The sequence below is a fragment of the Mustela nigripes genome, chromosome 18 (assembly GCF_022355385.1).
Source record: "Mustela nigripes isolate SB6536 chromosome 18, MUSNIG.SB6536, whole genome shotgun sequence".
NCBI lineage: Eukaryota > Metazoa > Chordata > Mammalia > Carnivora > Mustelidae > Mustela > Mustela nigripes.
The window spans coordinates 33,610,261-33,680,406 of record NC_081574.1 but is presented as its reverse complement, the minus strand read 5'-3'; the positions used below and the strand labels follow the sequence as shown (position 1 = coordinate 33,680,406).

The 70,146-nt window shown below is 46.7% G+C and overlaps 3 protein-coding genes and 1 long non-coding RNA gene across 6 annotated transcripts in view; 2 read left to right on the top strand and 2 right to left on the bottom strand.

Moving 5' to 3' along the window:
- Positions 1–12,625, bottom strand: part of EIF4EBP1 (eukaryotic translation initiation factor 4E binding protein 1) — a 19,717-nt gene extending 7,092 nt beyond the window's left edge. The window contains exon 1 of the mRNA XM_059384507.1: positions 12,397–12,625. Within this exon, the coding sequence (XP_059240490.1) occupies positions 12,397–12,541 (145 nt within the window). The 5' untranslated portion in view covers positions 12,542–12,625. The remainder of the gene's footprint in view (positions 1–12,396) is intronic.
- Positions 12,626–25,950: 13,325 nt separating this feature from the next.
- On the bottom strand, positions 25,951–44,768 carry LOC132006461 (uncharacterized). The gene is made up of 3 exons (XR_009401101.1): positions 44,677–44,768; positions 43,528–43,733; positions 25,951–26,539 (listed from the first exon to the last, which is right to left on the bottom strand). It is a non-coding gene; the product is annotated as an uncharacterized LOC132006461 (long non-coding RNA).
- ADRB3 (adrenoceptor beta 3) lies at positions 43,912–61,613 on the top strand. Of its 3 annotated transcripts, XR_009401100.1 has the most exons (4): positions 43,912–45,269; positions 52,240–53,017; positions 55,807–55,974; positions 61,035–61,613. XR_009401100.1 is itself a non-coding variant. In XM_059384230.1 (2 exons), the coding sequence occupies exons 1-2, from the start codon at positions 44,070–44,072 to the stop codon at positions 46,022–46,024; spliced, it is 1,230 nt and encodes a 409-aa protein (XP_059240213.1). In that variant the 5' UTR covers positions 43,912–44,069; the 3' UTR covers positions 46,025–46,140. The 3 variants fall into 3 exon arrangements, 1 of the variants encoding a protein (XP_059240213.1); XR_009401099.1 differs by lacking the exon at positions 55,807–55,974; XM_059384230.1 differs by lacking the exons at positions 52,240–53,017; positions 55,807–55,974; positions 61,035–61,613 and adding an exon at positions 45,995–46,140.
- Positions 61,614–61,759: 146 nt separating this feature from the next.
- GOT1L1 (glutamic-oxaloacetic transaminase 1 like 1) lies at positions 61,760–67,452 on the top strand. Its single transcript, XM_059384212.1, has 9 exons — positions 61,760–63,176; positions 64,110–64,291; positions 64,599–64,710; positions 64,957–65,066; positions 65,286–65,378; positions 65,472–65,622; positions 66,294–66,459; positions 66,933–67,075; positions 67,304–67,452. The coding sequence occupies exons 1-9, from the start codon at positions 63,062–63,064 to the stop codon at positions 67,450–67,452; spliced, it is 1,221 nt and encodes a 406-aa protein (XP_059240195.1). The 5' UTR covers positions 61,760–63,061.
- Positions 67,453–70,146: the final 2,694 nt, after the last annotated feature.

Sequence of the window (70,146 nt, the reverse complement as noted above, 5' to 3'; positions counted from 1 at the left end):
ACTTTCTCTTTCTATATTAGGGAAAATGACCCAACTCCGTTAGGCTTCTACAAACAAGAGCATGAAGAGCTTCGGGGCTCTAGGAGGCTTCAAGATGGCAAAGCCAAGACATTTTTCCCCCCTGCTGCTTGTCTCAAAAATAATGCAAACACCAAGAAATAAAACAAGAAACACAAGCACATACTCAAGTTGGAAGCAAGGGGGGCTCAAAATGGGACTCCAAATCACAATCTGTGAATACAGAAAGCGAATGGAGGAACAGTTCTAACAGAGAGGATGGGGGGGCATCTAAATGTGGGGACGTGGGGGTGGATGTTGCAATAGGAAGTGGGGTTCTGCAGAACCCCAGGAAGGTTCAGGAATTAGAGGCATCATGGAAAATGGGAAGGGGGCTAACAACAGGCAGAGATCTCCTATGCCCCTCACTCCAGGAGGGAGGGAAGACAGGGCAGTTAAGTTCAAGTTGACTTCCTGAATGGTGAGCCTCAAACGCCCAGCCCTGCCCCGCTTCAGAATACAGATCAAAGATAAAGACTGACTGATGTTGATTTTGGGAAGGGGGTTCTGGATGAAAAACAGCAGCTAGCCCCCAGATTGAGTGCACCCACCTGCCTCCACACCTTGCAAAGGGCCTCCAGTCAGCTCTGCAGTGCTCACTCTTAAATATAACCAGCCAGATGCCTCCACGCATTTCTGAGAAAAGCTTACATCAATGGAGAGACCCAAACAAACCAAGAGGGAAACAGCAAAGAGACTTCACTGTTTTTTAAACTTTTTGAAGACTTTAAAGAACAGAAGGGGCAAAAAAGGTAACAGACAAAAAAAGAACAAATTAGAAATCTAGTATCAGATAACAGTGAAAAAAGAGAGAAGAGAGAAACTGCTAGAAGGAATTTACTAAAAAAGTAAAAAAAAAAAAAGAAAGAAAGAAAAATTTCCTGAATTGTAAGAGATCAGTCTTTGAAAAATGCCCTTTCAGTATCTCGTGTAATGAATTAAAAGTACCAACTTAAAATTCATTGGGAAATTTCTCAATTGTTTGAGTAAAAAGATCCTAAAATCTTCCAGAAAGGGAAAAATACAACAGGTGCTCACAAGGATTGGGAATAAGAATGGCACAGACAGGGCACCTGGGTGGCTCAGTGGGTTAAGCCGCTGCCTTCGGCTCGGATCATGATCTCAGGGTCCTGGGATCGAGTCCCGCATGGGGCTCTCTGCTCAGCAGGGAGCCTGTTTCCTCCTCTCTCTCTCTCTGCCTGCCTCTCCAACTACTTGTGATTTCTCTCTGTCAAATAAATAAATAAAATAAGAAAAAAAAAAAAAAAAAAGAATGGCACAGACATTTTCAATGGCAATGCTGGATGCCTGAAGACGGTGGGCCAATGCTTTCACAGTCCTGAGAGGGAATCCATTTCGGCCTGGCTTGATGCCCAGCCAAACACCAATCAAGTAAAAGTAGAACAGAGACGTCTTCAGAACACGACAGGAGGAATATTCTACCAAAATCAAACCAAGAGTAAGAACTTTAGAGGATCTCATATCAGTGGTTACATAGCAGGTCCAGAGCAGCCAAACCCTGTCAGTTCCCAACAGAGGGAAAAGAACGGACTGATAAATCCAGAATTCGGATTTTGTGTGTAAGACTGTATTTTGTTGAGTATTTTAGAGGTGCTGGAGGGTGTGGAAGACTTACTTGAATGAAAACTAAGCACATTTTTAAAAGTAATCTCTATACCCAATGTGGGGCTCAAACTCACAACCGAGATCAAGAGTTGCATGGTCTATGGACTGAGTCAGTCAGGCACCCTCAAACTAACTACATTTGAAAGATTTCCTTATTTTAAAGAGAAGGGAAGAGGGAGAGAGGGAGGATGTGTGTGTGTGCGTGTGCGCGCACACACACACACATTCACGAAAGTGGGGGGGCAGGGGCAGAGGGAGGGAATCTTTAAGCAGATTCCCTGCTGAGTGCAGAGCCTGAGGTTGGCTCAGTCTCAGGACCCATGAGATCATGACCTGAGCCGAAACCAAGAGCGGACACCCAAAACTAACCATATTTTACAATGAAGCAATAATTAACTATATATTTTTTTAAAGTTGTACAATGGGGTGCCTGGGTGGCTCAGTCAGTTAAGCATCCAACTCTTAGTTTTGGGTCAGGTCATGATTTCAGCTCAAGGTCCTGGGATTGAGCCCCTGGTCAGGCTCCCTGCTTAGTGGGGAACCTGCTTCTCCCTCTCCCTCTGCCCCTCTCCCCAGCTTGTGTGTGCTCTCTCTCAAATAAATAAAATCTTTTTTAAAAAAGCTGTACAATAATTAACTACCTGGCTTGTCAAGGGTCATGGTAATAAAAATAAGGCATATTTTTTTAAAAATCATGGTATAATTCTATTGGGGAATGAAAGAGGAGGGTGTTTAAGTGATAAGTTCCCCTCTATCAATAGGTAAATCCAGAAAAAGTTAGAAATATGGGGGTAAATCCCCAGAGAAAGAGCTGGAAAACACTGGTTGCTTCTAAAGAGTGAGGGGAGGTTGAGAGGCAAGAAGTTACTGCTTTCTTAGGAGCCTTTTAGCAAACTTGAGATTTAAGTATTTATGTATATAAACAACTTACGTCTAACTTGAACAGACTTTATGGAAAAAAATCAGGCTCATACAAAAGAGAATAATATATTTATACAAACACATATATGTATGGAAAACTTTGATTTTTTTTTATATTAAATGACAGGTTAAATTATGGATCAGACCTACAATTCAGTGCTGTACGGTTACTATTTGGAAAACGCATACATTGTCCATGACATATTGTGTGAAACAGTCACAGGACTGTACATATTTTGTGTCTGGTGACCTCTGGGGGAGTAAGATAATCCAGGCAAAGTGAACCTCTTTTACACTGAGCAGATTTTGTTTTTTAATACAAAACTCTAATACACAGGGCATTAAGCAAACAAATAAATATGGAGATAGGGTAAGAATCTCCTTTTCCAGTAAGTCAAGTTAAAATGGCCCTGGCTGGAGCTAGGTAGACTCTCCCTGCTCTCCTTAGAAAGCCTCAGGGCTCCCTGCTGGACTGGGTAAGTGGAGCACAGAGCTTTCCCTCTAGCACCTCTCAGGGCTGCTGTGTGCTAGACTTTAACTCCCAACTTCATAGGGTTATGGCGTGGATTAGAACAGCGGCTGACACAAGATAAGACCGTTACGAACAAAGCCTAGCTTTTACGACTAGCATGCCTTCAGGTGACAGATTTTTAGGGACCAATTATATGGTTAGAGCTAGGACAAATCAGATGGGAGGTAAGCAACCTTGAAAAGAAACTAGGGGTGGAGGAGGGTGGGTAAGGACAGCCTCTATCCCTTTTTCAGTCCACAGAAACATGCTTCAAGAATCAACATGAGCTTTGGCATGTTTGGGAAACCAGTGTCATTTAGGACTTTAAAAATTTCAGATGTGCACCAAATACAAGAATGGTATTTTTTCTCGAGGCATGCTTGTGGTGACGACAGTTTGCTTGAATGTACAAAGAATGCAGACGTTCTGGGGCGCCTGGGTGGCTCACTTGGTTAAGTGTCTGCATTCAGCTCTCGTCATGATTCTGGGGTCCTGGGATTGAGCCCTGAGTCAGGCTCCCTGCTCGTCCCTCTTCCTCTGGCCCTCCACGCTTGTGCTCTCTCTCTCTCTCTGTTCTCAAATAAATAAAATCTTAAAAAAAAAAAAAAAAAAGAATGCAGACATCCTCTTGGGTCTGTTTTCCTTACCTGTAAATAAGGGCAGTGTACCAGGCTCATTCAAACGATTTTTAAAGCCCCAACCATGTGCCAGGCCTTATAGGTAATCTTTAGGGTCTGTTCCAGCTCTGACACACTACCGTCTATTTTGGGGATCTTCTTGTTGGCAGGTGGCCAATGGGGTGGTGCAAACAGCCACAGTGCTGGGAGGCTCAAGTTCTGGGCTCAAACCTGGGTGTGTAGTACCAGCCCCTCAACCCTGAAGGGCAGTTGAATTCCTCAGCTCTAAGAGGAGGGTACTAACTCACCTCCCAGGAGTACTGTGAAGATGCAATCACTGTGGGCCAGACGCTGTGCTCAGAGCCTGTTATGCCAGATCTCAGTGCTCCCATTCCCCCACTCCCCACACGGGAGATACAGTATCCTCAACTCACAGACAGGAAACTGAGGCTCAGAAAGTCTGTCCCCAGGAGCAGACCTAGCCTGTCCTGCCTCCAATCCAACCTCTGTTTAAAACTAGCCAAGCAGACCCAGGCTGCCAGGCCTCGGGGATCTTCTGACTTTTACCTATTCTTCTCAGGATCTGGCCAGAACAGGATGTTCCCTGAGAGAGGCCTGCCCTGATCTCTTCTCCACCTTCCCACAGTACCCACACTGGGTTCAAAAGGGGGCTGGCCACCACTTCTGTAAATTGAACCCAGCCTGTCCCTTGCTTTCCCCCTGTGCCTCCCCTGGTGGAAACATTCTTCCCCTGAGCGGGTGACGTGAGGCCTAGCAAGAGTACAAGCACAGAATTCCTAGAACTGCTGTTCCCATTCCAGGGAAAGGGAGAGTGTTTCAAACATGCTCGGGGGAGGCTCAGATGCCTATGCTCAGATGCCAGCAGCCCGTGAACTAAATACTCCAGATCCTTCTACACTCAGCTCTCGCCAGCAGCTCTGTGTCATCGTGGAGGCAAACTCACAGGGTCTACTAGGGGTCTCCCTCCTCGCCCACCACACACCAGGCAGTCTGTTTAGCAAGCTGAGCCACCTTGTCAGGGAGAAAATCTTGGGTAGAGAATCAGAGCTTGCTTGGTCCGAGATTTTTCTTCACTTCTGGCCCTATTAGCTCTGCAAAGGCAACCAAGATCTGGATGTTTCTCGGGGGCCAAAAATGTTACAAAGCTCCTTAAATACCAAATGAGGGCAATCGGTGAGTGACAAAGGGCCCTCTTGCCTTTGACGCCCTGATGTGTGAGGGAATAGTCCACTTTATTTGAAAATAAAGCAGCAGGGACGGAGCTTTTGCAGAAACCTGCAGAACAAAACAGCCGGAGTAATTATTCTAAGGGCTGGCCAAGCTCCTTCCCCTTCCCTCACCTGCCCCCAAACGCTTCAAAATGCACCAGTGCAGAACAGGGAAAGCTACCCCTGGAATTCATTACCAAAAGGGAGTGCCCATCTAAAATGCCTCCCGTTCCACAGCAACAAAAGCTGTGGCTGGAAAAGGGAGGGGCCGTTTGCTGTGTGAACTGCCTCCACACCACATCCAAATTCGTTGGCTTCAGTCCCAACCTCCAGGACCTCCATCAAACTGTCTTTGGAGATAAGGTCTTTAAAGAGGTCATTAAGTTCAAACAAGGCTGTTAGGGTGGGGCCCTGATCCAATACACAGATGCCCTAAGTGTGTGGAGGGGGTGGCTAGGTGGCTGGGTTAGGCGCCCAACTCTTAGTGTCAGCTCAGGTCATGATCTCAAGACTGTGTGATTGAGCTTCCCCGCTCCCCTGCCCCGGTTCTGTGCTCAGTGGGGAGTCTACACATATATGCTCCCTCTCTCTCTCTCCCAAATAAATAAATACATCAAATCTTTAAAAAAAAAGGGGGGGGGGAGATACCGCAGATACCAGTAAAGAGGCAGCAGGAGGGGCACCTGGGTGGCTCAGCTGGTTAAGCCACCGCCTTTGGCTCAGGTCATGATCCCCGAGTCCCAGGATAGAGTCCCGCATCGGGCTCCCAGCTCTGTGGGGAGTCTGCTTCTTCCTCTGACCTTCTCCCCTTTCATGCTCTCTCTCACTCTCTCTCTAATAAATAAATAAAATCTTTTTTTTTTTTTTTAAATGAGGCAGCAGGAGGACAGCCATCTGCAAGCCAATGGGAAGGGCCTCAAGAGAAACCAGCCTGGATAGTACTTTGATCTTGGACTTCCAGCCTCCAGAACTGTGAGAAAATACATTTCTGTTGTTTAAGTCACCCCGTCTGTGGTATCTTGTTATGGTAGCCCTAGCAAATTAATATAGGCCTGCTTTCCCCCTTGTATTCCAAAGGGCAGAAGATAAATCAATGTACACACGCACTTTCTTTAAGGCAGATCTGGTGTCACCAGGAAACCAAAGGAAGTTCTGGGCCAACCTGCCCCTGCTGGCATTCTCACTCCTACACATTTTCAGCTCCGAACCTGACTCCATCCTCCTGCCAGCACTCCAGGAAATCAAGGAAGTTCAAATGGGGGTGCTGGGCAGGAGCAGCTGGGCAGGGCAAGCGTGGGCTCCCCTGAAGGATGTTCCAAAAGTCTGGCTGCTTGAGGAGGAAAGTAGAGGCGGGCTAGGAAGCAGGTAGCAGGGGGAGCATGGCATAAATGGCAGGTATTTCCCAGGGACTTGGCATCATGGCCACCTGTATCGTTTGCTTTGTGGAGCTGAACGTTGGGCCTTGAAAACAGGTACAGCATTTTCAGGAAGGTGTCCTCAGTTCTTAACCCAACAGTCAATTCAGAGGCTTGTGATTCTGGTCTGTTTCTATACCTGGACTTGGGTCTGCTTGGCCACACAGCAGGATGGCCAGGTAAGTTTCCTCAAAGGACCACACTTTGAGGCTTGGCCTTTGTGGAAGACTGCCTGAACATGTGGCCCCTGAACTCTTCCCATCCCTGCCCTACAGGAGACTTTCTCATTCCAAGGCAATCATCTCCCCCTTCTTGGAATCAGCACTAGCTCTGTGGCTTGCTTTGACAGATAGAATACTGCATATGTGGGCCAAGGTCTCAAGGGGCCTTGAAAACTTATATAAATAAGCTCAGGTTAGACTCTTGAATGCATGGGCCCAAGAAAACAGAGAACTCCCAGCCTTCCAGGTGTCCCTAGCAATGCCCCAGACACGTGGGTAAGGCCATCTTGGACCTTCAAGCCCAGGACAATCTAGTTGCCAACTCTATGTCACCAGATGAGTGACCTCAGGAAGCTTCTTAAGAATGCCCAACCAGCCCAAAGAATGGAGAGAAATAACAAATCATTGTTGCTGAAGTTAAACTACGTTTTTTGACACTCCAGGCCTAGTATCTGAGCTCTCAGTAGAATTTCAGGGACACGGACACTGGATTACAAGATACTTGTGCCGCCCATGTCCCTGATCATCCAAATGTCATGGGCAGGTGTGACTTACTCCTTGCCTAATCAGTGATGCTGGGTGCAAACATAAACAAGGAGCCTCTGTCCCGGTGTCTGAAGCCTTGGCCCCACTAGTGACATGTTCTGTATAAGGGCCACTTCTTTCTGCTCAATAACTGAAACAGTAGTATTAGTAATACTGTTCTCTATAATACCAGGGTAAGTGAGGAAGTTCAGGGAAAGTAGTTTTGTCCCTGGGACATTCCAAGGTAAACAAGTGTATGTACCCTGCAGCTGTATGGGCAGAAAAGAAAAATTTGAATGTTACCATTAAGTCAGCTCAGACTCAGGCCTGATGGCAAAGGAGACAGGTTACCCTGAGAATACTGTCATTCTGGATTGGGAGGGAGACAAACCATAAGTGACTCTTAATCTCACAAAACAAACTGAGGGTTGCTGGGGGGAGGGGGGTTGGGAGAAGGGGGTGGGATTATGGACATTGGGGAGGGTATGTGCTTTGGTGGGTGCTGTGAAGTGTGTAAACCTGGCGATTCACATACCTGTACCCCTGGGGATAAAAATACATTATATGTTTATAAAAAACTAAAAATTAAAAAAAGAATACTGTCATTCTAGGAGTCTTTTCAACTCTTTGTTTTGTTTTTTCAGATTTTATTTATTTGACACAGAGAGAGAGAGAACACACGAGCAGGTGGAGTGGCAGGCAGAAGGAGGGAGAAGCAGACACCCCTGCTGAGCAGGGAGTCCAATGCGGGGCTTGATCCCAGGACCCTGGGATACTGACCTGAGCTGAAGGCAGACGCTTAACAACTGAGCCACCCAGACGCCCCAACCCTTCACTTTCTAAACACCTGACTCAGCACTCAAAAGCCACAATAGGAAGAAGAGTAACACTGCTGGGAAAGAACTTCCCTTCTACTCCAGGGAACAAACATGTAAACAAACACACGTGATTAATTTGTCATGAATCATAATGGAAGAAGAGCATGGGCGTGGCTGAGACCTGAAAGTGACAGGTTTTCTGTTTGTTTGTCTGAACATGTAAAATCTAGGTGTACAAATGAACATTCTTTGCTAAAAACCTTCCCTCTGGGAAGGAATCCTCTTTTCCATACTGCTGTCCCATGTTCCTTTCCTCCTCTGCAAGGATATCAAATAAAGACCCAGAGGAGAAAATGCCTCCCTGCTTTACACCAGCAGACGAACATAGTGCCACCCTGCCTGTCCTTCATTTGGTAATGAAGGACTTTTTTGCTCTTTCAGAAAAACACACATAAGTTAAAAATCAAACTCCTCTTTTATTTATTTTTTTATTTATTATTATTTTTTTAAATTTATTTGACAGACAAAGATCACAAGTAGGCAGAGAGGCAGGCAGAGAGAGAGGAAGGAAAGCAGGCTCCTCTGTGGAGCAGGGAGCCCGATGCGGGGCTCGATCCCAGGACCCTGGGATCATGACCTGAGCCGAAAGCAGAGGCTTTAACCCACTGAGCCACCCAGGCGCCCCCAAACTCCTCTTTTAAATCAGGCCCTGCCATCCTCTGAGGATACTGGAAGACAACAACAACAAAATGTAAGCCTCAGAAAGCAATGAGATCTCACAGCTATTTGTGCATTATTAGCATGTAAGGCCTAGCAGGCTGAAGACGTGGAAGAGGCAATTCTCACGTGAGAATCATACAAGTTCTACTGGTTATGGAGGGTGCGGGGTGTCTGCCTAATTACCTCATTCTATGCTACAACTTTGATGCTTCCAATTCTGTTTCAGGTGTGTTTCCATCTTCCTAAGTAGCAAGCCAAGCCCTTGAGGTCAGACTGTCTTCCGGTTTTGGATGTGGTGAATGCCTTACAACCCGGGAGGCTGGTGGGCATGAGGGAGAGTTTGGGGTGCTCTACGCCCGGGCCCCCGATCAAAGCCTTTAATGAGGGACAATGTGGAATGCTCTAAATGCTTTAAAAGGAAGCTCAGAACAGGGTGAGAAGAGAACCCATTACATTTCCCTCACTGTCTTAATGTCCAGGTTCTTTTAACTTGTCCTTAATGATGAGACCCTGGACAATGAGGAGACACAATCTTCCCCTGTGTGACTGAGGCCTCGGGACACTGGCTGTGCCCTAGCGTCAGTGCCGAGGCCTCCTCCTCCTCTTCCCAGCACTGGCTGTCCCATAGCCAAAGACTTGGAAGCTGCTCCAGGGTAAGCTTCCTGGGCACAGACTTTGTTTATCTAAACCAAGGGTGCCATTAACACCTGTAGCCTTACCTGCCTTCTTCTGATTAACCTTATCCAGGTATGGGGTTTGGGTATGATTACCAGCCAAGCAATCCTGGAGGTTTGGGGGTCAAGAATCCAACACGGAATGGGGAACATGGAGGTTAATGGGAGAGGGGTGGAAGGTTTCTGACCCATTCAAAGATTCTGCTAGTCTGTGGTGTCACTGGTCATTTTTAAGACTCCATTGGCTCAAATACTCATACATAACACTCCTTCTAACATATTTCTCTAAAGTTCTCCAGACTTCTAACCAGATTAGTGATTTAGCTTGTGAAAGGTTAATGACCATGGAAAGTAAACTGGCGTCTTAGGAATGCAGATGGTTCAAATCAGCTACTGTTCCTGTTCCCCTGGGGACAAACACTGCAGTGCCATTCCCAGGAAGAGTGACCTGTGGACACTGCGAGAGCTCCTGACACCTGCAAATAAGCTAGTGTGGGCGCCTGCACAGACTCTCTCTAGATCCTTGTTTGAAGGCTGATGCCAAACTCAACCTCAAGAGGAGGTTACTTGGTGAGAAGCATCACTTTTTGCCAGACCCCAGGGATGTCAAAAGATGAGAGAAGTCACATTCCACTAATTTTTGAGTACTCAGCATGGTACTGAGATCAATCACTAGGAGCTGGTTAGAAATGTGGAATCTCAGGCCCAAATCCAGAAGCTATAGAATCAGAATCTGTGGAGTGCCTGGGTGGCTCAGTGGGTTAAGCCTCTGCCTTCAGCTCAGGTCATGATCCCAGAGACCCCGCATCGGGCTCTCTGGTCAGCAGGGAGCCTGCTTCCCTCTCTCTCTCTCTCTGCCTGCTCTGCCTACTTGTGATCTCTCTCTGTCAAATTAATAAGGAAAATGTTAAAAAAAAAAAAAAGATTCAGAGTCTGCATTTAAGTGAGGCCCCCAGGTAATTTATACATATATTGAGGAATGAGAAGCAGCACTCTAGACTGGAGCAAAAGGGTGCTAGAAATGACCTTTTGTTAGGTTAAGCTTCTTTGCCTTGGCAAAGACATAGGGTGAAGTTGGGCTTTGGAGGAAGACTCTAAGCCTTGGCTAACTGAGGCAGACCAGACTCGCTCACATTAGCAGAAGCAAGGTGTGGTTTTCAGGTTATGGACTGTGAGCTGTGCCTGTCCTGCTGAACACTCCAAACAAGAAATCTGGCTTTAGGCTCCTGGCACAGCTAGCTTTCTCCCAGTTGGTCTCAGACACAAAGTTACACTCTGGTCCAGGTGCCCCTGTCCCTCTCTCCCAACTAAAAACTTTCAAAGGCAGGGAGATTTGTTCTGGTTTATAAAAAAACAAACAAAAAAAACCCCCTAAAAACAAACAAACAACACCCCTCCCCCCAAAACCCATTTCCCAGTCCATGGTCAGAAATGGATCAGAGTTCCCTATAAACAGTAACCCTGGCCATGGATTCCAATCTGACCTGCCCCCGTCCAGCAACAAAGGGTGCAAGAAAGAGCACTTGAGCCTTCAGACCTGCCTCATTGCCCACCCTAAAAAGATCAAGTAGAGATTCACAGCCTCACTTGAAGGAACCCCAAAACTGTCAGGAAAAATCCTGGTAGACCCAGCATGACACAGAGAAGGCCCACCAAATGGACTACATAAAAGACCTATATCGCAAGGAAAGAGAATTTAAGTCAAGGGTGGAGAAAGAACGCTCGCTGAGAAATTTTCCTTAATCATTTTTAATAGAGGAGAGAGCATTTTCCCCCTCTATGCTTGGACACGGTTTCTTGTTCAATCTGAGAAAGCCATGCGACCCTGGATAAGGAACATGTGTTTCCAAGTTTGGGGCCCGGATCAAACAAGTACATCTATGATCCTTAACAATTCTAACGTTGTATGTTTTGGATCAAAGGGTTCAAGACCTCGGATCTGGCAGTGCTTGCCGGTGGTGGGACCATTGCCTGAGAAAATAAGCATGTGGCCCCTGAGGCTGCCAAGGGACCAGGCTGCCGCTCTCTGCCTGCGTCCTACGGCACCCCTGCCTCAAAACGTAGCGCCACTATCTGCGGTGTTTTCGAGTAATTGGCCTATGGGTCGGAGCGGTGGAGGAGGGTGGAAGGGAGGGGAGAAGGGCAAAGCGGGGTGAGGGCAGAGCGGGGTGAGGGCAAAGCGGGGTGAGAGCTGCGCGAGCATGGTAGGGAAGTGTGAGCCACGGGGATTTCATCATGCAAACGGGCAGGCGGGTTTCATCAGCGCCTGTGCGCTGGGGCTCCCGGGCTGGGAGGGAATGCCCGGCTCCAGAAGGCAGCCCAAGTCTGGCCCCCACCCGTGCCAGCTCAGCTTCCTCTTCCTCATGCACTTTCAGGGAGGTCACACGGTTCCCCCGCCCCCCACCCCCGACAGAAGAACGTGTTTTTCTGCACAGTCCTGCCCGAGGCCCCACGTCCCTCTGCAGAGATCCCACATGCGCATATGGGCAAGCTGCCACAGGTGCAGGTGAGGCGCGGCCGGGGCAGGCGAGCGCCCTCAGCCCAAATCCTCCGTCAGAGGGTGCTGGCCCACTGCAAAACTGGGGGTGCCTCAGGAAAGAAAAAGGATTCTGCAAGAGTCGTTTATCCCAACAGAGAACGCCCATCCCCATCCCCTAAAAACCCCAGGCCAGGCCTCTCCATACTCCCAGGCCACACTGACCCCACGCTGTGCTGCCTCAGAACGCCCCCACACCCACAAGGGGCAGCACACCCCAGCATGTGGTCGGTCTGGAAGCGTGCTGCCGGTCTGGGCAGGGGGACTCGGCTGTCTCTCCCGGGAGGAAACGAACCGAGCAGTTTGCAGCCCGGGCTAGGAAGCACGCATCCAAGGGGGCAGGCAGTGGGGAAGCGGCCATCTGCTGACTCCCGGTGGCCCCCTCCGTGACCGTCGCTGCCCCCCTGATGCCTTTATTCCAGCCACCGCGCCCTTCAGTCCGCTCGCCCCGTCTGACTGACGGCTCCCGAACCCTCTCGCACTGCCCAGTCAGTCCGCGCCGCCCGCACCGGGAGCCCGCGCCTACCTCCCGGGGTGGTGCTGAAGAGCGTGCCGCCGGGGGTGGTGCTGTAGTCCCCGGGCGGCAGCTGCACGCCGTCGCCGAGGATCACCCGGCGGGTGGCCGGGATGGCCCGACTTGGGGTCTGGCTGCAGCCGCTGCCCCCAGACATGGTCTCTCTCGCGCTGCGCCCGCAGCCGGAGCGTGGCCCTTCGGCCGCCCCGGCCCCTCCCGCTTCGCCTTGTCCCGCCCCCCGCTCGCCCCTTCCGCCTCTGAGCCTCGGCGCCCCCTGGGATTTGTAGTTGCCGCGGCGCCGCGGCCGCACCAGCCTCCGCGCGGCAGCCGGTACGTGCGTTCCTCGGCAGCTCAGGTCCGAGGCTCCCGTTCGATCGCTCCCGCGCGCGGGTGCGGGCGCCGCCTCGCTTCGGCCCGCCCCTTTCGCTCGCGGGTGCCTCCAGCCACGCTGGCGGCGACTGGCTGCGGGCGGGGGCCGGGGGTTTGTGGAGGTCAACGCCTCGCGGGGCGGGGGCGGTGTTCAGGGCTGTGCGGTGATCCCGGCAGCCCCGGCTCTGGGGAAGGCCTAGATTCTACAGGAGGACTTGGGGCGGGATGGGCCCCTCAACCCTTCTTATTCCGTGCTTTAGTTCCTCCGATGAGAAAGTGCGGTGTAATTGGTCATTCACTCCCTCATCGGCTTTTTGAGGCTTCGCGGTGTAAAGAAATAACCAAGAATGGGCGTTTGGTGGTTTGGGGGACGGGGTGGGAGGACGCGTGAACAAGCCGCCCAGCTGGGTCAGGAGGACTAACGCTAGAGCCGAGGTGGAGCTGACAGGGTCTGGACGTCCGTGGTGGCACGGGTGTGGGCGGGGGGCGGGGGCTAAGAGTTGGCCAGCGAGGTTCCCTGTGGCCCTTTGAGTTGGGGTACAGGGGTCCACGCGCAGCCTGACAGTAGGGCCTCCTTGAACCAACGATGACTGAGTCTTCAAGGAGCTCTGCAAGTGGGGATGGAAAATGCCAGGAGGGCGGAAAAGCCCATCATCGGGTGAGAAAACAGTTTCTGTCATGACGGTGACATCATGCAAGGGGAGAGGAGACGGGAGAACAGTTTAAAAGAAAAATGGGGTGGGGGGGCACCTGCGTGGCTCAGTGGGTTAAAGCCTCTGCCTTCGGCTCAGGTCATGATCCCCCGCACTAGGTTCTCTGCTGCTTCCCGATGGTGAAGGGTCTTTTAAAGCATGCAAAGGTGTTCAAACTTTGTCCTAGGGAAGGAGGAGATATCAGAGATCTCTTAAGCTGGGAAGTGACACGATTAGGGTGGCTTTTTCAGAAAGATAGCTGGAGGCTGTAGAGTTTGAGAGTGGATCCCCGGAGGTATCAGGCCCCAGATAGGAAGATTGGCTGGTCGCTAGGCCTCCACTTCCTACTATTAAGGCTGGTCTCCCGTGCCTATGCAGCAATTGGAATATGGCTGGTTCATATTTACAAGTGTAAAATACATAGATTTCAAAGACTTGGCATAAAAAAAATGGAAAATATCTCAATTTATGTTGATGACATGTTGAGATAATATTTTTAATATATTGGATTAAATAAAATATTAAAATTAATGATACCTGTTTCTTTTTACTTTAGATGGAATTATAAGAAATTATATGTATATAATATATATGTATATAGCTCGTAATATATTTCTGTTGGGCAGTGCTCCTCTAGAATGAGGCAGTAATGAAAGCAATTCTAAAGTTCTCAGAAACTTCCTCTTGGAAAACCATACAATCATCAAATTTTAGCTTTGGCCAGGTACACAGTAGGTCGTCCAGGACAATATTCATCACCATCTTATTCATTCATTTGTTCATTCATTCGTTCGTTCATTCATTCATTCATTCATATTTATGAGGTAAAAGCTAATAATTAAGGAAAGAAAACTTTTCATTGGCACTAAGGTAAAAAAGAAATTCCAAAATAATTCTTATAATTTAAATTCAGTTTTATTAAAAGTCTGTCCTGGCCAAAGATTAAAAACTAAAATGATCTGAAAGAGTAAGTGGAATATGTCTTTCAAATGATCCTATGTACATATTTTCTTCAGTTAAGGTTTTTACAAATTGAGCTAAGATAAACTAACATTCTATGTCATAATCCCATGGTTCTACTGTGCAGAACTCACCACATCTTTTTTTTTTTTTTTCTTTTTTTTAATTCACCACTGTCTTGTTTAAAAAACAAAAACCAGAGTCTTGGAGATGCAGAGGTTTGCCCAAGACCACACAGCTATGAAAGACCTGAGGCAAAGCTGGAAGACCCAGGCTCCCCTCTCTGCCAGGCCTGCCCTTTTGTCAACACACTGGAAAACAAAGTGGCCCATCCTCCTGCCTTAGGAGGAACTGGTTTGAAAGGGGGGTTGTTCAGATGCCTTATTGGATGTGCATTTTTAGTTAGAGCTGAGCTTCCAGGGAAGGCACCCACTTAGCTCAACTCTCACAATGATCTCCACACACAGGTTGGAGAAGTTTCCATCCCATCTTGCTCTACTTGACCTGTACGTAGGGAGGGACAACCAACCAAATTTATCATTTTAAGTAAGTGGAATTTCTCTGGGTAGCAAACCAGGCACACAGGTCTAGTCTTTAAGCAGCCCTGACTTCTCCGGTATTTGTCTCAATACATCTCTGCTGAACTGGACCAGTGCAGGGAAAGAGTGCCAACAGAGGGTCTCCAGGAGTGGCTGCTTGAGGAAGTGGCAGGCACCACAAGATTGAGACACGCGTTCAGAGTCTTAAACCACACTACAATACAGGCTGTTTTAGAATGCCCCTCAGGTTAGGGAGGAGTTTGGGGGCCTAGGCAGTGGGAGAAAAGTGATCCACGTGTGAAAAAAAGAAGTGACCCATGTGTTAGTTTTAATCCATTTCTAACATTATTTGATGCTGAAAACGTTCCCCCTTCACCACTGGGAGTCCTTCACTTCAGCTAGTGCATCCTGTCGCCATGGCCCCAGTGGCCTCTGGAGGCTACTGCGTTTGCTCGTACAATAAGGGCTTCCTATGCTTCTTGCCCCAGATCAAGATTCAACTATTTGAAAAAGACATGTTCAAAAGAAAAGAAAAAAAAAAGCTCATAGATACAGAGAACAGACTAGTGGTTGCAGAGACAGAGCGAGGGGTGGGGGGTGGGAAGGAATGGGTGAAGGGGGTCAAAAGTTACAAAAAAAAAAAAACACATTAAAGAAAAGAGGCAGAGTCTTCACTGACTAGAGGATAAACAGACTATCATTGAAAAGAAACATATCTTACTGCGAGAAATATCTTTGCTGTTTGTTATTGGAGGCAAAGCAGAAGTGAGAGTCATGGCGTCACAGCCCATGAGCACGAAGGGGCTGAATGCTGTGGAGCCCAAAGACACAGCATGCAGGTCACATGAGCTAACATGAAGCAGCCTGTTAAAAAACAGAATTTCACTGAGTGAATCTGAAGATCTAATTGGCTTTGTGAGGTGATTTCCGAACTGGGCAGGACCTAGCAAGTAGAGGGATGCCCCTAGGAGTTGTGCAAAATGGAGGATTTTTATAGGAAGGAGGATAGGGCAAGGGTATTATTAGCAAAAGAAAGGATGGTTACATTTTTTTTTTTGAGGGGGAAGAGGATAACAGAGTTCTTATCATGGGGATTATCTTACCAGAGCTGATGAGGAAATTTCAGATCCACTGTTAAAAGGTCACATTCCTGGGAGAGGTTCAAACTGCAGTGAGGTTTTGGTTTGCTGTGGTTGGGGACAAATGAGTCCATTTGAGGCTTCTCGTTCCTCTTTTAACAATTCCCAAGGGTGAATTTAACATTTTAATATGGTTTCTGGGCTGGAGAGATTACAAAAATTCTAATGGCTCAGAGCAGGGTCTGCGGTCTTTCAATGGACCTCAAGAGTAGGTTCTCAGGCTTAAAATCATCTTCTTCCTGTGTGGGAACCACACCCTGGTGCTGGTGAGTGCCAGGAGTGGCCATCTGGGACTGGCTTGCAGTTGCATCATCCCCGCCCCCCAACCCCATGAGTGACTCTGGGTGTGTGTCCACCTGAGAAGGTTTTGTGTGCTGCTCAGGCGAGCGACACAGCAGAGAGCCTCTGGTGGCAGCTGAAGAGCAGATCAGTGGGAGACCAGCGCCTTGGACCTAACCAGCCCTCGGAGATACATTTAGGGTCACTCAGACTGGGTCATTTGAAGAGAATTACCCAATTCTCTTCAAGGGGTGGTTTACTAAGGTGTGGGCTGGAAATAGGGAAATCATAAGGTCAACTGCAGTATCTGGGACTGAAATTGGGCCTGAAGGAGCATGGGGAAGGTGTGGGTATTGAAATCCAGAGAGAAAGAGAGTCCTCGAGAGTGTGCACTTGCCAGCACAAGCCCAGGCTCACTATGTGGAGTGGCTACACCAGGGCTGTCACCTTCAGTCCTGCCCAGGCACAGTGAGGGGCCTAGGGAACAGAAACTCAGATTTCTCCAACCTCCAGCCCTCCACTGTCCTGTCTGACTCCCCACTGGGCTTATCCAGCTGGAAGACAAAGGACAAGGGATAGCCCAACCTCCTGGGGCATAGAGCAGGACAGAAGAGTGGAGATTCAATCTACAGCACAGTGGAGTAGAGAACACAGCAGGAGGGGAGTGCTGTGTGGAGCCATCCAGGGCAAATCCTAGTCTGGCAAATGCATGTGCACGTGCTGGAAGCGTGCCGAGCCTCACAACGCACTCTTGTTTTGGGGTGATGGCAATGACCCGTACCCACCATCCCCTTGTGTATAAGGTGAGACGTCAAGGTCCTAAGTCCCCAAATGTTCCTCTAAACCCCCAAGCGTCTTCTCCACTCACAGACTGGTGTTTGAACTTCTTCCATTTTAGCTTTTATCTTTGAGCTGAAGGTTCTGCTAAATGTAAACTGTCCTTGACATTCATGACTCCACAAGTAAGGAAAAAAGGAAGTGAACATTTCCTGAGTTTCTACTCTGTGCCTACACCCAATGCAAGAGGTTTGACATTGACAAAATCAATAAATCACGCAACAACCTCAGAAGGCAAGTATTATCCACATGGCAGGCACAAGAGCAGGGGGGGAGGGGCAGACGGAGAGGGAGCAGGGAGCCTGACTTGGGCCCCTGACCCTGGGATCAGGGCCTGACCAGGAGGTAGCCCCTTAACCAACTGAGCCATGCAGGTGCCCCTCTCCCCTCTTACAAGGGCACCAATCTCACCAAGGGAGCCCACCTCATGACCTCATCTAAACCTGATTACCTCCCCAAAGGCCCCACCTCCAAATACCATCCCACTGGGGCTTGCCATCACTTGTGGATTTGGAGGCTGACACAAACATTCAACCCTTAAACAGATAGAAATCTTTTTTTTTTTTTTAAGATTTTATTTATTTATTTGACAGAGATCACAGGAAGGCAGAGAGGCAGGCAGAAAGAGAGGAGGGAAGCAGCCTCCCTGCTGAGCAGAGAGCCCGATGTGGGGCTCGATTCCAGGACCCTGAGATCATGACCTGAGCTGAAGGCAGAGGCTTTAACCCAATGAGCCACCCAGGTGCCCCAAACAGAAATCTTGAGGACTCTTGCCTAGAGTAGGTCCACCCTGGTCTTCTGGGTGGTGACAGTGCCCTGGCCCAGCCTGTCCAGGAAGGGCTCCAATATAACTATCTTTTCTTTCCTTTCCCTGACTCTAGTTGAAGGCCCAATTTCAGTCTTCTAACCTCACTGGATCTCACAGAAAGCAATGCTCGCGGTAGTACCGTGTTTGAACTCAAAACCGACACTATGGTGTTTATTCCATGGGTTTGTAGACAAATCATCCTGGGTTCAAAACCCACTTGTAATCCTGTGACCTTTTCCAACCACTCCGAAATTCAGTTTTCTCATCTGCAAAATGGAGGTAACACCACCTGTCACGCAAAGCTTACAGCACAATGTTTGGGACCATTTTGAACTTCTAGTGAATAGAGTTGTCTGGAAACCTGCCTCCTGATATCCAGGTCTGAGCTTCTGCCTCTGACTCTCCATTTCCCTTCTTTGAAGCATGAACTGTGACATTTATTAAGTGTTCTAGCATGCTGGGGGTGCCTCGCACTGCTCATAGATAGCCTGTGATCCTAACATCTGCGCCAGAGGGCTTGTCTGGTACACATGAGAAAACGTACAGAAAAATAAAAAAGAAAAAAAGAACTGGGAGTATGATGGGAAGGGGATGGTGGTGGCTTGGATTTACTCTTTTATGGCCACCATAGGGCGTGGGAAGTGCTAGGGAAACCCAAGAATTCTCTCAAGGAGAATAATTAAGCCTGCGTCAAGTCACGCAGTCTGAGAGCTAGCTGCTGGGCTGGAGCGCCCTCCGGTGGCCATTCCGCTGAGCCTAGAGGTTCGGGTTTGTAAATTTTTCTTCTTTTTCTTAAGTCCAGTTTCTTGGACAGTCGGCCCCTCCTTTCACTCACTCAACAAATTTTTACTGAGTATGTTCCTTGCCAGTGGATAGTCTAGGCATTGGGAATATAGTGGTGAACAAAACAACCAAATCTTAGCAGTGTTATTTCTCTAAACTAACTCGATACAGGGTTAGTAACTTCCATTTAGATCCCTGAAGCCTATTTTTTAAACATTTTGTTTATTTATTTGAGAGAGAGAGAGCGCGCACAAGGGGTTGGGGCAGGAAGGGGCAAAGAGAGGGAGAAGGAGACACCCCGCAGAGCAGAGACACCCCCCCACCACCACCACCACCAATGCAGGACTTGATTCCAGGACCCTGGGATCGTGATCTAAGCCAAAGGCAGGCACTTAACTGACTGGTGCCCCGGCGCCCCTGGATCCCTGAAGCCTATTATTCACTCCTTTTATATTGCCAAAAGTGATTTTGTAAAAACCTGGCACACATACAGCTTAAATAAAGGGAAACCAGAGAATCATGTAATATTGGTGTAAATTTGAGGAGTGAGGTTTTTGGCTCAATTTTAAGTGACTTGGCAGTGTATCTTAGTGCTTCCTTCCTTTATTACAGATTATGCTTCTGACTTTCAAGTGCTTTTCAGGTTTGTTCTTGAGAGCATTTACAGGGGTTTTTCTAGGTCTGTGCTGCCCAGTACAGTCGCTGCTAGCCACACATAACAAAGATTAAATTAATTAAGATTAAAAGTTTCATTTTTTTTAGTTGCACTAGTCACATTTCCAGGGCTTAATACCCACATATGACTAGTGGCCATCTTACTGGACAGGGCAGATATAGAATATTTTAACTCATTTTATGAGGTCAGACAAAAACAATACCGAAAAATAAAAACTATAAGCCAATATCTGTATAGTACTGGAATTCCTAGCCACTGTAATAAGGAAGAAGAAGAATAAAAGGCATACAGAGTGGAAAGGAAGAAATAAAACTGTCCTTATTTGTAAATGATATGATTGTCCTTAAAGAAAGTCCCCAAATAATCTACCAAAAAAAAAAAAAATTCCTTTAATTGCTGTATGAGTTCTGCAAAGATGCAGGATAAAAGATCAACACAAAAAATCAACCACAGTTCTGTATACTAAAAACAATCATTTAGAAACTGTAATTTAACATAATTTACCATTGGGGTGCCTGGTCGGCTGAGTGGGTTAAGCCTCTGCCTTTGGCTCAGGTGATGATCTCAGGGTCCTGGGATTGAGCCTCGAATTTGGGCTCTCTGCTCAGCAGGGAGTCTGCTTCCTCCTCTCTTTGCCTGCCTCTCTGCCTGCTTGTGATCTCTGTCTGTCAAATAAATAAATAAAATCTTAAAATAATTTACAATTTATAATTGTTCCAAGGAAAATGAAATATTTAGGTATAAACTTAACAAAACATGCATAGGATCTATACGCTGAAAACTATAAAATGGTAATGAAATAATCAAAGAAGACCTAAATAAATGGATATACCATGGTCATAGATTGAAAGACTCAACATAGTAGAGATGTCAATTCTCCCCAAGTTCGTCTATAGGTTTAAATGTGGTTCCTTCAAAATCCTAGCAAGGAAGCGAAATAAGTCAGTCAGGAAAAGACAAATACCATTTGATTTCACTCGTACGTGGAATAAGAAACAAAACAGTTAAAGAAAAAGAGACCAAAAAACCCCAACCCAGACTCTTTTTTTTTTTTTTAAAGATTTTATTTATTTATCTGACAGAGAGATCGAGAGAGCACTAGCGAGGGGATAATGGGGAGAGAGAGGGAGAGGCAGACTCCCTGCCCGGGCAGGGAGCCAGATGCGGGGCTTGATCCCAGGACCATGGGATCATGACCTGAGCCGTAGGCAGATGCCTAACCATCTGAGCCACCCAGGTGCCCCCCAACCCAGACTCTTAACTACAGAGAACACACTGCTGGTTACCAGAGGGGGGTGTGTGTGTGAAATGGGTGAAAGGGATCAAGAACACACTTATCCTGATGAGCACAGAGTAATGTATAGAGTTGAATCACTGTATTATACATCTGAAACTAATAATAATATCATATGTTAATTACACTGGAATTTAAATTTTTTAAAAGGACTTTATTTATTAGAAAGAGATCACGAGCAGTGGGGAGGGGCAGAGGGACAAGGAGAAGCAGTCCCCATGCAGGGCTCCATCCCAGGACCCTGGGTCATTTCCTGAGCCCAAGGCAGACGATTAACAATGGAATGACCCAGGTGCCCCTCCCCCATCCCAACTAGGATCTAAAAAAAAAAAAAATCCTAGCAAGACATTTTGAATACATAGATAAAGTTATTCTAAAATTTAGATATAAAGCATGGGCCCTAGAATAACTAAAACAATCTCAGGGGAGGAAAAAGGAATAAACTAAGAGGAATTTCTCTACCCCATGTAAGACAAAACATACTGGGAAGCTCAGAATGAAAGGGAAGGAGGACTAAAGCCTGGCCAGCCCTTCCCCTAAAGAGCCAGTCTGGCGGCTGAGGCATCAATGATCACAGGGGCCCTGGAAGGTCGCAGGGGACACAGGAAGTCCTATTTCCCAGAGAAAATTCCCCATCCTCTTTGAACTCCTTCATGAAGGGCATGGACTTACTCCATGATGCTTGGGAGGGAGAATCCGAAATGCTGCTATTTCTTGAGTGTGTCTCATGGGGAGTCATATGTTCTCCTTTCCTCAACTGCACCCATAATTTGTTCATTTTATTTTTTAAAAAGATTTTCTTTATTTATTTGAGAGCAAGAGAGAGTGAGAGAGAATGAGAGAGCACAAGCAGGGTGAGCGGCAGGCAGAGGGAGAAGCAGCAGTAAACTCCCTGCTGAGCAGGAAGCCCAATGCGGCTTGGATCCCAGGACCCGAAGAAGATGCTTAACCGACTGAGCCATCCAGGGGCCCCGCACCCATAATTTGAAGGTAAACTGGTATCTTCTCGTTCCTAGTTAACAGTTGTGTGCTACACATGATTCTGAATATATCATTTGCTCTTTGCCTTCTGTGAACTCTCATTTTGAAAGGAGAAGAGAGTGGTGCAGGGTCTGCTTCAAATTTAGGTTAAGAGGCAGGATTGAAATTGGGGCTCCTTAGAACAAGTCACACACACAGGTGAAATCAGGAATCTCAGTGATTATTTTTTTCTAGTTTTCTATTTGATTCTTTTCCAAATCTGTTAGTCCTTTTCTAAAAAAATGTCCTGTTTTCTTCATTACAGTCTGTATTCTGTTATCTCTTTGATAACTTTAATCTCTCTTGTTGTATAGTGTTTTTCAGATTATTCTATTATTTCTAATTCTTGGGATGCTAATTCTCCTATTACCTGTGTCTACTGAATAATCTTCAGGTGGTTCACTTCTTGTTGTTTCTAAGTTGTTACTATGTATTTATCTTCTGCCAGGACTGTTTTACTTCCAGTGAGAATGTTCTAGAAGTAGAGCTGTTTTGCATCCCCTTTTACTAGAGCCCTGGAGTTAAACAGAGCCTGGGTGAACTTTTATGTTAATTTCTTGGCCTAGAATTCTCATATCATAGGACAGGCAGTGCCAATTTAGAGCCACACAACATAGATTTGGGTTGGTAATTTCTTTTTTTCTTTTTTTAAGATTTTATTTATTTGACACAGAAAGAGAGCCCACGCGGAAGCACAAGCAGGGAGAGCTGCAGGGAAGGGGAGAGGGAGAAGCAGGCTGCCTGTGGAGCAGCCAGCCGAGGCAGGGCTCGATCTCAACACCCTGGGATCATGACCTGAGCCAAAGGCAGCTGCTTAACCAACTAAGCCACGCAGGCGCCCCTTATGTAATTTCTTATAAGAGTGTATTTCCGTTTTTATCTTGAGCTCTGAGACACAGCAATCTTACTTTCTGCTTCTTTGGAGTTGTGGGAAGAAATTTTCAAGTCCCATTTGTGCTGCTTTATGCAAGGGGTTCAGTTCCAGCCGGCAGGCTGACCCAGCCCCCACCTGCTTCTTGACCGCCACGTCAGACTCACGTGACAGCTCTCTCTAGCTGTGAGTTTTAGAACTTGGGGATTTCCCTCCCCGACCCCTTTTTTTCCCTTTCCTTTTTTTTTTTTTTTTCTTTTACCTTGGTTATATATATAATGAGAGAGAGAGAGTGTGTGTGTGTGTGTGTGTGGGCGGGGGGTGTTTGATGGTTTATCCAGCACATTTATATGGTTTAGGTATTTGTTGGGTCATGGGACCTGTTGCCATTAACCCATTCCTACATGTTATGGGAACCTCCTCTGAGGAATTTATTTAACAAAATAACTTCCAGGGTATCCACAATATATCTTGGCATAAATATAAAATCCTCCCAGGATTCTAAATAAGCATGATCTTATATTTATTAGAGTAAGAAAGAATTTTTAAACACACATTGTTATAAAAAAAGAATTTTGGGGATCTGGGTGGTTGAGTTGGTTAAGCAGGTGCCCTTGGGTCAGGTCATGATCCCAGGATCCTGGGATCGAGTCTCACATCCGGCTCCTTGCTCATCAGGGAGCCTGTTTCTTTCTCTGCCTCTGTCTGCCACTCTGTCTGCCTGTGCGCTCTCTCTCTCTCTCTGACAAATAAATAAATAAATAAATAAAAAGAATTTGATTAACTAGAACATTCTATTACACCAACATGCTTATTAATTATGGTCAGTCTTCCATCAGTTCCATCCTGGCATTTATTGCTGCAAAAGGATATCTTTGGTTTAAAAATTTTTCTCTTGTGTTCTTCCTTCTCTAGGTAAAATCCTTTTTTCTTTGCAGGAATATAACATATTACTTTTAATCCTCAACTTCATATATATACCTTTGCCCCCTCATCCATCAAGAAAAAATTCAAAATTGAAAACTCCCCTCCCCAAACCTCCTGGCTTAGCTCCTACACTCCTTAATGTGCCCCTGCTCATACCCTACTTGAATTGCATCAAATGACTTTGCTTTTGTTAGAATGAGGGTTAGTGAGTATTCCTAATTTTTTTTTAGATGTGTCTTCAATCATCTACAATAACATGGTGAGGGCATTGTTGCATCTTCTACTTATTTGCATATGTCACTAGGCTTGGGAAGGTGTTCTGTACCCAGTGGGTGTTTGGTTATTTTGCAGCTAGAACAGCCTGAGACAAATATTCTCAACCTACTCTTCTCAGGGCCTCTTGGTCCCCACCAGGCATCTTGTCTCCAGAGGCCATCGGCAGCCCAAGGTCCCAGCTTGAGACCTCAGAGGCTTCATCTCTTCTCTCTCCCAGCTGCTCAGGCTACTCCCCAGAGCTGGACAGGAAGAGCCTCTTGAATAATGATGACATCAGGACAATCCCCTTTCCCTAAGCCAAGCTCTGCTTTGGAGCCAGTGAGATGACCAGTCCCCCATTGGGCTGGAATTTCCTCCTCTGGTACTCAGTGGCTTATTAAGAGGTGGGGTCAGGAGGGGGGCAAGAGAAATGGGAACAGTAGCTGAATGAAAGACAGTGGCCAGTGACCCTTTGGTCTCCATGCTGGATGTGTTTGCGGAGAGGCAGCATTTCATTGTGATATTGGGGAGATGGAGAAGGTTGTGCAGGATTGCATTACCAAATTTCTGTAGCCTACAGAGAGGATCCCGACACTAGAAGTGGTTAAAAAGATAATTCCCTAGCCCAAAGAGTAAGGGGCTCCTATTCCATGGGCTCCACTGTGTTTCCCTGTTGATTATAGAGGGTGTCTGAGTGCTCTTTCCACTCCCTACAAGTCTTGAAATTCCTGCCTCCCACCACACTGTCCTCCAATGACTTTCTCTCTCCTAGGGCTGCTGCCTTTGGTCCCAAATGGCATCCCAACACTGGGATCACTTACTAATCTGAGGCAGATGTGAGCTCAGGAATGGGAGTGGAATGTAAGGTAAACCAAACCAAGCAAAGAAGCCTGAATAAGATATGAACCCTAAGTGACACCTAATTGGTCAAGCAAGACCTGGGCTGATTTGGTGGCTGCTGTGGCCCGGTGCGACACCGGACTGACTGCGCCACCTCATCATGTGCTTCCGCTTGGCCTGTGTTTTTCATGACCCCGCTCCCTGCTTCGCCCAGAGAAGGGTTCCAATCAAAGAGATAGCAGTAGCTGGCATTGGAGGCCACTGTCCCTTTGGCTTGCCAGCTTTCCCCCAGCCCTCACTCGGAGGTCCAGAAGGGGGCCAGTCCAGCTCACACCCCCAAGCCACCACCCTCTTTCCACTCTAAAGACAACTCACCTCAGGGAAGCTGAGGTGACCGACAGAGAAAGGACGGTCCCTGGAGAAGACCTTCCCAGTAGGGCAGAGGTTGGACACAGTTGTCTGCCAGCATGAAATTTGGGAGGCAGTGGGGACAGGCAGCTGGGCTGTCAGAAAGAAAGTTTCTGGTGCTTGCTGCCTCTTCTTCTTCTTCTTCTTCTTAAATGTAGATAGGGCACTGGGGGAAAATGTGGGGGTAGGGTACAGACAGGAAGGAGGGGGTATGGAAGTAAGTCAAAACCCAGCAACCACCCATCTGACTTGCTGCATTCCTAAGGCTAGACTCATTCTACTCTGCTTGCAATAGCAAGGGACAGATACGGGCATTGCAGGCTGCCTCCCAGATTGCAGATAGACTGTGCAGACCTGGGTGTCCCAGGGGTCCTGGTTGCAATGGCCCTGAGGAGCTTAAGCAAACCGCCTCATTACATAAACCGAGAAAATCCTCAGGAGGTCCCCACTTGACTTAAATTTCCCTGGAGGGCTGGTCAACTCTAAAAGAGTCCCCCACTGGTCTACAATTGGAGTTTGGCCTATAAGCACCAATGTAGCTGTTAAAGGTTTAATATTCTGTTATTATTTGTTATTATTATTAATATTAACAACCCTGAATTAGCAGGTTACTCTTATAGATCCAGATCAGTCTTGGGATTCTCCAAGCCTTACAAGGCTGTTTGGTGGCAGATTTTCCCTTGGCCTCCACTGCTGTGTCACGAACCCCGTGAGCACGAGTGTGGCTGTGTTTCAACCAGACTTTATGTAGGGACGCTTAAATTGGATTTCATAAAATTTTCATGTGTCACGAAATACTCCTTTGACTTTTTTTATTGTGGTTAAAAACATTTAACATGAAATCTGTCATTTTAACAAATTTTAAGTGTACAGTATATATATATTTTGACTATAGGTCTTTTGATTGTTTTTCAACTCATAAAAAGTTTAAGAACTCCTTTAGTGTTCAAGTCATACAAAAAAAATGGATGGTGGCCCAGAATTGGCTCCTGGGCTGTTGTTTGCCAGCCCCTGGTCTAGAAAACCTGGGTAAGAGAAGCCAACTTTGAAGATTCTGTTTCAGCATCACTATTGAAAAGCAAGGACAACAAAATTTGTGTTTTGTGAACCTGAGGGCCACTAGAGAAGAATCCCTAATTGCTTCTGTTACTTCTCTCTGTGTCAATGAACCTTCAAAAAAAATTTTTTTAAGTTTCACATAGGAAGAGTCAATGAAGTTTCATTTTTGCTTTGTGTAAGAAAAGAGTGTACATGTACCAGCAATTTTGTTATAGGTAGAGCAACACCAAAACAACAGACATGGAACCGACGGTCTTGAAGTTCTTCAAGGATAAAGGTAGGGTCCTCTCACTCTGCAGAATTTAGCTTCTCGATTTGTCAAAGTGCTCACTGAGGGAGGCAGATGGGTCCTCATTCAGAATAAGGACCTGGGTCTTGGTCTTCATACTTCTGCCAGACCTTTAGGAAGTAACAGAATTGGAGGAATATTCTTGTATAGTCAATCCCATCACACCTGCCCCATGCAGACACTGGTGGTTTCTAAGATGGCGCCATGAACCTTAAGCTCCTTTTTGGTACATGTGTTTCCTGACTTCAGCACCTTGATTCCTTTTCTTTTTCCTTCAAAGAGATCAGTCCATGTGTGGCTATCACAGAAGCAGATTTGAAATGGAAATCTCCCTATATTTTTTGTACCATGATCCAGTGGCTTCTCATTTCCCACTGGCTTTAGAGGCTGGAATCTTCAAAATAGACCAACTAAGCTGGTGAGTGCTTTGAGCAGATTTGCATCCCTGGGTTCAGCTCCACATCAAGGATATTAGTAGAAGTCTCTTTAGAAAGGGTTGGCTGGTCAGTGGCTGCTCAATTGCTTTAATGCCCAGTATTTCTCAGGACACTAAGCATTACTCATGGGCCTCTGCAGAGGCTCCTACCTGGTACTCGGGTGGGATTAAATTCAGGAGTGTCAGGGGCTGGCGCTCTCTGCAACCCTCTTGGATGCTCTTCGATGTTGAGGAACAGGTTTTCTTGTGGGGAAGAACTTTGCCTCTCAGTTCAGTTTGTTTATTCCCTTAAGGATTTTCCAGGCATGCCCAGAACAACTGTAACACAGCCACCCACCCTCCAAAACAAACCAAACTAAACCAAACCAAAATCTAAAAACCCCCCAAACTCTTAAGACTATCTTTACTATTTCTACACTCAGCAATACTGAACAAATAGCTCTCTGAATCCACCAACTTCTTCATGCCCCCAGATCTCAGCTTATGAAGTTCCAGACTGTTCTCTTTACCTAGAATGGCCTATTTCCTTTCATCTGGCTAACAGCATCCTTTCCCTCAGAAAGCCGTCTCTTACCCCTGCCTCCCCTGCATCAGAACTCACGCCCTTCTCCCCACCCCCTATTTCCTCTACATATCTGAATTTGTACATTTCTCTTACCCTAGAACAAGCCCTTCATCAGCCACATGACAAGATAAAAAAAAAAAACCCACCATAATCTGACTTCAATCTTGACCAAAAAAAGCAACAATAATTAAGAAGAGTACTTGAAATTGGTTTCACATCCTTTAAACTTAATGATGAACTTCTCTGTAGGTGTACAGTTGAACTCAAAAGAGGAACTACAAATAGTTTGAGGCTACGGTGCCTGGTCTGACATTTGAAACCCTTGCTTTGGGACCATTTTATTCCTAACATCTTGTTAGCAGGCACAAAACTAACTTTTGAATTATTGACAGATAAATAAAATCTTAAAATATTGTTTATATTTTTCTCATTCTTTTTCTAAAAGATTTTATTTTTATTTACTTGAGAGAGAGAAGGAGAGAGAGAGCACACAGCCACGAGTGGGGGGGGGGGGGGGGCAGAGGGAGAGGAAGAAGCAGGCTCCCTGCTCAGGCTCCCCGCTGAGCAGGGAGCCAGGACATGATGTGGGATTCGATTGCAGTACCCAAGGATCATGACCCGAGCCAAGGGCAGATGCTTAACTGACTGAGCTTCCCCGGTACCCCTGTTTATCTCATTCTTATAAGATCTCAATTTTTGTGTCTTTTTTTTTTTTTTTTTTTTTACAATGTAGTAATATATGTAGAGCACTTAGAATGACTAGCGGGTTTGTTATCACTTTTTATTATGGAATATTTTGAATAAACACAAAAGTATGGGAGATACTATTTCCCCTCCCATCTACCCATTGCCCAGCTTCCAGAACGGTCAATACATGGTCAGACTTGTTTCGTCTATATACTCACTGGATCATTTTGAAGTGAAACTCAGTGATCCTACCATTTCACCTATAATTATACAGTATTGTTAAAAAAGAAGGGCTTTTTATTAAAAAAACATAACCACAATGACATCATCATACCTAAAAAAAAAATCAGTAACTAATATCCATCAAATACCCTTTCAGTGTTCATATTTCTTGGATTCGCTCATATTTTTATTCAATTTTTTTAGATTTTTTAAATTGTGGTAAAACATATATAATATAAGATTTACTATTGTAACCACTACTAGATGGACAACTCAGCGAAACTGATTACATTCATAATATTGTGTAATCATTACCATGATTTTTTATTTTTTTCATCACGCCAAACATAAACTCTGTACCTATTGCACATTAACTCTCCCCTTCTTGTCCCCTCAAGCCCCTGGTAATTTCTTTCTTTCTTTTTTTTTTTTAGATTTTATTTATTTATTTGAGAGATAAAGAATGAGAGAGAGAGCGTGAGAGGGGGAGGGTAAGAGGGAGAAGCAGACTCCCCACTGAGCAGAGAGCCCTGAGCAGAGTCCAATGTGGGACTCGATCCTGGGACTCCAGGATCATGACCTGAGCCAAAGGCAGTTGCTCAACCAACTGAGCCACCTAGGTGCATCATCCCCTGGTAATTTCTTTCGTTCTTTCTTTTTTTTTAAGATTTCATTTATTCATTTGACAGACAGATCACAAGTAGGCAGAGAGGCAGGCAGAGAGAGAGGAAGGGAAGCAGGCTCCCTGCTGAGCAGAGAGACTGATACAGGGCTCAATCCCAGGACCCTGAGATCGTGACCTGAGCTGAAGGCAGAGGCTTTAACCCACTGAGCCACCCAGGCGCCCCCCCACCCCACCCCTGGTAATTTCTAATCTACTTCCTGTCTCTATGACTTTACCTATTCTAGATATTTCATGTAAGGGCAATCATAGCATATTCATCCCCTGGTATCTGGCTTATTCTGCTTAGCACAATGTTGTGAAGTTTCATCCATGTTTTAGCATGTGTCAGAACTTTATTCCTTTTTAAGGATGAATAATATTCCATTGTACATATATATGTATATACTGCATTTTGTTATCCATTCATCCGTCGATGGACACTCGGATTGCTGACAGCTTTGTGAATAATGCTGCTATGAACATTGGTGTACAAGTACCTGTTTGAGTTCATGCTTTCCGTCCTTTTGTGTGCATACCTAGGAGTGGAATTGCTGGGTCATCTGATAATTCCGTGTTTAATTTTTGAGCAATGGCCAAACTCTTTTTCACAGTGGCTGCACCATTTTACATTCCCATCAGCAAGCAGAGGGTTTCAATTTCTCCAGACCCTCTTCAGCACTAGTTATTCTCCATTTAAAAAAATTAAATTATGTCTCCATTTTAGTGGGTATGGAGTTCTGTCTCATTGTGGGTTTGATATGAATTTCCCTGATGACTTATGATATAGAGCATCTTTTCCTGTGCTTATTGACTATTTGTAAGTCTTCTTTAGACAAATATCTATTCAAGTCCTTCACCCATTTTTAAAGATTTTATTTATTTATCAGAGAGAGAGAGGGAGAGACAGCGAGCATAGGCAGACAGAATGGCAGGCAGAGGCAGAGGGAGAAGCAGGCTCCCTGCTGAGCAAGGAGCCCGATGTGGGACTCGATCCCAGGACGCTGGGATCATGACTTGAGCCGAAGGCAGCTGCTTAACCAACTGAGCCACCCAGGCGTCCCCACCCATTTTTAAATTGGATTGTTTGTCTTTTTGTTGTCGAGTTGCAGAAGCTCTTTATAGATTCTGGATGTTAAACCTTTAACAGATGTATGATTTACAAATATTTTCTCCTACACTGAAGATTGTGATTTCTTTCTTTTTTAAAGACTTTATTATTTATTTGACAGAGATAGAGAGCACAAGCAGGGACAGTGGCAGGCAGAGGGAGAAGCCGGCTCCACGGTGAGTAGGGAACCGGATGTGGGGCTCTATCCCAGGACGCTGGGATCATGACCTGAGCCAAAGGCAGATGCTTAACTCACTGAGCCACCCCAAATACTCTCTTTTTGTGTTCTTTGATGCACAAATTTTTTTAATTCTAACGAAGTCCAATGAATGTATCTATTTCTCCTGATGCCTGTGCTCTTGGTGTTATATTTAAGAAACTGCCAAATCTAAGGTCATAAAGATTTTCCCCTGTGTGGGTTTTTTTTTTTTTTTAAGTTTTACAGATTTACTTCTTAAATTTAGGTCTTTGATTAATTTTTAGTTAATTTTTGTATATAGTGTGTCAAAGTTCAGAAATAGCAGAAGTAAAACCAATGAATCACCAAAGAAGTAATTAGTAGAAGTTTACTGTCCACACACAAAGAGGATACTTCGTGAACTGGGAGCATTCAAACCAAACATGCAATGAGATTCAGAGGTATATTGTCATGAAGCAGCTTATATAGTGAGAGGGCAGGGACTGTTACTCTTCTCAGTGATTGGTTACAATGTTAGAAAGTTTTTAAATCTTGGAAGTTGGTTAGTGGTTACCTCAATTTTGGGGAAGGGTTTTAAGTTTTGCTTATGTTTTTCAGAGGCATAAGCAAGAAGTGACTCAGGTCAAGTTAGTCTCACTTGTCTTGCAAAATAAGCTAATTTAAGCTTTGCTTGTATGATTTAACTGGTTTTGTCTGCTCAGGGAATTTTCAAGTTTGGTCTCTATTTGTGTTTGATTTTAACAATTGTAATGTAAAGGTCCAAGTTGATGCTTTTATATGTGCATACCCAGATTCCCCAGCATCATTTGTTGAAGAGACTGTTCTTTCTTTATTGAATGATTGTGCCCTCTTCTTAACAACCCATGGACCATGTGAGGGTTCGTTTTGGGGCTCTCAATTCCATTCCATTGGTCTGCATATTTGTCTTTATGCCAGTACCACACTGTTTTGATTACTGTTGCTTCATAATGAGTTTTGAAATCAAGAAGTATGAAGCCTCCACTTTGTTCTTTTCAAGTTTGTTTCGCCTCTTTGTAGTTTCTTGAGATGTCATATTAATTTTATTTATTTTATTTTAAATTTTATTTTTATTTAATTTTTTGAGGGGGAGGGGCAGAGAGAGAGGGAAAGAATCTCAAGCAGGATCCATGCTCAGTGCTGAGCCTGACATGGGGCTCAATCTCATGACCCTGAGATCATGACCTGCACCGAAATCAAGAGTTGGATGCTTAACTGACTGAGCCACCCAGTCACCCTTAATATGAAAAAAGCATCATTGGCATTTTTTCCATTGGGTTTTGTTTTTGATTTTGTTTTTTAGTACTCTACACACCCAGTGTGGGGCTCAGACTCAGAACCCCAAGATCAAAATTCACATGCTCTTCCACTGAGCCAGCCACACACCTCTCGATTGGGATTTTGGTATGGATTGCCTTGAATCTGTAGATTGCTTCGGACAGTATTGTCATCTTAGCAACAGTGAGTCTTCCAATCCAGGAGCATTGGATTTTTTCCATTTTTTTAAGGCTTTCCTGATTTCTTTCAGCAATTTTTATAACTTTCAGTGTACAAGTTTTTTGCTTCCTTGGTTAATTTTATTCCAAAATATTTAATTCTTTCTGATGCTATTGTAAATGAAATTATTTTCTCCATTTCATTTTTGGATTGTTCAGGGGTAGTGTATAGAAATACAATGAATTTTTGCATGCTGATTTAGTATTCTACAACTTTGCTGAATTCATATATTAGCACTAACAATTTTTTTTGTGTGGATACTTTAGTGTTTTCTACATGTAAGATCATGTTATTTGTGAATGGAGATAGTTTACCTTTTCACTTAGAATGCCTTTTATTTCTTTTTATTGCCTAATCGCTCTGGCTAGAACTTCTAGCAATATGTTGAATAGAAATGGTAAAGTGGGCATTCTTATCTTGTTCCTGATCTTAGGGGAAAAGCTTTCAGTCTTTTATCATGTTGAGGAAATTCCTTTCTATCTTTAGTTTATTGAGAGTTCTTATTTTCTAAAAGATTTTTTTTTTTTAATTTGAGATAGAGAGAGAGAGTAGGAATTGGGGGAGGGGCAGAGGGAGAGGGAGAAGTAGGCTCCCCACAGAGCAAGGAGCCTGATGTGGGATTTGATCCCAGGACCCTGAGATGATGACCCGAGCCAAAGGCTGACCCTTAACCAACTGAGCCACCTAGGTGCCCCTGAGGGTTGTTACTATGAAAAAGTTATGGATTTTGTCAACATCAATCTTTTTCTGCATCAGTTGAGATGGCCATGTGTTTTTTTTCCTTCATTCTATTAATGTCATATATAACATTGATTTCAAATGTTGCATTTCTGTAATAAATCTTACCTATTTATGGTATATCGTCCTCTTAATATGTTGCTAAACTTGGTTTGCTAGTATTTTGTTGAGGAATTTTGCATCTATATTCACAAGGGACATTATTCTCTAGTTTTCTTTTCTTGTAATCTTTATTTAGCTTTGGTATCAGGATAATGCTGGCCTCATAGGATGAGTTAGGAAGTGTTCCCTTCTCTACAAATCTTTGGAAGAATTTGAGAAGCATTAGGATTAATTCTGTTTTAAACCTTTGGTAGAATTCACTAGTGAAGCTGTAAGATTTTGGTTTTTTTCTTTGCTGGGAAGGTTTTTTTTTTTTTTTTTCCCTTTCATTAAGTTTTTACTTAGAGGTAGAGCATTTGACTGCATTAAGTTTCTACTTAAATACCAGGTAGTTGATATGCAGTGTAATATTAGTTTCAGGTGTAGAATTTTTTTTTCAGGTGTAGAATTTAGTGATTCATAACTTCTATAGAAGACCCAGTGCTCATTACAACAAGTGCCCTTCTTAATTCCCGTCACTTATTTAACCCATCCTTCCACCCTGTTGGGAGGTTTTGGTTACTGATTCAGGCTCCTTGTTATAGATCTATCTGAATTTTCTATTTCTTCTTAAGTCAGTTTTGGTAGAGATTTACGTCTCTAGGAATTTGCCCATTTCATCTATATTCCACTTCATTGGTATATAGTTCATATAATCCTTTATAATCCTTTTTATTTTTGTAAAGTTGGTAGTAATGTCCTTTCTTCCATTTCTGATTTTAGTAACTTAAGTCTTTTCTCTCTCCCTCTCCCTCTCTCTCTCTTTTTTCCCCTTAGTCAAGGTGCCATGCACTTCTATCACATTACATTGGGAGGCATGTAAAATCTGGCTGTCTCTCTTTTGGCAATTAAAATTGATTATTGGGTTTGGGTATTGTCAGTCCAATTGGTCATTATAAAACTCTCCTTCAGCTCTCACCTAATGGTTTTGTCAGCTTTTGACAATCATTACCTACATCCATATTTCATAAGAGAATGCTGAAGTTTCAAAGGAGAACATATTTTAATGAACTCAAATATGCCAAGACAGAATGAAAGATATATTTTCAAAGTCCATTTTTCTGGTTCTGAAACTCAGTGTGGTAGAAAGGAAACACATCCAAGAGTGAAGAACCTGGAGACCAGCCACATGCTGTAAGATCTTAGATAAATCAATTGCCTCTTAAGCTTCAATCTGTAAAAGTAGGGCATTGACCGAAATGACCCGTCAAAGCACCTTACAACTTTGACTCTCCAGAGGTCTATTATTTTAATTTTACATGTAATCATGATTATGACTAGTTAGTCTAGTGTTCAGAATGCTGAACCCTTAGTTCCTCCATCTTATTTTACCCAGACTTTTGTTTTAAGTAGTCTCTGTGCCCAACATGGCACTTGAACTCACCACCCTGAGATCAAGAGATCATGCTCTACCAACTGAGCCAACCAGATGTCCCCCCAAGAATGTTTCTTGATTCACAGTTTCGTTGAAGATTATGGTTCAGGGCACCTGGGTGACTCAGATGATTGTGCATCTGCCTTCGGCTCAGGTCATGATCTCTAGGTCCCGGGATCAGGTCCCACATTGGGCCCCCTGGCTGTCTCAGCGGGGAGTCTGCTTCTCCCTCTCCCTCTCTCTCTCCCCTTGCTTGTGTGCTCTCTCTCTCAAATGAATAAACAAAATCTTAAAAAACAATAAGATTATGGTTCATTCTGCTGCACTTCCATGGTTATGCTTATCATGTGAGACATCACTTCAGAAAAGTGCTCAAAGACAAGGGACCATCCCACCCATTTTATCAAAGTGCTCATTCCCCCAAACACTGCCCACACTTGGGCCATGCAGAAAGAAATTTCTCCCCTTGTTCCTAAGATTGTCAAATATCTTCACATGTTCTACCTACCCCTTGGGCAAACTCTTGTCAGGAAAGCATTTTGTAAAATCATTCATCCCAAAGTATAACTGACCCAGGGACTTTCCCCTTCAGAGTCTTTTCATTTTAATATAAGCTTCAGTAAAAAGTATACACTTATAATGATGGAATTTTAAGAAGATTTTTTTTCCTTGAAGGAAGGCAACTTTCTATCTTCCTGAAATCATGTTATATCATCCTTAAAACAGGAGGATTAACAATGGTTCTAACAACAATTATTTTCTTTTTTTAATCAAAAAATTATTTATTTATTTAAATAATCTCCATACCCATCATGAAGCTGGAACGCATGACCTCAAGATCAAGAGGCACACACTCTTCTGAGTCAGACAAGCTCTTCATCCAACAACATTTTTTGACCCATTGTTCTTCCTGGTATGCTACAGTATCTTGGAAGCTGAACCCAGGAAAGATGCCCCTTGGGAACTTCTCCAGAGGGGATTCCTCACCATCCTCTTGGGCTAGAAAGCTACCCTTGGAGGAGGTGATAGTGGATGAAGGGGGCAAGTCAGTCAGGGAAAGAGTGTTCAAGAAAAACTGGTGGGATATCTAGCCTTGGGAATGAGGAAACTTTTCAATAGGAAGGTATTACCTTTTGCCAAGTTCAAAATGAGAGCGGAGAACCAAAATTCAATGAGTGTCATATCTGTAAGTTTGAATGTAAGTAGGAATGAATGGATAAGGGTAAGGCATCCAGGATTGAGGCTAAGAACAGTGAATAAATGTCAGTGGGCCCTTTTCCAATGTGCCTGGTGTATTAACCAAGGCAGGCAAGGCAGCTTAAAGAAACCACACCAATCCAGAATGTTTGCTTATGCCAGTCCTACCATCCGGGATGCCATTTTTCCTTTTCCATGCCTTTCTCTGTCTCAATAAGCTGCTGAACACTCAACTCCAATTCCCATCTTTGTGAAGTTTTTTCCTGACCACCCCCATCTGGAAGCAATTTCTTCTTCCTCAGAATCTGGCTATCACTGATGTCCACTTCCACCCTTCTGTCCTCATCACGTGGCTGTTACTCTCTTGTGTGTAAGTCTCACCTTCCAGAGTGGAATCTGTCTGAAGGGCACTCCCATGTCTGATAGCTCTTGGCATCTCCCAGCACCTAGCCTGGTGCCCAGCAAATGGCTGTGGGCCGTAAGGGCTGACGGATGGATAATCAATGCAATGGGGCAGGCATTCTTTCTAAGACATCTTCTTCCAAAAAAAGGACTTGCCTGTGGAATTTCCCTGGGACTGATGACAATGAAATGGGGGGAGCTGGCTAGCCAGTGACTGGTTCCCTCTGAGCAAGCAGGACTGGGGCTGGGTTTAATTTAGCCTGCGCTGCCTTTCATGCTTTAAAAGGACTTTCCCACGACAGACTCGGGACCTGGAGTTCGTGCTGTTAGCACCACTGCGGAGAGATGAGTGGAGAGAGACGCAGCCAAGGGTGCTGGCCTCTGACCTGGTTCCGCTTCTGCGCTCGGCTGGAGCTTCTTGTAGCTGTGTGGTTTGTGGCTTCATTCCCAGCCCGCCAGATGGAGGGTGCCTATGTGCACACTCTGGGCTTTGGTGTGGGGGTGCGGGTTTGCATCTGTGGGTGGTGAACTTCAGCCAGGCGCACTTGGGTCTGCATATGGCTGTGACGACTCTCTTTGGTGTATATCTGAGTATTTGCGTTTCTGTAGATTGCGTGTACGGATCTCTGAGTGTGCATGCCTCTGAAGGTGGGGTGTGCTTATGGGCACGTGCGTGTGTGTGTGTGCCTGTGACACCTATAGTGAACTGAAGGTAAGCAGCTCTCCAACTGGTTTGCAAGAATAATGGCTCCTTTTTGTCCTCAGACCCTAACCATGGTGCCACAGGAAACAGATTCCAATTGGTCCATTGGCTCCTCCTCCTCCTTCCTGAGAGGGGAATGAAGGAATGGAGGGGGCCCGCCATGTCCCTAGCAAGGACTCTTTTCCTTCCTAATGCCATTTCTTCTTGGTACTCTGTGGTTCTGAGAGGGCCCTGGGACCTACAGGAGCCCTGGGCTTTGAGTGTCCCTGGCATCATTTGGGATATTTTAATGGGGTACAGATGCCAAAAAGGAAGAACCTTTTAAAAAATCCAGGGCTGTCTTCCACTGCCCCCACCTCCCAGGAGAGAGCAGACATTCTTACCACTGTTTACATTTTTTTCCTCCTTGCCTCTCTGTTAGCCACCCCTTCCAGGACCTTCTCACTTTGGGCATGGAGAAAAACTGTACCCCTATAAACAAAGCCCTCCTTCCTGGTCTGGAGGAGCACAGCCCCACCCTGATGGGAGCAGCTCCGAATCCCACCCTTCCTTTACCCATTCTTCTTCTACACACTTCTTCGCCACTGCATTAACTCCTTCATCTCCTTGGGCGGCGGCGGGATGTTCTCTGCGGGGGGGTGGGGGGGGGGGGCAGGGAGTGTCAGGGGCAATTCAAATTCCAGGAAGCAGAGGAGGTCAATGTTAATGATCTTGCTTCTGGGCTCCAGCCCTCTCTGCACCTCCACTCCCCAACCCTAAACCCCAAACTATTCTCCAGCAGAGAACATGGAACAAGCCGCCAGCCAAGGCCAGAGGCTGGAGATCCAGGACAACTGGCTTTGCTTCCCAGCTTCATCGTGCCATTTCCTTTGCAACCCCGAATAATTTCCTCACTTGGTCTGTATATTGCAGTTTGTAAAAGATACCTGATCACCTGGCCTCCTTTTACTAACATCCCAGCTACCTCTCGGCTAGTATCTTGTGGAGCCTCCAAGAAGCAACACCTGTGCAGAAGCCCAGGACTCCTGGGGACAAGCTCAGGCATGTGAGAGTTGACAAGTGTGACCTGGGCCTGAGTGCAGAGGGTTAAATTCTAGCTATCTCACCAGCGGTGGGAAAGGGCCTGTCTGCTCCTGGGCAGCTGGGTAAAATGTACAGCAGGTTCCCTTCTAAGATGTCACCTTGGTATCCCCAAGAGAGGCCCTCCTTTCTTTCTTTTTCTTTTTTCTCTCATGGGATAAAGCCACCCTATCCAAGGCCTATGCCCCAAGCTGCCTACCACAGCACTAGAGGAATAAAGTGAAACCCCATGTCCTTCTTTGGGGCTTGGAGCTTTCTGCCTGAGTAGAAAGGGTCCTAGTCACCTGACTCTCCCTGGGGACTGACTGGCACAAGAGAAAGTATGCAGAGCTGTGACTGAGAGGCCGAGAGACCCAGGCTGCCACACCTCTACCCAAGAGGTCCAGCCTGATGAATCAGGCTGAATGGAGAGCCTGAGGATGTCTCCTCCTCCTCCTCCTGTTGCCCATTTATCATAAGAGGGGAAGACAGTCCCCTCCTGCCTAGAAGCAAAATGTCTTGCCTTCTCCTGGGATTTAAAAAAGAAAAAAAAGTGGCCTTTCCCCACCCATGACTTCTTCAAAAACAGGAAACCCTTTCCTCTTTCCCCTGCCACAGCCTTTCGCCTGGCATCTGGATCTTAGCTACCCCCAGACTTAATTTTCCCCTGATGGGTTCGTGCGGCTTGGCTTCCTTACTCTTTCTAGCCCGCATGACTCCTTGTTCCAGGCTCAGCTGGACGGGTCAGATCTTGTGAGGCATTGGTTTCTTTGTCGGAGGAGAAACCACCCTGGTTGTTTTTCTCCCTTTCCTTCCCGGGCACCAGCCACCCTCGCCTCAGGACCTGCTTCCTCGGGGAAAGGATGGGTTGATGTGAGCGAAGCAGCTGGATCACATTCAGTTTGAGTACCAGGCTCTTGAGCCAGACCAGCTCCAGCCTTGTCTGAGCTTTCCTTCCCAGGGAAGAGTAAGGAGGGAGATCACAGATCCAAGAGGTGTGGTGGATCTGGCCTCCTCCAAGCGGAATCTTTCTCTGGATCAAAGAAAGGAGGTGCGGGGCGCCTGGGTGGCTCAGTGGGTTAAGCCGCTGCCTTTGGCTCAGGTCATGATCTCAGGGTCCTGGGATCGAGTCCCGCATCGGGCTCTCTGCTCAGCAGGGAGCCTGCTTCCTCCTCTCTCTCTGCCTGCCTCTCTGCCTACTTGTGATCTCTCTCTCTCTGTCAAATAAATAAATAAATAAATCTTAAAAAAAAAAAAAAAGAAAGGAGGTGCAAAGAGATCAGCCAAAGCAGTATGCCTGGAAGGCCAGGAGAGAAACTTATCTGTGGGTTGGTGGGTACCCCTCTCATGCTCTCTCCCTCCCACCATGGATTGATTTCTCCCCTACCTCTCTGGAAGATGGTGCCTTACTAAACTCCAAAGAAGTCTTGTCTGGGCTGCAGGTAGGGTGTGTGACCTTTCCCAGCCCCTGGGGAGCAGCTTCTCCTGGAGTCAAGGACCTTAATGATGACTCAGTGGAGCACCTGGGTGGCTCAGTTGGTTAAGTGTCTGCCTTCAGCTCAGGTCACGATCCCAGGGTCCCCGGATCGAGACCCGCATCAGGCTCCCTGCTCAGTGGGGAGTCTGGTTCCCCTCTCCCTCTGCCTCTGTGCATGGTATCTCTTTCTCTCTCAAATACATAAATAAAATCTTAAAACAAAACAAAACAAAACCAAGAGACTAGAACAAGGATGTCTTTTTATCCTTCAAGAGTGAAGGAAATATTTCCTGGTCTCTTTTTCCATTGATGGCCAGAAATAAACAGAAAAGACATTGCTAGAAAATCCTCAATGTGCACTCTCTCTCTGCCTGTATAAAGTCTGTCCCAGGGTAGCACTTAGTCACCAGAAGACCTTTTGTGTCCCAAGAATGGAGGCCCTTTCTCTGCCTCCCTTCAAGTTCCTTTCCTTGGGAAATATCAGATGTGTGTAGAACTGGCTATGCTGTGTTACAGAACACAAGGGAAGTCTTAGGTTAGGAGCTTCCTTTCGGTTCCAGAGGCAGGGCAGTGGTCTATTCCGGGGCCCAGCTGAGAGTGGGGCTGGGGAGTTGGGGGGCTGGGGGAGTACTTACGGAGAGGTGCTCTGGAAAAGGATCCAGCTCCTTGGATGCCTGTGCATCTGATAGGAATGCTTTACTGTGGGATCATGGCCACGACTCAGTTTCCCCTCTGGGCCTTGGCCTTTTAATTCTATACAATGTTGTGTTGGATTTGATCTTTAAGACCCCTTTATCTCTGATTCTATGTCACTACCATCTTATTCCCCTGGACTAATTGGAGGAGATAGGCAGGGTAAAGAAAGGGAAGAAATTTCCACCATGAACTCATGGTCTCTTTTAACAACTTTAAAGCAAAATGGAGAGATTACAAATCATAGACCAGAACACCTCTAACACATGAACACCTCTAACATACGTAGTCTTGGAGGAGATATAAGCCTCAGTCGTCTGAACTCCCCACACTTTTTTATACCCTATCACAGACACACACACACACACACCCAGCTGTGATGTGCATTAAGACTGACCACAAGTGGGGCGCCTGGGTGGCTCAGTGGGTTAAGCCGCTGCCTTCGGCTCAGGTCATGATCTCAGGGTCCTGGGATCGAGTCCCGCATCGGGCTCTCTGCTCAGCAGGGAGCCTGCTTCCCTCTCTCTCTCTCTCTGCCTGCCTCTCCATCTACTTGTGATTTCTCTCTGTCAAATAAATAAATAAAATCTCAAAAAAAAAAAAAAAAAAAGACTGACCACAAGCTACTCAAGCAAGGGAGGGACAGCCACCCCCCTTCCTTACCCCCACAACCCCGTTATCAGAACTTCCACCCATCAGGCAGCCTCTGCCTCTTCCAGTTCTACTGACCATGTATTCTAAATCACAGACCATCACACAACTGCCCTCTTACATTACAGGATTGTTTGCATGCCTGGAACCCCCAACACATCAACAGTCCGGGGGGTTTGCATTTGGCAGCTTCAGAGGCCCCCATTCACTGTCTGCTTCCAAGGGCACAGAATAAAGGTCATCTGGGGCCCAGAGCCAGGGTAAAGCTCTCCCTGGGCAATGTGTGCTTCTGTCCAGAGCTGGATGACCTTTACAGACGAGGCAGCACTAAGTCCCCTGGGGCCAGTCATTTGGACAATCTCCCAGAGCAGCAGGTCATTGCCTCCACTCTCCATCTGGCCATGGCCAGAGTATACATGGGTATGTTGTCTGGGGAGGGTAATTAGGCAATAAATCTTAAATTGCAAATATATGTACCTTATGCTACAGCAATTCTATCTTTAGGAATGTGTTCTACAAATGCAGTCATACACATGTGAAAGGACACGTTTCAAGTGATTCAGTGCAACATCATCTATGAGTAGAAATTGGAAATGAACTGGATATCCACTAGTGACCATTTGGTTTCATAGGGTATGGTATAACTATGCGATGAAATATTAAAAATGGGACGCTATTGTGTATTGTATGGGAGGATTCCTGATATACATTAAGTGAAAATAAGCAAGGTGCAGAAGAGTGGACATAATTTACTACCATCTGTGTAGAAAGGAGAGAGTGAAAACACATATATTCGTATTGACTTGTTTACAACATATTACTGGAAGAGAAAACAAGAGACCAAGGGTGATTACTCATAAGGAAGTTGAAAACCCCTTAAGAAAGGCAACTTTCTTTCTTTCTTTTTTTTTTTTTAAAGATTTTATTTATTTATTTGACAGAGAGAGAGATCACAGTCAGGTAGAGAGGCAGGCAGAGAGAGGGGGAAACAGGCTCCCCACTGAGCAGAGAGCCTGATGTGGGGCTTGATCCCAGGACCCTGAGATCACGACCTGAGCTGAAGGCAGAGGCTTAACCCACTGAGCCACCCAGGTGCCGCTGAAGGCGACTTTCTAACATGCATTTTGATGGCTGAATAACATGAATGCATTACCTATTCAAAAGATTGAGTGAAAATAACACAAAAGCCCAGAAAAGAGAGAACAAAGTGGCAAAGGAGGGAGCCCTTCTCCTTGGCAGCCGCTTGGGCAGGGGGAGGCCAGACGAGAAATGGGAGCAGGAACTGGGGGGTGAGCAGAGGGAAGCACACCAGGTGCTTAAGCATTTCTCTGCTTGCTCATAAAAGCCTTCTCCAACAGGGGCCTGGAATTCCTCTGTTCATGCTCTCCTTCGGTTACTGGCCTAATCAGTCCCCCAACTCAAGCATACTCATGTGGCTTGGGAAATCTTGTCTTTTTTGAAAATGTACACATTTTTAGACCCTTGGTCAGAATATCGAGGTCACCCGATAAAGCAATGACATCCTTTGAAGTTGCTTGACTTCCTTGCCTACTTATTCAACTCTGATGTCCTGGGGGAAAAAAAAAAAATTTGTATTTGTTTTAGAGATTATTCTTTAAGAATCTTATGACACCCCTTTGAGATAACTGGCAACACTCTGAGGTGTTGCAAAACCCAACTGGGGACTGATTGCCCTGATGACCTGCAGGAGGCCATAGCCAAGACTCAAGGCCAAGTGGGGCCTGCATCACTTGGGCGGGACTGGGGGGTTGGGGGCTGAGGCTAGGCTCTGGACCTCTACTCATTGGGCAGCTCCATGGATCCAAAGACCTGCTTGGGGTACTGCATGGATGTGGAAGGCATTGGTGTGGGGGCCAAGGACAAACCCTGCTTGTGGGTGAGCTGCTGGGTCCCTGGGAGACAAAACTGGTTCTTTCTCCTCAGGGATAATTTTAGGTCCTCACGTCCCCTCCCAACCCCTGGCTCAGCCTCCCAGAGGGATTGCTTACACCAGTGACTATAGAGTGTTCTTTTGAAATATAGAGCTGTTCAAATGAGACATGTGAGGGTATGGCCCTGGAGGCATTTTCCATGATAATTTTTCCCCTTTTGTCCCATTGTTACAGGCGAGAAAGCAAGACAGCTCCAGGATCAGGTTCTCTGATAGAACTTAATAAAGGTATTAAGTCTTCCTGCCTCTCACCTTGAACCCAGGGGTTTTCTTTGCAGCCTCACCTCCCCACACCTTGCTTGACAGCAACTGGCTTAGAGATTGGGAGAGCTTGGCTGGCAGAAACAGCCTGAAGTCTGGGGGAGAGAAAGAGTTTTAGGCTTGTAAGGTGAGGGAGGCTCTGATGGGGCTGTTGGAAAAACTTCAAGAGGCCTTAAAATACCAGGCCTGGGGTGCCTGGATGGCTCAGTTAATTAAGCCTCTGCCTTTCGCTTAGGTCATGATCCCAGGGTCCTGGGATCAAGCTCTGCATCAGGCTCCCTGTTTAGCAGAAAGCCTGCCTCTCCCTCTCCTCCCTGCTCATGCTCTCTCCCACTATCTCTGTCTCTCTCAAATAAATAAAATCTTAAAACAAAAAACAAAAACCAAAACACAACAAACCAGGCCTATCCTTCCACACAACAGAAGATGCAACATGTGAATTCCTCAGCTGAACATCGTCTAATTTTTGAAAGTTCATAAATAAAACCTTCAAGAAAGTAGAGTGAATATTTTACTATCAGGAGGGTAGTGATGGAAGATTTGTGGGTGGCTGGGCGGTAGATAGGCTTCATGCCTCAACCTCACACCCGTCCGTTCACTTTCAACATGTCTTTGAAGAATTTTTAAATGGAAAATTGTAAAGAATTTTGAAATTTAAAAATTTGTAAAGAATTTTAAAATAAGGGACCGTCTAGAAATTGTCTAGGTTGGAAAAGTGTGCAGAAGGGACTATGGGCAATGGGGAAGATGCAGAAATTGAAACTCTCAGCATCCGGGACTACCTGAAGCCAAATCAAAATTTAAATGAGTAGGCAATGCTAAAGACTCCTGGAAAAATGTCGAATTTCTCCAGTAACTGCAAAGAACAAGAATAGCAAAAAGACAATAGAAAACCGGAGGGGCAGAGAGGGTAAAGGAAATAAGAGAAGAAAAAGGGGCCCAAATCTCATCGGAATTGAGGTCTTGCCCTCTTTTACTTACAATATTTTAGAGAAGGACACTCAAGTGGATGAGATGCTACCGTGGATTATTTTGCTTGCCCTGGGTGGGTTACCTTTTCCTCTAACAAGATAAGGTGGTGGCCGCACTGGTGTGGAGGGAGCGGTCTTCGTCACCCATCAGCCGGTGTCGTTGCTGGATCTTCCCGGGAAACTGGTGCAGAGTTCAGGAAATCAGGGCTGACGGAGTGCTGCGCTGAGTGAGTGCGGTGGTATGGCAGGAGTGGGCACAACGTGGCAGAGAAGTCCAGGTGTCGGGGCTCTAGACATAGTTAAAGGAAAACTCAGGCACCCATCTGTCTTCCCTCCCCTCCCTCCAATTCCCTTCCTGACGCCCGGCACGCATCGAGACTACTGGCCGCTGCCCCTTTAAGGGCCTCCACTCCTCCCCCCACTACCCCACCCCAAGCGGTGGCATCAAGCGGGTGGGGTGGGGGGGAGGCTGAGCATTCTCGCCGGTCAACTAGGGAAGATGGCCCAGGCCGAGGAAATCGCTCCCACGCCCTGCTGCTGTCCCCTCCCCTGAGCTGGGGGAAGGGACCCATCTAGAAGGGAGACCCCCTCTCTCTTTCCTTCCCGGCCCACGCACGCCCTGGGAATGTCTCCGTGGTCTCACCAGAACAGCTCTCTGGCCTCGTGGCCTGCTGCCCCCACCCCGACGCCCAATACTGCCAACGCGAGTGGGCTGCCAGGGGTGCCGTGGGCGGTGGCCTTGGCGGGGGCGCTGTTGGCGCTGGAGGTGCTAGTCACCGTGGGAGGCAACTTGCTGGTAATCGTGGCCATCGCCCGGACGCCGAGACTCCAGACCATGACCAACGTGTTCGTGACTTCGCTGGCCACAGCAGACCTGGTGGTGGGACTGCTAGTAGTGCCGCCGGGGGCCACCTTGGCCCTGACCGGCCACTGGCCCCTGGGAGCCACTGGTTGCGAGCTGTGGACCTCAGTGGACGTGCTGTGTGTGACAGCCAGCATCGAAACCCTGTGCGCCCTAGCCGTGGACCGTTACCTGGCAGTGACCAACCCGCTGCGCTACGGTGCTCTGGTCACCAAACGGCGCGCCCGGGCAGCAGTGGTGCTGGTGTGGGTCGTGTCCGCCTCGGTGTCGTTTGCCCCCATCATGAGCAAATGGTGGCGCGTGGGAGCCGACGCCGAGGCACAGCGTTGCCACTCCAATCCCCACTGCTGCGCTTTCGCCTCCAACATACCCTACGCGCTGCTCTCCTCCTCCGTCTCCTTCTACCTCCCGCTTCTGGTGATGCTCTTCGTCTACGCGCGCGTTTTCCTCGTGGCTACGCGCCAACTGCGCCTGCTGCGCCGGGAGCTGGGCCGCTTCCCGCCCGAGGAGTCTCCGCCGACTGCGTCGCGCTTTGTGTCCCCCGCCCCAGCTGGGCCGTACGCTTCGCCCGCAGGGGTGCCCTCTTACGGTCGGCGGCCCGCGCGCCTTCTGCCTCCCCGGGAACACCGGGCCCTGCGCACCTTGGGTCTCATCATGGGTACCTTCACTCTCTGCTGGTTGCCCTTCTTTGTGGCCAACGTGATGCGCGCTCTCGGGGGCCCCTCTCTGGTTCCCAGCCCGGCTTTCCTGGCCCTTAACTGGCTAGGCTATGCCAACTCCGCCTTCAACCCGCTCATCTACTGCCGCAGCCCCGACTTTCGCAGCGCCTTCCGCCGTCTCCTGTGCCGCTGTCGGCGTGAGGAGCACCAGGCCGCCGCCTCCCTGCCTGGCGACCCCTCGGGCGCCCCTGCTGCACTGGCCAGCCCCGCGGAGTCCAGGCAGTGCCCACCGCTCAACGGGACGGTAGGTAACCGAGGCGAGATGGCAGGCGGCTCAAGATAGGAAGCATTCTGTGTCTCCTTTTGGTCATTTCGAGTTTGGCGTTCGGTAGGATGAGGTGGGTTTGGAGAGGTCTCTACAGCGAAAGAAGGGGAGGCATGGAGTAGGGAACCAAAATGGAACCCAGGACCTCCCCCCCCCCCCCCCCCGCATCGGCCCCCCCCCACCCCCCACCCCCCCGGGCTGAAGCAAAGGAGGGCAGCGGATTGTTTCTCAACCCAGGACCCAACCTGTGTGCCTCAGGAAGTGCGTCTGTCTCCTGAGCCTGCCGGGTCAGCTCTAGATTTTCTAGCTCAGTTGTTTGGCCTCCCAGATTTCTTGCCACCACTTGGGCCGGCTTTGACTTGCAGAGAAGACTAGAGGCCTTCCCAAACTCTCGGTCTCAGCTCTGGTTTCTTTGAAAAGTTTGATAGCTTTTCATAGGAGTGATAGTGAGAAACCACTTGGGTGTGAAGGATAAATGGGAGTGGGGGAACCCGTGAGTGAGTGTCGGTTCTCCCTGGAAGGAGCCGGGCTGGGTTAGGGTTGGGGGTGGGTTTTTTTGTGGCTGGGTGGAGCCCAGCCCAGATGCAATTTGTGTGATTACCTACAGATGCTTTCCAGGGTCCCTGACCTTCACTCCTTTCCTCTAGTGCCCCTGTCCCCACCCTGTGACCCTCATCCCAAGATATGTTATCTCCCTTTTCCAGGGCTTCCTGGGGGAATTTCTTAGGTCCTGAGCCATGAGGAGAAAGAACTCTGTTGATCCAGAACTTTTGGAAAGCCTCTGGCCCCTGTTTAGAATGAGCCCTGTGGAGTGCCTCAGCTGGAAATCTGACTTCCAGAAACTGATGACTTGGCCTTGGGATGGGGAGGGGGGGCTTATGGGGGAGGGGAAATCCTTACCAAGTGGGTTTTTGTCAGCCTCTTGTCTCTCTGAGAGTTTTCTAAACCCATCCCTGAACTTCACCACTATCTCAGCAGCTGAAGTGTCCAGCAGCCTGAGCTCAGCTGCCCTTGGAGCTCAGGACTAGCTTTGAAGGCGCACCTGTGACCTTGCCCACTTCCATGCTGTGTGCTTAAGGCAAAGAGAGCACTCCTCCTTCCACTCCTTCTGCTGCCTGGACCTGACAGACCACACAGTGTTCTTCAGGTTCGGGGGCCTACCTAGGCTGGGAGCAGAAAGCTAGAAAAGTTCCGGGTATGGGGTTTTGTCCCTGACTCCATCACTAGGGATGTCTAAGCACTAGCTTCCCCACTTTGGTGCCAGAAGGACTTCTTCAGGGTTTTGCGGGGGTGGGGGGGGGGTTGTTGGAGGGCAAACCATTAGAATGGATCCCTTCTCTTCCTTGGAACATCAAATTAATAAATATTACCAAATGTGGTTCATCTCCTGCCTTCTTTTCTCCATTTCTTTCCCCCATAATCCCCTTACTCCCTTCTTAGAGCTGGCTTGTGGCAGACACAATAAATTAGGACTAACCCCTGTCCCATTCTTCCTAATCGGGGTGAAAGAAAAGATGAAAAGTCTGTTTGGGTGAAAGGGAGTGAGCTTGAGCCTTTGCCACTCCTATATCCCCATCTTTCCAAAATTCATGGAATCTACTTACAAGTGGGGAGCAAAGCCAAGCTGCCCACGGACTTGAGGGCAGTGCTCCTAGGAGGACACAGTTTGCTGTGCTCAGGATCAGGGCACATGGGGTGTATGTCAGCCCCCATGCTATAAGCCAGGGGTGCATTTGTAAGATCCCATTGCCATGGGGAACCAGTTTTGTCTAGTGTTGTGTGTGTGTGTGTGTGAGTATGTGTGTGTGTGTCTGGAGGCACAGAACATTGTTTGTGTTGGGCAAATGTCTTTGGTTATAAATATATTCTGATGTTTCCCATCCTTTCTACAACCTCTCTCTTTCCTGGGCTGCAGAAATCAAAGTTATCCTTTTGAAGTAAAGCTGGAGTTACAAGTTTGAGTCAGTTGATAATTTCCCCCCCTTATTCCAATTCTTAAGAACTTTATCAGGCAGTTTCCTATGGAAAGAAAATTTCTGTGGAAATCACTGAATCGTTTTGTGAGTTCTTATTTAAACTCCATAAGCAGAGAGCATTGTCCCAGCTGATTTACAGGATGGCTAGTAAATCATCAAATGTTTACTGTGTGACAGCGAGGGGCAATGTACCTGCTAGGGTCCAGGGCTCCAGAGTTACAAAGCTTTGATCTGCGCTGAGGATAAGCTCAGTGGATTTCCACATATGGGTGTTCCCTGTGAATTGGACCTGGCCTCTGCAGCTCCTTTTTTCCAGGAGCCCAGGTTTTATATCTTCGGATGTTTGCATACCAAAGATGACTTTCTCCTTCTCAATCCAGAACTGTGTGAGATCTCTGGGGTCTGCGGTGCTGGAGGTTTCTTGGCAAGGCTTTCATTTTTGAATACTTAGTGGAGAAGGAAGTCTTGCTTTGGCCAGGGAGTAAGTACCGGGGCTCATCTCTCCATCTCTGGATATTTTTCCAACATTACCGAGGAAAGTTGTCCAGTCAGTCCTAGGCAGGGAAGAAGGATGATTTGGGGAGTGGGGGGGAGGAGTGGGGCTCTGGTTTATAGAAATGTCCTTGAACCTTATCCAAGAGCTCATACTGCCCGTGTCTTGCTTGACACACACCCATGTGCCAGCTGTCAGGCCCTTTTAGAGTGTTTAGACTTGCACGGGGCTGTGGACTCTGTCTGCAAATTGTCACCAGGGCATCTGACAGATGGGGAGTCAGCCATTCTGGTCATCCTTCCAGCAGCTTGTGGCCAGGTGTCAGGCAGAGGGCGATTTACATCTTGGATGCTGAGCAGGCTGCTTTTGTTAGCACAGGGCCTGAGCACTTGAACTCTGGAAGACAAACAACCATGCTTCGAACCTAGAGAAGTGAAGACTTACAGACCAGTGAGAAGGAAAGAGCCCATGGAACCCCGGCTTTCCCAGAGTCTGTTAACAGGGGTGGGTGTGGGCAGAAATGACTGGGTGAAGGGGGCGGGGCTCAGTGGAGAAGGAATGAGTGACTGGGTTTTCCAGAGGTGACTTACCTTCTGCATTAGGTCATCAGGTGGAACTGCTAAGGAGCAGGCAGAATTAGGGTAAGGAGGAGGTTGAGAACAGGCTTTTCCTAGGACTCTCCCTATGGTAGATTCTTCTGGAGGACGGTGGTAGTTGCAGACTGTGGGTCTCATGGGGCTACCATCCCACACCAGCTTCATTCTTCAGCTCTTACAGAGTAGGGGCAGCTTCTCCCCTTTCATTCTAGGGGCACAGGTGAAGGCCATGGAAATAGTGCTCCTTTAGGTTTTGATCCTGAAAGCCAATCATCTGCCCCGACCCCCCTCGTGCTTCCAGGCTATAGATCTGTATCTGTGTTTGCATGTCTCTCCAGAAGTGGGGGCCTGCATGTCTCTCCAGAAGTGGGGAGGGGTACAGCTGATGCTCTCCCCCACCCCATGCAAAAAGCCCTGGATGTGGTCCACCGCAGGTCAATTAGTTGAAACATAATAGGCTCCTCAAGTTAGATTAGCAGAAACTCCAGGACGCAATCTAATGATGACATTAAGGAAAATCAAGACGCTTTCCTCAGCGTCCTCATCTATGAAGTAAAGGGAGAAAGGGTGACTTTCTCTCCTCTCTTGCCTTTAGAGGGGGAATGAGTGTGTCTGGGATGGCTGGCTCGCCTAAATCTCTGCGAGGCAGTCCGCAGTCCAAGGAAGAGACAGCTTCGCGGCTTCCGGCTTTGCTCCCCCCGCCCCCACCGGCCCCCGCTGCGGGAATAAGCGGTGCTGGGCGCCCCCTGATGGTGATAGGAGGTACACCAGGTGTGGGTTTGGCCGTGTCGGTCTCCAGAGGGGCCGCAGAAATGCGGTTTCTTTTCTTTCTTTCTTTTTTTTCTTTTTAAAGATTTTATTTATTTATTTGACAGAGAGAGATCACAAGTAGACAGAGAGGCAGGCAGAGAGAGAGAGAGAGAGGGAGGCAGGCTCCCTGCTGATCAGAGAGCCCGATGCGGGACTCGATTCCAGGACCCTGAGATCATGACCTGAGCTGAAGGCAGCGGCTTAACCCACTGAGCCACCCAGGCGCCCCAGAAATGCGGTTTCTTAAGGCCAGGGACTCTCAGAGCTGAGAGAGATCATAGAAATGATTTAGTCCAGGCCTTTGGTAAAGTAGACGAAGAAACTGATCTCTAGAGAGGTGAACTGTAAGTAGCCAAGATGACTTTAGTCAGAGAAAGGCAACACGGGTAGCACAGAGAGCACCAGATTTGAGGCTGGAGAAGCAAGGAAGGGAGAAGGAAATAGCCATGGATTGAGCACCAGTCCGCATGCCGATACTGTAAGAGGGGGTCTGCAAATGTTATGCTGAAGTGATACTAAATAGTAGAGCCTCACAGAAATCACATAGCTTCTAATTCAGTCTACCGGGCTCTAAAGTTCATCCCCCCACCCCACCCCAAACACACACACTGATAATCAGTTATGTGACACTGAGCAGGTTACTTGGCCTCTCTGACATTTTGTTTGCCTGTGAATCAAATAGAGGTTCTGTTACTGTTCTACTCAGCTCACCCAGACGGATTTTGAAGACCAGATGCGAGACCGCATACAGCGTGTGGAAATAGATAGGGTTCCTCTGGTATAAACAGTGTCATCAGAGTAGGGAGCAAGGATTCCTCTCAAGCCTCCTGGTTTTAATCTATGGGTAGTCCTGCTCCCACTGACAGCCTAGATCTTGGACTTGTCTTTGGCCTGGGTGGGTATATCCTGCCTGGTCTTTCCTCTGCAGGTTCATCCCTGCCTCAGACAGATGCCCCTGGTTTCATATCCACGTCACTGCGCATGCACACACACGGCTCTTTTTTCACATTCGGACTCTGGTCTGGCCTCTGCCTGACATGTTAGTCCTGGTTTGGCTTACCCTTCCTTTCCCACACAGCATTTGTGATGAGCTAAATCTTAAGTATGGACGGAAGTTTCGGACACAAGACACTTCCGGATGTCAGGGCTTTGTGGCACATTATAGGAAAGATTATTAGAATGAGGCCCTAATGAACCAGAAAAGAAGATGACCCCTTAGTTTGCTAGGGTTGGTGTAACAAACTCCTTTTTTCATAGTTCTAGAGGCTGGAAGTAAAAAAATTAAGGTGTTCGCAGGATCACACACTCTCTGAAGGCTCTAGAGGAGGACTCCTTCGTTGGCTCTTGTAGCTTCTCATGGTTGCAGGCAATTCTTGGCATTGCTTCTCTTGTAGCTGCATCATTATAACTTTTGTCTCCATCTTCACACGGCCATCACCCCCCTGTGTGTCTGTGTCTGCATTTCCCTCTTCTTATAAGGACACCAGTCATTGGATTAGGGCCCGACTTAATCAGTATGAGCTCATTTTAACTTGATTATATCAGCAAAGACCCTATTTCCAAATAAGGTCATGTTCACGGGTTCTGAGGGTTAGGACTTCAATGTATCTTTAAGGGGGACACGGTTCAACCTACAACAGAAGGTATCATGGGGAAGGAGGAATACTATCCTCCTAGCTTTTCTGTGTTCATCTTATTCCTGCTGTTTTATTATTTTTTTAAGTTTTTTTTTTTAAAGATTTTGTTTGTTTATTTGACACACAGAGAGCACAAGTAGGCAGAGAAGCAGGCAGAGAGAGAGGGGGAAACAGGCTACCTGCTGAGCAGAGAGTCCCATGCGGGCCTAGCTTATGGGGGCCTTGATCCCAAGACCCTGAGATCATGACTTAACCCACTGAGCCACTCAGGTGCCCCATTCCTGCTGTTTTAAACCCACATTTTCAAGGTTATGCTTCATCCTGTACTCAGAAGTGCAGTAGGGTTGCTATCTATTCATGGATTTCCACTTCTGGATCTTTCTTTCCTTCTCCCTGGGCCCCAGATTTGAGAAGCCACTGAGCAAGTCAGAACTGTGTTTGTTGTCTCCAATGGACAGAAGTTGCTCTCCATTCTTCCCTCCTTCCTTTAGTGATAGAACCCCTAATTTTAGCTGGGCACATGGTCTTGCTAAGACATTGCAGCTTTCTGGCAGATATAGGTGTGACTATGTGATTAAGTTCTAGCTGATTGAGGTATAGAGCTTCCAGGTCTGCCATTAAAGGGAACGGGCATATCTTCCACATCCAATCTTCCCCTTTGCACTGGCTGGAATGCAGGTGTGATGGTAGGAACTGAAGCAGCCACCTTAGGTCATGAGATGGCAACTATGTTTTACAGGTGGCAGAAGAACCAGATAGGAGGAGGCGCCTAGGTGTTCAACAGTGTGGAGTCACCATGTCCACCATGGATTGCTTCTGTTTAAGACTCTTACATGAAAGAAAAATAAACTCCTATCTTATTTAAGTGAGAGTTATTTTAGTCTTTTTTTTTTTTAAACAGCAGCCAAATCAAACACACTCATCAATGAAGGGATAATAAAAGGGTATAAATGAATGGGGATCTGCTGACCTTCTGTGATAAATGACAGAAGTGGGTGACAAAGCTGCCTTGCTTTAGTACTTCTTAGGGCATCCCTGATCTCTGGAAATTGGTATCTCTATAGAGTCAGAGTTCATGTGGCACTCGACACTACCAAGTCTGTCTCTTTGATGTTGATTCGCACGGGAACAATGATCAATGAGTGTATTTATTTCCCAAGGCTGCTGCAACAAGTTGCCACTATCTTTGTGGCTTAAAACAACAGGAATTTATTCTCTCATGATTTTGGAAGCCAGAAGTCTGAAAGCGAGGTATCAACAGAACAGGCTCCTTCCGGAGGCTCTGAGGAGGAGTCTGTCCCATGCCCCTTTCCTAGCTTCTGGTGGCTCTGGAAATTTTTAGCATTCCTTGGCTTGGAGACATATCTCACTCCAATCTCTACCTCTGTCCTCACTTTCTTCCTGTGTCCATGTGTGTCTCTTTTCTGTCTCTTATAGGGACACACGTCATTGGATTTGGAGCCTATCCTAATCCAGGATAACATCATCTCAAGACCCTTACTTGTATCTGCAAAGAACATTAATCCAAATAAGATCACATTCTGAGATTCCAGGTTAACATATATTTGGGGACTACCATTTGACCCAATATAGTGAGAGACACTTGTAAATCCTTTAACTGAGAGTTCTGGTCTTGAAGATTAACATCCACTCTAGTCACCCCTCAGAAAGGGCTGTTCTCTCCAGAATCTCTTAGACTTTGTGGGAGGCAGAATTCTGAGAACTCCCAAGGACCCCTGTCCTTGTCTAATTCCCTCTGCTTAAATGTGGGTGGGACCTATAATTTGCTTCTAAGAAATAATAATATGGCAAAGGTGATGGGATATCACTCCTGTGATTAGGTTGTATTACATGGAAGAGGTGAAAGGACTTTAAAGATGTAATTAAGGTCTTTAATCAATTGATTTAGGTTAATTAAAAAGCAGATTATCCTGGGTGGGCCTGACCTAATCAGGCAAGCCCTTTAAAAGAAGGTCAGAGGTCAGAGATGGAAGACATCAGAAAGATACTCTGGCTGTCCTCGAGGAAGCTAGCCATCTGATTTCCACAAGTGCAAGGAAGTGGATCCTGCCAACAATCACGTGAATTGGAAGAGGACACTGAGCATCAGAGGAGACTGTGGCCCTGGCTGACATCTTCACTATAGCCTGGTGAGACCCTGAACAGAAGATCCAGCTCCCCCATACACAGACTCTTGAGACATGGAAACTGTGAGGTAATAAATATATGTTGTGCTAAGCTGTTAAGTTTGTAGCAATTTATTACACAACAATAGAAAACAAATGCAGATTCACTGCACAATTCTGCCCAAGGCTGTTCTTTCTAATAGTCCTTCTCTGGTGGTGTTTTGTTTTGTTTTTTATTTACTTAAGCAGTCTCTACCTGCAACAAGGAGCTCAAACTCATGACTCTGAGATCAACAGCTGCACACTCCACTGACTGAGCCAGCCAGGTGCCCTTCTCTGGTGGTGTTTTTAAAGGTTTCCCATCAGAAACCAAAATCCAGTGGAACCACAAGCTCGGGAAAGATCCCATGACCAGATATGGTTTACTATTCTTCCAAAGGTCTTTCGGAGACTCTTGCTTGGGTGTCTGAGGAACAGGGTCCTTTAGATTTTGTGTTTGATGAAGGCCTGAGGTAACAACCAGTCATTCTCCGATTCCTTGGCCCACACATACCTTTTTAAGAAAAGGAGGAGCTAAAAGTTCAAAAGCGATTTATTTCTGAGTTGCTAGTGAGGAACCACCCTTTTTTACCACAAAAACACAGCAAACATCGTTTCCAAAATCTCTTCAGCAAGAACCAAGAAATGTTGCTTCCACTGTTGGTATTCCCAGAAGGGAGAAGGGATGGGTCACTCCTTCCCAGGGAAGAGAGAAGTGGGAACAGGAGAGCTTTGCAGCAGCTCCGTGCCACCCACAGTGTCTCTGGTTTCTCACCAGTCACTGGATCACATGAGTGAACCCTTCCTCCCAAGCCTCCCCCGGGCCCAAGTCTGAACCTAATTGATGTTGGAACATTCTCCCAGAACCACAGGGAGGGAGACAGGGGAACTAAGGGACGACACTTAGGCAGCTGCTTTTCCAATGGAGAAATTCCTACCATTCTTGGGGAAGAAGAAACATATAGAGCTGATGGTGAATTTTACTGCTCCAGCAACCTCAAGATCCTGAACCTAGCTGAGTGATGGCTTCCTCTCATTTTTGAGGGAGGAACTAGTTTTTTTTTTTTTTTTTTTAAAGATTTATTTAAGAGCAGGAGCGAGAGAGTGTGCTTGAGCAGGGGAGGGGCAGAGGGTGAGGGAGAGAGAAAATCTCAAGCAGAATCCCCACTGAGTGTGGAGCCCGATGGACAGACTGATTGACGGACAGATGGATAGGATACAAGGCTCGATCCTAGGACCCTGAGATCATGACTTGAGCCGAGATCAAGAGTCAGATGCTTAACTGACTGAGCCACCCAGATGCCCCGGGAAGAACTAGTCCTAAGAACAAACTAGTTCTTACTCCTAATCCACTCTCATGCTCATCTCCTTGGTAGTGTTGCTGGCTAGCTGGTATCAACCTGGTTGGTCTGCCATTGGACTTCTGACCTCATGAAATGAAAAACACATTTAAACTTTGCCTTTGCTGTCCTTTAACATTTTTTGCAAGTTGTTGTATTGAAAAATTCTTTAAAAAGCAAGAGATAGAAAAGTTGCACAAAAATAAGTGGAACTTATTACTGATGCATAAGATGTTGTTTAAATTAAGTGGATATTTTTCAGGATTGCCCTTGCTTGCCAGCATCTCCCTTAATGCTTGGTCTGGTGCCTGGTGTTTTTAGGGGGGACATGTGGCAAGTCTACCCATTAGCCACTGCCATAGCTCAGGCCCTCATCCCTTCTTAACCAAATGAACTAAAGTAGTTTCCACTTGGCCTGCCGAGTTCTGGCTACCCTCCATAAGACCCCAGAGAGATTCTTCTAAAATATAAATCTGACAATGTTATTTATTCCATTTCTTAAAATCATTCAATGGCTTTCTAAAGCATTTGGGGTGAGATTTGGAGCCCTCCATACAGAGTGTGGCATTAAATGGATAGTGCCTACCTTCCTTACCTGATTTCTCACCACTCTCCTCCTCCATACACTATTATTCCAACCACACTTAGATTTACTAATGAACTCATTTTCTTCTTTATCTTTGTGTCTTCACACAGACTGTAGCCTCTGTCCTCCATCTAAACACAGATTGTACACTGTTTTCATCCACTCATCCATCCATCTCAGCAGTAATAGTGAGAAGAGTCTCTAGAGATATCACAAGATAAAAAGGATACAGTTTTCCAAGGAGTTGAAGGTAGGGTATAAGAGAAAAAGAAAGATGTCAGGGATGAGACCAAGATTTTTGGCCTGACCACCTGGCAGAATGGACTTGCCATTGACCAAAATGGGGGGTAGGACAAGGGAAGTGAGATATGAAACTATGAGTTAGTTTCTGGACACAATAAATTTGAAAAGTCTATTAATTATTTGTTGGAACATCAATAGGCATGTGGATTTCCAAATCTGTAGGTTAGAAGGAAAGTTGGATCTGGAAATATAAAGTTGACAGATGGATATTTAAGCTCATGGGAGTGAAATGAGCTCACCTGCATGGTGACCATAGACAGAGAAGAGAAAAATTCAGAGTGTATTAAATCAATTTAATACATTCTGAATACACAACCTTAAATTTACACAATGTTGGCTATATGTCAGTTAGATCTCAATAGAGTTGGAAAAAATAAAACAACTTCAGGCATTAAAAAAAAAAAAAAAAAAAGAATACTGAGGATCAAGCCCTGGAGCATTCTAACATTTAGTGGTCAGAAATAGAAGGGACCAGAAAAGGCAACTGAGGAGCAGCAGCAGAGGGGTGAAAGCAGAAGCCACAGTAAGTAGCATCCTGGATGCTGTGGGAAGAAAGTGTTTCAAGGAGTAAGAGGCCTGTTGTGTCATATGCTGCTGACATTTCAAATAGGAGGACCAAGAATGCACCATTGTCACGTTGGACCTCGATGAGAGCTGCTTTGATGGCGTGGAGGTGATGGAATGGGCGCAAGAGAACTTGGGAAATGAAGAAGTGGAGATAGAAAATATAAAACAGTCTCTCCATAGCTGCTGTTCTGAAGAGGATCAGAGAAATGTGGTGGGTGGATGATCTCCTTGTCATCTTAATTAATCTGGGTACCTATTTCCCAGAATTCTTGTTAGATTCTGGGTTAGAGTTGACCAAAAGAGGAGAAACCTGCCAAAGATATGAGAGGCAGAAGAGAAATGGCCCCCACTTAATACCGCAGGGACTACAGAGTGAGAACAGAAAGCACACGTGTTAGGGGAGGCTGCTTGTCTTCAGACTCTCCTCTGTGCCAGGCCCAGAGCAGGTGCTCTGCTTCCAGAGTGCGGGCTCTGCCGACTGTGAGATGCCACACCACTGGGGACTTGGCTGCACACCCGCAGATGTGGAGCTGTGCAGAAGCCCTATTTTCCCATAGACCCCTCCACGCATCACCCCTTCTGAGTCCCAATTCTGCAAATGATGTGTCTGGCTTCTCAGATTTCCCTGGAGGCTCTGATTTGTCCACCAGGGGAGTTTCAGACAGCCTGACAAAGGATTTTTCTTTCAATCTCCAACTCCCTTCCCGGGACCTTCCTTTCCCTGGGTCCTCTTGCAATTGTGTGAGGTCTAATTCCCACAATACCCACATCGCTCACAGCAGTTCTGCTTCTCTGGTTGAACCCTGACTGACTCATGGGGTCACAGCTGGAGAGGGGAGGGGAGGTCACCAGAGCGGTGTTTGTTTTTAAGATGGGGGTTCCGCTGCCTGTTTGTACGCCCGAGAGAATGTTCTAGGGAAGAGGGGTGATTGGCGATGGAGGAGAGGAAGGACAAGTGCAGGACAGTGTAGCCAGGACCCAGGCAACAAAGGCAGAGGGTGGACTGAGATGGGGCCCAGAAGAGGGGGGCTCAAGCACCCTACTAAGAGACAAGAGAGTAGGTGGGTACTTAGGTCAGTAGATGGGCAGCTGTGATGGGCGCCCATGAAACCCTCTTCTGACAGCTTTTCTTGTCTCTGTGAAACAAGTACCCTCAGTAGTGTGGGAGGAAGTATGGGGGTGTTGGAGAAGAGAGGGAAAGGGGTGATAAAATTGTGAAAATTTATCTTTTTTGGATGCCCAGCCTGTGTACCTCTTTCCAGAAGAAAGTCTTCCTTTTCGGACTCTCGTAGGAAGGCAGTGCCCACCTGCCCTAACTGAGGGGGTCATGACCTGACCCGCTCTCCTCCCACCCCTTAGCTAGAGCTTTGGGGGCGGGGCGCGGGATCACGTGAGTGGGATCAGCCAATCAGACGCGGACTTCCTGGTCCGTGGGCCTTCGGAGATGCGAGTTGCGATGGAAGGACCGTGGAGGGTCCGGATCCACCGCAGTGGCTGTGGCCGCGAAGACCCATGTCTGGGACCTGCAGTGGCAGCCGGCCTTCGGGTGGCCAAGCAGAGGACTGTGAAGGTGGGGTCAGTCACTGCGTCCTCTGATGTTCGGCGGTAGGATCCCCACCTGCTTCCTTTCGTGGTCTGATGGCAGCGGTGGGTCCTGCTCCCAAATCTCCAGCCTCCCTATCGCTGACGCGAGCTACCATGGATCTTTTCTATAAATTCCTCTTATACGCGAACCAGCTAGAGCCCGTTTCTGTGGCTTGCCACCAAGTACCTTAACGGATACTGACCGGAATCAGAGACTTGAGCCAACGAACGGACATTCTTCTTTTCCGATTTCTCTTCACAGGCAGTGGACGTCATTTTGGGGTTTCCTCCGTGGCGGGCCCAGTAGCTTCTGAGAGCTTTAGGATCCTTTGCATACAGCTCTCTGACTAGAGAGTAATGGACAGCTCTTCTCTGCCAGCTCCAGCAGGACTCCAAGAGCCCAGGCTTGAGCCACGTGCCTCCTCTCCCAGGAAGCGCTGTCACTCAGGATTCGAGGACCAAAGCTGCGGAGAGGGTTGGGGCCTGCTACCAGAAAGAGTAGGAAAGGGGTTTCTGGGTGGACTTGGAGAAAAATCACTATCTTCCACCTTTTGGAAGCTCATCAGCCCATATTTTTCTCCAAGCATGTAATTTTAAGAATGGTCAAAACTAACAGAATGCAGTGTTTCTGCATGCAAGTAAAACCTTGCTCTCTCCTCCCAAAAGGAACAACCCAAACTCACATCCAATATCCGGCTCTGAGTTAGGATCTCTGGGTGAGGTGAATTATCTTCATCTGAAAGCGGCTACCCATAATACTGCAGCTTATGGACTGAAGCGGAATTTAACTATTCCCTAATATATTCAGTGTTCAGTGCTGGAAGGGAAAAGGCTATGAAGGCCATCTAGAGAAGCAGGGAAGGGGAGCAACATACAGTGATCACTGGTCCAGAGCACATACCACGTTTATGTGGACAGGGACAGAAGGAGCAACCATTTGTTTGATCCGCGTTCCTAGCAATGGAATGAACTCTTTGGATCAGTTATAAGGACACCCCTCTTTCCCAGCTCTTTATGATTTTCCTTTACCCTTTGTCCTCCTTGACTGAGCCTGAGGGGTCTATGGGAAAATTTCCCCATGAGGACTACTCCACTTTAGCAGCCAACTTCTGTGACCATGGTTACTAGAACCTGAAGATTGGGGTCTTGCAATTTCCTGTGGGAGGGGGGAGCCCTTTAAAAACTAGTCTGTTCAAATGTTAGTTTGAACTTCCCAAATACTCTGTGTTATAAACTCTAGACTCAAAACTTCCTTGGATATTGATATGGTGGTTTCTGTCTCTTGGTAGCCTGAGTGGCATGCTCTTTTCCATAATAAACCTCACACAATTCTATATTATTTGTTGATCCCCATTTAAAAATGCATAGGGGCTCCTAGGTGGCACAGTCAGTTAAACATTGGACTCTTGGTTTGGGCTCAGGTTGTGATCTCAAGGTCATGAGGTTGAGGCCCATGTCAGGCTCATGCACACACTCGCTCTCTCTCAAAATAAATAAATAAATCTTAAATAAAATGCATACACTGAGGTGGAGAGAGTTTAAACCACTTACCTAAGGGTATGTAAGTGTTAAGGGGGAAAGCTGAGATGGAAAGCCAGATCTGCCTAGCTCTTCTGTCTGCTCTACTATGAGGCTCTAGTTGACAGTCGTTGGGCAGGGTTGGCGGGTCTTGTGTCTGAGTGCTGTGGCCAAGAGGGAAGGTAGATAAGAGCTGAAGGAACTATTCCAGGGACTCTCAGGGTTACAGACATGGACTGACTGCTCTGGTAGGTGAGAGTTTATGGCTTTGAAAGCTTTAGGAGAATGGGTCCTCGGCATTCACACTGGTGTCCTGTAGTTGTCAGAGTGGTCACTGGTCCCTGTGGCAATAGGGAAATGCTGGACCCAAGTGATGTCCTACGAAATAGATGTGGGCGAGGGGTTGACTGCACTGGGTGAATGTGAAAGAACGTTCCCCAAAGTCACACAGAGCACCCTGAGAATGGTCAGGAACAATTGGGGAAGATTAAGATCAGCTAGTGGTCCATACTGTGTAGGAAAAGGCAGGTTATTCTAATTCATTGAGCCATGTCTGTACCTGGGCTGCTGAGAGAAGCGAACATGGGGCCATAAACACTCCACTCCAGTTATCAGCTCCCAGACAGAGCCTCTGGCACGAGCCAGCCAACTCCTCCAGGGTGACTACCCTCCTGCGGTCACACTCCATAGCCTTGGGGTCATCCAGAGAGCACCTTTCCTGCATCCCATGGCTGCTGAGACAGCAACGGGGACCCTGGAAGTTTAACGGATTTAGAAGTACAAGGACAACACATATAAAAATAGGCATTAAAACAGGCGATTTTTTAAGACTTCAGAATGGATGATGCAGTGAACCCTTGCTGACAGCTTTCCTAGCCTCTCTTCCCCGCCCATTCCCGTTTTTAAGAACACTAGAGATTTCTTTTAAGGAAACCTTCTGTCCCCTCTCTCTTGTGTGGTCTGGGAGGGATCCACCACAGCCTCAGCTCTAGGCGGTTGGTTTAAACCCACTAGAGTATCCCATCCTCCCCCACGATCAGGTCAGAGATGGGCCAGTGACTCACTGCAGCCAAGAGAAGGGAAAAAGGAGACTGAGGGCTTCCGGGAAGGAAACGGCCTCGTTCGTCCAGGGACCTAAGAGAAGAGGTGCTCTCCCTTCCTCTGGATTGTAAGGATATAATGTCTGGAAAGGCTGAGGCCATTTTTAAAAACATAAACACAGTATTTGAATGGGAGATCTATGTGTTTGGTTTAACATTTCCCAAGTACAAAATGGCGTACAATGAAAAGCAGGTTCGTCTTTCTCCCTGTCCTTATCCATCAACCACCCATTTCTACTCTCCAGAGGCAGTCACAGTTACCTGCTCCTGGTATGTATCCTTCCAGAGATTTTCCATGCATATACATGCAAATGTATTTTTTATTCTCCCCACACCCTCTCCCCAAATGTTCCTCCACTTTGCTCTCTATTCTGTACCTCCCTGGTTTTTACTTAAGGTAGTATCTTGGAGATTTTTCCACAAAGGTACACAGAGGGCTACTTTTAAAAACATTTTTTTTTAATTTTTAAAATTTCTTTTCAGTGTACCAGAATTCATTGTTTATGCATCACACCCAGCGCCCCATGCAATACATGCCCTCCATAATACCCACCACCAGGCTCACCCAACTTCCCATCCCCCACCCCTTCAAAACCCTCAGATTGTTTTTCAGAGTCCATAGTCTCTCATGGTTCATGTCCCCTTCCAGTTTCCCTCAACTCCTTTCTCCTCTCCATCCCCCCATGTCAGAGGGCTACTTTTAACAGCTGCATAAAATTCTATTATATGGATGTTCCTTTTTTTTTAAAGATTTTATTTATTTATTGGACACACAGAGAGATCACAAGTAGGCAGAGAGGTAGACAGAGAGAGAGAGGGAAGCAGGCTCCTTGCTGAGCAGAGAGCCTGATGTGGGGCTTGATCTCAGGACCCTGAGACCATGACCTGGGCCAAAGGCAGAGGCTTAACCCACTGAGCCACCCAGGCACCGCTATGGATGTCCCATTATTAATTCAAACATGCCTTTAGTAATTGGCATTATTTCTTTACAAATAGAACTGTTCTGTAAACTTCTTTCAAATGTGTATCATATTGTACTTGCTACATTCACTTTTGCTCCTGTGCCCAGAGTCGGCTGGAGAACCAAACTGAAGCATCTAGAAGAGCAGAGTCAAGGAAATCACAGGGAATGAAGCCGGAGCCCTGGCGACACACTGACACTCCGAACTGAACTGTGATGGAAGTCGGGCTGCCCAGTTACAGAGCAAATAAGTGATCTCTCTTGCTCAGGCTAGTTTGGGTTGGTTTTTTTATTACTTGCAACGGAAACAGTTCTGTTTGGCACACATGTTAGAATTCTCACAACTGAAATGTGAAGTGAAAAATGTGTGATGACAATGACATGTACATTTTGATTTCAATTGTCTTAAAATATAAACATCACAGAAGAGAAACTGGAAGAGGGTAACACCAAAATGTTAAGTGTGGTTATAGATTGTTTGTAGCAAATTGATGTTCTTCATTATAGTTGTTTCTTTTTAAAAATATTTTATTTATTGGGCGCCTGGGTGGCTCAGTGGGTTGAGCTGCTGCTTTCGGCTCAGGTCGTGATCTCGGGGTCCTGGGATCGAGTCCCGCGTTGGGCTCTCTGCTCAGCAGGGAGCCTGCTTCCCCCTCTCTCTCTCTGCCTGCCTCTCCATCTACTTGTGATTTCTCTCTGTCAAATAAATAAAATCTTTTTAAAAAAAATATTTTATTTATTTATTTGACAGAGAGAGAATACAAGCAGGGGGGAGCAGGCAGAGGGAGAGAGAGAAGCAGGCTCCCCACGGAGCAGGGAGCCTGACGCTGGGCTCAATCCCAGGACCCTGGGATCATAATCTGAGACAAAGGCAGACAACCGACTGAGCCACCCAGGCACCTCTTCATTATAGTTTCTTGAGGTTTTAAAATTTTCTACAATAATAGGGATGATTTTCATAATCATTTGTCACAAGGCAGGTTCCCTGGAGGAACAGCCTGAGATAGGAATTTGGGGTTCATGATTTGCAGAGGGAGCACACTGTAGGAGGAGAATGTAAGAAGTAGCATTGTGAAGGGGAAACGGGCTTTTCAAAGATGTGGTTCCAAGTCAAGTCTAGCCTTGAGCTGATTTAGGGGGTGGGCGGTGGAGTGCAAATTGAGCCAAGAGATACCCCAAGACAAGAGGCCTGGCCTTTTGCATGCCTGGGTTAGAGAGTCATTGGCTGCCCCCCGTTGGTGAGGGCGTAAACTGCAGGTGGTTTTTGGGTGAGCAACTCCCTGTCAGCGGAGGGCTACTCTCCAGAGAACTGGATTTGGAAGAGGAGCCTTATCTGCCAGCAGGGCAGGTAAAGGATATCTGCGTGAGACACCAACAGTGTCTACAACAATCACTTACAAAGTTATTTTTAAGAAATAAAAGAAGAAAGCAAATCGTAAGACTGATCCTACAGAGGCCGGCTCTTCGCGCCCTTGGTTTCTGCCATCTACACTTGCTGCTGGGCCACCCATGAAATGGTTAACCAATATAGAAGTCTTGGATCTGAGAGAAAATAAGAATGGGCTACGGAATTGCAGATTATCCTGTTTCTAAACATAGAGTCTTTATTTAAAATAACTATGGAAGGAAACAGTGCTTTCTTTCTATTCCTTTTAAAATCCGGGATCCTTAGCAAAACAAGAGTAGAAGCTTTTTAAATGTATCGCTCAACTTGGATTATTGCTGGGTCTGAGGTTTTCACTTCTGCACCTGGCTTCTGGGCAGCCTGCCTTGCCCTGTCTTCCAAGGGCTGCCTTGCTACTTTGGTCTGGGCAACAGGGGGGCCAGAGAAGGCAGTGAGTTAGAGAGAGGTGCTTGGGAATTCCAGGTCCTCCCCTCTCCTCTCCCATCTCTGTGTGCTCTCTCAGGGAATGGTCCTCAACTGCCGTGGAATATTCCCATAGACTTTGGGGACCGCCACCATGGGGACTGGGAATTGTAGCGTTCTGTTGCTCTGGTGACCAGTTGTCCAGAGCTTCCGCATTGGATCTGCCAGGGTCCTGGAAAGAGGCAGGTCTGGCTGGGCCAGGCTCGGAGGAAGGCTTTGGAGCAGGAGCCCAGAACAGCCTAGGCTTGGCTGTACTTGTGTTTCAGTGATGACTACCCTTTCGGTGTTCATGGATGTGCCCCTAGCCCAGAAGCTAGAAGGCAGCTTGTTAAAGACCTACAAGCAAGACAGTTGTCCTAACAAGATTTTCCTGGCCTTTAGAGGTAGATACCTTGTGGTTTGGGAGTGTTATAAGACTTAGTACTCATATCCTGATTGCCTCTAGGAGGACAGTCTGCCCCTGCTGCAGAGGAACCTGGAGATGGTCACGCCTCTGCAAGTGGAGAACTCTGTTCTTGTTAACAGAATTGCCCTGTGGGAAAAGTACAAAAAATGCTCTGGGTCATTCTGTGCCCTTTTCCCTTAGCTGGGGGCTTCCAGGGGTTTGGTAAGAGCTACGTCTTCTCCTCCAGCTCCATGCTTCGGGGTCTGCATGGGCACTATATTTTCTTTAGCCTCTTCCTTCTCCCCACCCCTCCCCTTTTCTGTTCCTGAACTAAGAAGGGTACCCCAAAATGACTCTTCTGAAATGCAGCCAGCCCTTGCCACTGTGAAAGTTGGGGTTACCTTTGTTTAGTCTCATGGGTCTAGAACTCCCATGTGGTATGTCATATTTGCCCTTTAAAATGGCACAGACTGGGCACCTGGGTGGCTCAGTGGGTTAAAGCCTCTGCCTTCGGCTCAGGTCATGGTCCCAGGGTCCTGGGATCGAGCCCCGCATCGGGCTCTCTGCTCAGCCGGGAACCTGCTTCCTCCTCTCTCTCTGCCTGCCTCTCTGCCTGCTTGTGATCTCTGTCTGTCAAATAAATAAATAAAATCTTTAAAAAAAAATAAAAATAAAATGGCACAGACTTAAAAAAATAAAAAGGCATGGCTTTAGCTGTCTACTTTAAAAAGACAAAAATTAGACATTCACTCCCAGCACATTGTTTTTATAAAGGGGAAGGAAAAAAAAAAGAAAGTTGTCTTTTCCTAGACAACTTTCCAAAGCCCCAATAAAGCCAGGACCGATGAGTTGTTTGTGGGCTGTCTGCAGAGCCCAGACTCAGAGGCCCTGAGGTCGGCCGTCCAGAGCACCCCTGTGGCTTCCCTCACAGTCTGCCAGACCAGCAAAGGCCAGCCCTGGGTGTCTTCTGTGGTGCCCAAGATACGCCTGCAGATCGCCCAGGATCCATCTCTGAACTACGAGTACCTACCGGTGAACGGCATGAGGTCATTCACTGAGGCGGCCTTGAAACTCCTCTTCGGAAAGCACAACCAAGTCATTGTGGAGAACAGGGTGAGAAGAAGGGCCCTTTGCTTACTTATCCAGACACAGGGAGTGGAGCTCTGGGGTTACACAGTTCTTAACCAGAAAGGGGTGTCTTGGAGGGCTCCCAGGCATTGACAGAGGGGGCCCTGAGACTCAGAGTCCGGAGACTATGTCAGTGGAGGACGGAGTCAGGATCCAAACCTGAAGCCACCATTCTTTGCATCACTCTGCTGATGTCCAAGCTCTTTCTAGAAAGGAATCACCTGGGTCTGAGGCAGGACTTTATCATTATTACTCTTTGAAAGAGTTATTTCTATTTATTTTCTGCTGGCAGGTAGGGGGTGTGCACATTGTTGGTGACAATGGTGCCTTCCAACTTGGGGCCCAGTTCCTCAAAATCTGGCGTAAAGATTCTCAGATAGTTTACATTATTTCTTCTAAAAAAGGTGAGTTATTATGCAAAATGGGGATGACAGAAGATCCTTCCCTCCTGTTCCCGAGTCCCACCCCATTTGCCATCTTCACGGTTGCCCTTCTCACTCTCTGTCATGAGCAAGATGGCGGACAAGCCAAGTGTGCTTGTCCTTTTCCTGTTATCGTCCCACCTTCTGCCAGTGACCCTCAGACCCATTCCCTGACACGTCTGCCTCCATTTCCTCAGTACCAGCTGGAGGGGGGCTGTGTTCCCACAGAACCCTATGGACTCGTCTTCCAGGACATGGGCTTTACAGTTCGTGAATACTCCTTCTGGGACTCCAAGCAGCTGTGCATGGATGCCAGTGTGCTCCTCAATGTGGCAGAGGTAGAGAGGCCCCACTCAGAAACTTCTCCTCAGACCTGATTACAGATTTATTTGCCTTTTGTCCCCGCTGACCCCGTTGTCATGAAAGGCCTTTCCTAGGCTTGAATTTGCCTGGCCCTTTAGTAGGAACCAACATGGAGGACGACTCCTCCTCCACATGCCCTGATGCCACTCCCACTTGGTAGAGGAAGTGCCTGATGAGACGGTGTCTACCTGCAGCAGGCCCCGCATGACTGTATCTTTGTGATTGGGAACATTTGTGACTGCAACTTGACACAAAGTCAGTGGGCAATGTTGATGGCTAACTTGAAGGTGAGCCCAACATCTGCCCAACTTCCTTCCCTCATGCCGTCTATCATCTCCTCCATCAACCTCATCCTTTTCCCATTCTCCTTTCTCCTACAGAACAAGCGGATATTCCTATTTTTTGACATTTCCAATCAAGGTTTATCCACCGGGGACCTGGAAAAAGATACTGGATTCTTACAGTACTTTGTGTCTCAAGGCTTTGAGTTCTTCTGCAGCCAGTCTCTGTCCAAGAATTTTGGCATCTATGGTATGGAATGGGCAGAAAGGAAAGGGAAGGCCTCATGCTGAAGTGGTCACTTAGCCATGGCACAAATGATGTGCTTGGTAACTCCTATCCTCTGGAGAAAGCCAAGGACTCCAGAGAGAGCACCATGGAGGCAGAAGGGAAGAGCATTGAGCTACAAGTCAGGCTTTGTGGTATCATCTCGGCTCAATTCCTAAAACTGGCTACTAAAACTGATTCTAGTTCTTTTTTTACATTTTATTTATTTATTTTGTTTGTTTAGATAATGGGGAGAGGGAGAGAAAGAGAAACTCAAAGGGCTTGATCTCATGACCCTGAGATCATGACCTGAACTGAAATCAAGAGTCAGACATTTAACTGACTGAGCCACCTACATGCCCCAAGACTGACTCCAGTTAAATCATTTTGCCCCTTTGGGCCTCTGCTTTCTCACCTATAAGATGAGGGGGAGGGCTTAGTGATCTTTCAAGTGCTTTCCATCTTTGAGGCTCTTACTTATATCTACTTTTTCTGGAAGAAGAGCCTCTGGCCACTTCCTGGGGTCTGGATACAGGCTTGGCTGGGAAGGGGGGGGCAGTGGTCCAACCCTCTCTTCTGCAAGGTTGGATGTAAAGTCACAAGAGAAGGCTCTGGTAACAGAGGACACTGAGGGGCTGTCTGTCCCAATGCTGCAGATGAAGGAGTAGGGATCCTGGTCGTGGTGGCACTCAACAACGAGCTCCTGCTCTGCGTCCTCTCCCAACTGATGAAACTCACTCAGGCCCTGTGGCTAAACCCTCCTACAACTGGTGCTCGCATTATCACCTCCATCCTCTGTAACCCTGCTCTTCAGGAAGAATGGTAAGGGTAAAGTATAGGGCGGGAAAGGATGGCAGAGCCTCTAGACGTATGTACAGACTTGCCCATTCACAAGATTCTTCCTGCTTAGTTGCCTCTTTGACTCCATTCATTTACCAACATTTGCTGAGGACTCATTGTGTATCAGCAGCAGGGGCTGTGCCCAAAGCTGCCTTACCTTGGGGGAGTGGGCCATGGGATGTTCTTCTCAGACACAGTCCAATGAATTATTTGAACTCTTCCAGGTTGGAGGAGATTAGGCAGCCTCAATCAAGGACTTGCAACTCTGGCAAAATCTGCCTATGAGCCTGCTTGGCTTGCTTAAATTAATATGGGCTGAAACTCCAGGGCTCCACTGGGACGCCCTCAGGCACTGTGCTTGGGGCTTTGGAAGGCAAGAAGAGTACAATGGCAGTGAGGAGGCTGACAGCAGGGAAACCTCATACTTTAATTTCCTGCTATCTTTTCTTTGTCAGGAAGCAGAGTCTGAAAGGGCTTGTAGAGAACATCATGCTGATCAAGGAAAAGGTGAAGGAGAAGCTCCGACTCCTGGGAACACCTGGCTCCTGGGATCACATCACAGACCAGAATGGGTCCCATAGCTATCTTGGACTCAATAGTAAGTGTCTAGGAGAGGGTAGCTCCCTCTTTTCTGACCTTGGGAGTGTTTGAGCATTAAATGTCACTGACTGGGTGACCAGTTCCTAGCTTCAGAGTTTGATTGGAGGGAAGATGAGTTGCTTTAAAGACCCTTCTGGATCCCTAGAAATGCTGACACTTCCTATCCCCTGTCCTGCCCCCTGGGTTAGAGGGGAGTTAGTATCTCAGACCCTGGGATTATCATCAGTCCAACAGGTGGAATACCTGATCAAGAAAAAGCATATCTACCTCCCCAAGAATAGTCGGATCAACTTCACCTGTATCAATGCCCACAACATAGATTATATCACTCAGAGCATCAACGAGGCTGTCCTCTCCACCAAGGGCTTGGACTAATGTCTTCAGAAAATTGATGAGCCCTGGTTGGAATAAAAAGCTTTAGTCTTCGCAAAAATTCTGTGCTGATTATTCATTGTTGTAGTTCATTTCTCTCTTCCCACCTGTTTATGAAGCATTGGTCTGGCCTCAGCAAAGAGAGGTTAAAAAGGCCCAGAGAAGAAGGGAACGTCTATCTTCAATGATCATCTCATATTTATTGAACACTATATTAAGGTCCTGATCAGGTGCCTTAGTTTGTTTGGGCTGCTATACCAAAATACCAACCATTTAGTGTCTGGTGAAGGCCCTCCTCCTGGTTCATAAACAGCATTTTCTTATTTTTTTTTTTTAAAGATTTTGTTTATTTATTTGACAGACAGAGACCACAAGTAGGCTGAGAGGCAGGCAGAGAGAGAGGAGGAAGCAGGCCTCCTGCCAAGCAGAGAGCCCGATGCAGGGCTTGATCCTAGGATCCTAGGATCTCGATCCCAGGACCCTGGGATCATGACTTGAGCCGAAGGCAGAGGCTTAACCCACTGAGCTACCGAGGTGCCCTGATAAACAGCGTCTTCTAACTAGAACATCACATGGTGGAAGAAGCAGGGGGTCTCCCTAGGGCTGCTTTCATAGGGCACTAATACCATTCATGAGGTCTCTGCCTCCATGATCTAACCACATCCAAACACTATCACATTGGAGATTAGGGTTCAACATATGACTTTTGAGAGAACACAAACATTTAGATCATAGCATCTGGGTATCAAAGGGAAGGCAAAAAACCAGGTACAATCCAGTGCTTTTTCTCTAGAAGCTTATAGTTTGAGAGATGAGCCTTAGTCCTATGAAAGTTAAGCAACATTTCAAGGTTAAATATAATAAAAAGCCATATAGATTATATGAACAGTAAATATGTCAAGAATTTAGAGAAGAATAGCCTTAATGTGGGCCAGAACAGTTGGGAAAGATCTCACAAGGAACAACAAACTGGTTTGGGTATTGATGGATGGCTAGGAGTAGTGATAATAGGTAGAAGGGAGCTAGAAGTGTATCCCAGGCAGAGAGCAACCTGAGCAAGGGTCATTGGCATGATTGTAGAATCTGATTATTTATTGGGCATCTGCTAATATATAATCAAGCCACCAAGATACTAAAAGGTATGACAGTTTTTGCTCTTATGGTGCCCTCCACCCTAACTGGGGAGACTCAACTTACATGGTAAAAATGTAGTTAAGAATAAAAGGTAACATGGGACACCTGGGTGGCTCAGTGGTTTAAGCACCTGCCTTTGGCTCAGGTCATGATCTCAGAGTCCTGGTAGGGAGCCCCATGTTGGGCTCCCTGCTTCATGGAGAGTCTGCTTCTCCCTCTCCCTCCCCCCAGAACTCCTGCTTGCTCACTTGCTCTCTCTCTCTCTCTGATTCCATCTCTCTCTCAAATAAATAAATAAACAAAATCTTAAAAAATAAGAAGTGACGTGTAATATGTGTTAGATGAGTATGAGTAAATGGTTAACTCAGCAGGTCTTGCTCAAACTCTGTACAACTGAAAAGTCTTTGGGACCAGCCCTTGACTGGTTCCTGGGAAAGGAACTCTGAGCCCTTGGAGTATCCTGCTTGATAAAAGAGGCTTTGTATGCCAAAGATCTTGAGACATGTTTGACCTCTGGGGGCCAGAGACTGAGTGGTTAAGGTCAGTTACTTGGGCACTGCATACCTATATGATTGACCCCCAATAAAACTTTGGATCCCAGAGTTTTGGTATCCCTGATTGGCAACACTTTATACTCATATCACACATTGGTGCTGAATGGGGCTCTGTCTGTGCTGGGTTTAGCACAAGGATTTGGGCAAATACAATGCAAGCTTTCTTGTATTCCATGAAGACTGTTCTTACAGGGCATGCAGAAGTGATCAGCCTCATGGGGTTGGGCTCAGATCCCAAAGCCTGGGATCTGGCAAGACTAGTGGATTCCTGCCTGGAAGGTAAATAGTGGCTTTCCCGTAGATTGTGATTCTTAGGCTAGGAGGCGGGGCCTCTGTCTAAGGTCTCATAATCGAGGAGGATTGCAAGCAAGTTCATGGAGCAAGTGGAGCAAGCTTACAGATGGATTTATCTTGAGTCCCTGTGTTTCCTCACCAATCGATGAAGATAGAACTTATTCATCCAGGTTTTCTCAATCTCTAGAACTCTTGCTTTTGGAACCCAAGCTACTGATCTGTGGACAATCCAAGCAGGTTCACTGAGAGTCAGGTGTGGGTATTTTGGCCCTGGTCCTAGTGGAGATCCCACTAACAGCCAGTATCAACAGTTAGACATGTGTTGATTCCAGCCTCCAACCTTCAAGCCATCCCAGCTGACTGAATGAAGCAGAGATAGAGATGAACCGTCCTGCTGAGCCCTTCCCTTATTACCAATCTAAGAGCAAATGAAATGTTGTTATTGCTAAGAAATGACATTTTGGAGTGATTTATTACACAAATATAGCTATGTGGAACAAATATTTTGTCTTTTAATTCTGTCTTTATAGTTTCTTCTTCCATGTTTTTTTCCCCCCTAATATTGTGATTTTTTAAAATTGAAAAACTGGGTCTTTTGTCCTGTGGGGTTTTCCACAGACTGAGTTTTGCTGATTCCATCCCATTACTATAATTTAACCATTCCTCTGTCTCCCTGTATTTCTTGAAAATAAGAATTTAAGATGAGAGGCTTGAT

Coding starts and splice junctions, on each gene's coding strand:
- ADRB3 (XM_059384230.1), top strand. CDS start 44,070: ATGTCTCCGTGGTCTCACCAGAACAGCTCTCTGGCCTCGTGGCCTGCT. Junction 45,270..45,994: donor GCCCACCGCTCAACGGGACG/GTAGGTAACCGA, acceptor TCCCTTTTCCAG/GGCTTCCTGGGGGAATTTCT.
- GOT1L1 (XM_059384212.1), top strand. CDS start 63,062: ATGACTACCCTTTCGGTGTTCATGGATGTGCCCCTAGCCCAGAAGCTA. Junction 64,711..64,956: donor CATTATTTCTTCTAAAAAAG/GTGAGTTATTAT, acceptor GTGTTCCCACAG/AACCCTATGGACTCGTCTTC. Junction 66,460..66,932: donor CCTGCTCTTCAGGAAGAATG/GTAAGGGTAAAG, acceptor TTTCTTTGTCAG/GAAGCAGAGTCTGAAAGGGC.